General features: G+C 37.4%; 1 protein-coding gene across 1 annotated transcript; it reads right to left on the reverse strand.

The window, feature by feature from the left end:
- Window positions 1-29,516: 29,516 nt before the first annotated feature.
- LGSN (lengsin, lens protein with glutamine synthetase domain) lies at window positions 29,517-50,712 on the reverse strand. The gene is made up of 4 exons (XM_017824315.1): window positions 50,683-50,712; window positions 42,900-43,896; window positions 32,954-33,132; window positions 29,517-30,788 (listed from the first exon to the last, which is right to left on the reverse strand). The coding sequence occupies exons 1-4, from the start codon at window positions 50,710-50,712 to the stop codon at window positions 29,589-29,591; spliced, it is 2,406 nt and encodes an 801-aa protein (XP_017679804.1). The 3' UTR covers window positions 29,517-29,588.
- Between the last annotated feature and the right edge of the window lie 21,377 nt (window positions 50,713-72,089).

Below are 72,089 nucleotides of genomic sequence, written 5' to 3' on the forward strand. Positions count from 1 at the left end.
AGATAGATCAACAACTTATTTCTCAGCTTGTTCTCAGACCAGCTGGTGGTCATTCAAGATCAATTGTATGCTTTCTTTTAGTTTACCTTACATCTTAATATCTTTTCATAGGAGAATCATGGCTATTCACTGTTTCTCAGAATCAGCATCCACAAAACACACTGCACAAGGAAGTCCAAATCCACAGAAAATTAAATATATATCAAGTTACAGACTCAAAAATAAAGGCACAAGGGAAGTATGTTCAGGCCTCAGCTCTTAATACAAAACTTTGTAAACCAACAGTTTAAAAATATGTTCTCTATGTGTGTGTGATATACATGTATGATTCCTTTATATATAATTTCTACAGTCTTTTTAAATGACGAGCCAATTAGCATGTCCAGGGAAATGGACACCAGTAATTTTCCCCACAATGTGAACTGCAGATGTATTTGTTTTTCCAAAATTTTTTAAAAAATCCAAGAAACTCAGAGAAGATATAAATGGCCATGCATGTCAGAAATAAATGTGTCTAATAGTTATTGGACAAACATGTGACCAAAACACTTGCTCTCCTCAACAGGACGGGGTGAGGAAGTAAGATGAAAAAGCTCCTGGGGGAGGTAAAGACAGGGAGGTCGCTAAGCAGTCCCCCTGCTACCAACACCTTGACCCTTACACTCAACACAGTATGTGAGTGTGGATCCGCGTGTGTGATGGGACAGCCAAACCTCCCTGGGAGAGCCTTTGCCTCAAACTGACAACACTAAGGAGGAACTCCAGGACAACCATTGGTTAGATCGAACAGTAACCATGAAACTAGGAAGAGATTATTTAAACTGCCTGAAAAGCAGTGTAAAAGAAATGGCAACTTCTATAATGTGTTGGGAGAGGTCTTGGAACTGGAAAACCCTGCTGGCAATGCCATCACCCCACAGCATCCCCATCCCTGGGCCAGGCTCAGCAGGTCTCCATGGGGTGCAGGAGCAGCCTGCACCTGCCAGGGACCCACAGCACAGGGGGTGTGGGGGCACTCCTGCTCAGCATGCACATAGGACCATGTGGGGCACCTGTCCCGGGGCCCAAGCAGGGCACCTGCAACCACCCAGAGGGGAGGGAAGTTGCCTGAAATGCCAGAGGGTGCAAGGGTGCATGTAAGAGCAGCTACAGAAGGGGGTTTGGAAATCTGTAGGGTTATATTAACATATTTCAAGGATCTGGGACAGTGGTTTATCTGTTCTGTCACCAATATTGATCCTGAATGTATAGTTCACTGATTGTCAGTTTACTGTGTCATTAATTAATCAATAGACTACTTTGATCCCTATTTGATTTAAACCATGTGACTTGAGCAGTTTTTCCCCATGACATACATGATCTATGTCTACTGATTCAAAGGCTGAATCCCACAGAACAGGATACAGGACCCTGTTTACATCCATAAACAAATAAAGACTTGTCGCTCAAACAGTCCAGCACAGCAGTGGCAAGGTTAAAAATAGTGGAATATGTACAGTATTAAGCTCTAAGAAACAGAGCCTTTCGTTATAACACCATTGATGGGGAGAGCAATTTGAGAAAATTATACTGTATGTTTTTCAAACAAGAAGACTCCATATGTTAAGTAGTTACCATTCTTTCAATTTATTGAAATATCACGGTTTCCAGGTGATATTTGCTGTTGATTTATAAAGAATCTAAAAGGTTTGTGCTGTTATGGCTTCTGCAAGGACAGAATGGGTTTCAGATACTAGTTTTGAATGTCAGTGCTTTGTTGCTGAGTGTGATTTCAAACTGGCAAGTTTGATTATCCAATGCAACATGAATATGCAATGGTAACCACCATGTAGAACAAACAGGTTCCACCACAGAGAGGGTATTACAGTAAAATCTTCAGCATATCCTAGGGACAAACCAGTCCTACAACAGGGCAGAGAGTCAGCCCAACAGAGACATTAGTTAGAAGGAAAATCTGAAACATGCTTCTCACTTGGAAATTGAATGTTTATGAAAAATTGTCAGAATATTTATTAGGCCAAAGAATCAAAAAGACAAGTAAGATAACTAAATTTTAGAAAATTAAATACTTAAGAAGGATCGAAATCTATACAGAAAATGTCTGCCTTGAATCATCCCTAATAGAACAAACTTTCATGTGAACAGAATTTCCCAGTGCTTTCAGAACACAGAAACAAAGAGATTCCTATTGACATCCCATCCCCTTATTTAGGATAAGGTTTGCAGGGAATTTTGGTAGTTAATAGATAATTAGATCTTGTCTCCTACAGTAGGCTTTACGAGAAATGCTTGGATGAAAAACAAATATTTCCTGTCATTCCCTTGTCATACAAAAAAAGTGAAACCAGAATTTAGACTGTCTCTGCAAGGTTATTAATACTTAATACTGTACCTATTGTACATATGCACATCTTGCACATATTCCACTATTTTTAACCTTGCCACTGCTGGACTGTTTGAGCGACAAGTCTTTATTTGGTAATACTTTAAACCTAGAGGGACCAAACCCAACCATGCATTAGGTTTGCTTTTTATGTACATATCTCCTAGTAATTGCAACCCAGAGTATTCTACATGAGTATAAGGATATAAGGCATTTCAATCTAGAAATTATTTAATTTCACAAATTTGATCCTTAATAAATGCAAAATAAACATTCAAACTTGAGATTTTTTTTAAGCAATAGCACCTAACATTAAATAATTTATAAGAATATTTGCTTTTATTTTGGACACAGTCTGGTTTTGATAGTCAGTCATATGGTAAAAATACATCTGTAATTAAGATTTTCTTTCTTACCAGTTTAATTCTGCTGCACTTCAACCCTAGATAAAAGACCTATTCATTGCCTGATGTGCTGAAAATCTCAGTTATAAGTGCCATCCTCCCCTACAATCTAAAATTTTATAATTAATTAATTAATAATAGAGCAAGATAAAAAGTTTTTGTATTCTGGTTACATTCAGATGAGAAAGAGCTGGGTGTTTATTTATGCTTTGACTTATAAATTCAAACAACTGGAAAATGCACAAGACAAAATTCTTCTGTAAAGAAGGCTTCTGCATGTAATTATAATACTTATGGCTAGTGGTTGAGGTAAATAACCAGTTCTGTTGGACTTTGACATCTGAATTCTACAATAATGCTTTCTACAGAATGAGAATTGCAGAATTACTGGCATTAATACATATAAGAGATATTCATAGTTTCACGCCTCCACCTGAAATTTGTATTCAGATTACAGCAGGAAAAAAAAGTAAAAAAATAAAATGACATTTCAATACCAAATTTATTATTGTTCTTTAAACACATAAAAACTGCTGATGAATTTTAATATAGCTCCCACTCAAAGAAAGAAAGCTGAGTAACTGCCAGTGCTATTGGAACTATGATCAGTATCCTCTGTGGCATATCAGGCACTCTGGTATATTCAGTACTAAAAATGCTACAAACTAATTCAGCACATTGTAGCAAAAGAAAGGTGAAAATAAAGTGTTAGAATAATAATGAAGTACTATGTCTAAAAAATTTGTCCCTTTAAGATCAGTTGGCTCTTTTGCAGAAGTCTTAGACTAGTTTAAGCCAACTTATTCTCACCTTATTCTTGGCTGTGAGTTCCAAGTCTTTTTCTTGTGTAAAAGCCCTTATGCAACCAGGCCCACAGCTACATCCTACTGGTCCTGCTAAAAAAATTATTTTCTGCATTAGTTTTTAGCAGAATGAATGGTCTGGGTTGGCTGGCTGGAAAGCTATGCAAGTCATGCTGGCAGAAGTGCATGACAAAAACGCACCATGGAGAGTATGATGAGGAAAGTCCATTGTGAAATCCCAGCCAACCAGACCAACTGGAACCAACTCTGTTTTTTAAATCAGCTCTTTTCTGAACTATATAGACTGTCATATCATCCATAACACATAAGTCCTGTGATAGTGTGATAAATAATATGGACAAGTAGAATAAATGTATTATGCCCTCTCATGCTCTGCATAAGAACTGAACAGTGTGTACAATATCAAATAAGGTCTGGAAAGGCAGAGGTTTATTTTCTGTTGTAAAAAGAGTTGCTTTCAAAAACAGTTGATGAAAAAAAATCCAATACAACTTAGATTAGCACTAACCTTGTTAAGAAAGGAACTTTGCAACAGGATGAAATTTTGGTTTTTTTCATTTTTCTAGTGTCACTGACACACGTATCTACTTTTAAGGATCATAGGATGGAACGAGCTCTCCTTAATTCTTTCATTCAGTTCCTCAACATTGCAGACACCTATGTTACATAATTCCTTTCAGAGTTTATCAGGCTCAAATTTTTCAATAAATTTTTTAGGTTTTTTGTCCCCAGTGCTTCTATAAGGAGAGTTTTAACCCAGATTTCAGCGCTAGCTAGTAGTAGACAAAACAACTGAATACCGCCACAGAGTTCTCAAGTATTATTTTTAAATGTCAGAAAAAGAATCCTCATTTCCTCTTCCAAATCATGGTAAGATCTCTCATGCTGCCATTCTCATTCTTCCCTACATGTTCTGTAGGTAAAAATAGCTCTTCGGTGTTTCTGTTTCTTGAACAAGCTACTTTTCTCTCATAATTTATTCAAACTCTTCCAGAATCTCAACTTCAGTGTTTTTTCATAAAATCAAACTGGAATTCATTAAGTATGTAATGTTGGTAATGCATACTGACTTTACTCTCCCATCAAATAAGAATGTGGCATCGGGTTATGTTCAACAATGCCTTTGCAAATTATAGTTTTAGAAGCGGATTTAGAAGATTTTCAAAGACATCTTCTCTTAACTTTCTCAGACCCTGATATGCATTTCAATATGAGAAAAATAAAGAATTGTGCAAGTGCCTTTTCTTGAAGTCAGCAGGAAGTATGGCTTAATCAAAATTTATTATCATTTTGATTATCCTTTCACTGATTGTATTTCAGTGTCAACAGAAATAGTAGTACATAATATTAAATAATTTGATCTATTTTGTAATTTAATCAATCATATAATCAATTATTTAAATAAAACATAACAATTTATTCTCTGAAACCTTTAAACTGCTTGGAAGTCTGGCACAGATGTGTTTACAAAAGAGGGAAAAGGAAAATAATGAAATTCATATATGCTATACATCACTATACGTATGCAAAATGTTTCGAGTTGTCTGTTATTATACTGAAAAGTCCTTAATTAATAGAAAAAATTTTAAAACAGCCCTGAACTATACAAAAGTCAACAAAACCCACCCCTCACTAGAATTATCACTGTAGCAAATAAAAGACACATACACCAAAAAAATTCTTAAAATTTTCAAAAATATAAGTAGTAATCTCATTTTAATAGAACAGAAATTATTTACAAAGTAAATGCTACTTTAATATAATATTGTGTAATAGTGGCATTGCTACTAGATAGTGCAATAGCCTCTGCTACTCTGTAAAGTGTATATTTGGAAACCAATGTCCCAGAATTACTCAGGAATAGAAGGTAAAAACCATACACATTAAATGAGAAATAGTCTTTGTCAGAAGAAAAGATGGATGTTAATCTTCCTGGATCCTACACCTCTCTCTTCTATTTGCAATCAAGGGAGCCACTAAAGTGAGTTCTTCTAAGGCTTTTGATTCATTATTCATAGTACTAGCTGTTGTTGGCTCACCCAAAACACATTACAGCTCATGTCTCACTTTGCAGCTTCTTGGAACAAAAAACACAGGAAAGTGAAAAAAGAAAATATTTTCATGGCATTTTAAAAGAATGAGTTTTATGTACTTTCTTCTGAGGCCACAGAACGATTTACAGATGAGTTTCATAGTTCTGAGCTACTCTGTATTTCCATATTTGGAAGCAGAGCATTGCACCTTTGGAAGACATAATTTTTAAAGCACTTTCTCATTGTCTTAATAAATGTGGACAGTTAATTTACCCTCCATTTTATGACAATGATGTTTGAACACTTGGAAACACAAATCCTAGTTCGCATTGGCCTCAGCCTATCCTTTGAACCATCTACCTTCCTCATCCTTGCTTCACCCAAGCGCAACAGAATGCCAGCTTCTGAAAGCTCACTTGTTTGAATTCAAAAATTGCAATGAATCCTGAGAGAACAAATAAAACAGGTCATCTCTATGAAGTGTACATTTCAGTCATCTTAAAAAAAAACCTTCAAAACCTGTAATACACCTTTCATATCTGTGAGAGAAACATTATACTCATGCTTCATGGGTGAAATATTGAACATTTATAACGATTCATTAAGCCATACTCAAGAATTCTGGAGTGAAAGGGGTAACTGGATTACTTTTTTCCCCAGCAATTAAGAAAAACAGAGCTGAAATATGATGAGCACATATTGTGGCAGTTTTAACAGGAAATTCAAAACAGCAACTTGCATATTGCATGGTTATTTGGATACCTCTGTCAAGTTTTGTTTTAAAGAAAAAAAGGTTGAATTCCACACTAGATTTTGGCAGTTTGCTTCATGTTCTAGACATTTAAAAGTAAATACAGACCTTTAAATCTGTGTTTATCAGTGTAGGAAGTATTTGCCAGAGGCTGAAATGATTAATGGCTTAAACATTGTTAAGATCACCAAAACACTTTTGTCCACTGTAGCAAATTGCAAAGAAACAGCTGCTCACCTACTGATGCCCACCCCTCCCTGAATATGCCTACTAATTTGGACTGCAAAAGGACCTTGAGATAAGCTAGTACCATTGTCCAACTACCTCAGGTCAAAGGAGAAGGATGTATCCACCAAGAGATTGAACTGCTAGCATTTGACCACCTGCAGTAACTGTCAGGTGCTGTAAGAGACTGGTGCTGATGGCTCACACACTGGATGGCTGCTTTGCTGATGATGCACAGAGTGGCCTCACAGGTGCAGAATGGTGTGCATAAGCTGCAGCTACAAACTGGACTTCTGTTGGATTCCAAATTTTAGATATGAGAAAAGAAACTGCTAGGTTTAAACAGAAAACCTTGAGTCACAGAAGCTGGGGAAAAATGTCTGTTTGAGGGACAGACCAGATGTCACTTGTTTGGAATGCTCTGCCAAGGAACAGGGAGACGGTGCTCTGATGTTATCAGACCTCTGCATAAACCCATTGTGTTCTCCCCTTCTGCATGTGTATACTCCGTAACCTGTTGCATATGTATATCCAATACCTAATCTCCCTGTAAAATCCCCCAAGATAAAATAGGGTTTTTCCTATGATGTAAGCACTAAGACCCAAAGTTTCTAATTTAGGATTTCCCCTTTACCTCATCCCTGGAAAGTCCTCAATTGTAATATAATGAATATGCAAGTCCCCTGTTAAATATGTAGACCCCGAACCCTTTAAATATGAAGTTGTGAACCCAATAAAGCATTCCAGTTCCTGCCTCCAAACTGGGATCGTGATAGCTTATTGACCTTCCCAGACTTCAAGATAAGAGAAGAGGCTCATAAGAGGCAAATTCTGCAAGGTGGGATAGTCCTTCTTATCATGCCAATGTCCTCCTTTCCATGATGATTTAGCTGTGAAAATCTCCCTGGTGAGCACTGAAGACATTCACCTGTAGCCTGAGCTGTACATCTGGGATGATGGACCATAAGAGGCCTTGTCTGATTCAACTACATTGACCTAAGTGACAGCTGAAACATCTTAGAAGGTGCCAAAGGCTCGTGAAGTGTCCCATGATCCAGTATTACATCATCCAGAGGAGGTGCAGGGGCTGTTTCCATGTAGCCTCCACACTATAAAAACCCCATGAAATGGGAGTTTTGTGGACTCTTTCCCCCCACCACTTGGCAGCTACAGCCTGCAACCACTGAGAATACCAGAACAAGAGGATCAATCAAACATCATTGGAATCTAGGGTGGTGACATTTTTTTTCTGCTTAATCTGTTTCTCTGTCACTCTCTTTCTGTCCCTGCCCAACCCCCTTTTCCCTATCAGTCTCTCCTTCCTTGAACCCCTGTTAAATAAAATCCGTACTATTGCCTTTAGCACATGGTCTTGTTTACACCTTAATTTGGGCAAAGGCGTTTCTCTAATAATTTTAATAGTAGAATCATAACAGTATTAACAAAAATTAAAAGAAGATGTGGTGGAAGACAAAAATACTTCTTTCACATTTTTTCTACACAGTAATTTTTTCACTTTCTGCAAAAGCCTAGATTAACTACCACAGAAAAGACACACATAAGCAAAACAAAGCACTCTTTGCTGAAGATCAATCAATTGTATGATGTTGCAAATCATTATAAATATAAAGAATAAGGAGAAAAGTGCCATGGAGCGCCTTTTGTAGTTGAAAATCTGAGTATTTGGAAAACAGGGTGATTTTGAGCCTTATTGTTTTGTTAATGTCTTGTCTGACATTTTGCCAGCAATGTGCAGTAGAGGATAATTTAATAGGACATGTATAATCTAAAAAGAAACACACTTTTTATTTGAATTGCCATTATTGATCACAATATCAGGTCTCCAGTCTGAATATATTTGGCTTCATAAGGAAAGTCGTGGTATCTGACATGTGTACTGGATAATTCAGTAATGAACAAGTGCTAAATAGAATTCTCTGAAGCTAAAATAGTACTGGCTGAGTTTTTACATATTGGTTTCAGCAATTGACTGTAATGGCATTATTCTTGTCATGCCCGCATAAAATATACCGGTAGATTAGATGAGCAGAATTAATCTGTCCAAATGAAGATGCCTACAGTATGAACATCTGAATGTCAGTTAGACCTTGTGGGATCTCTTTATGTTGAAAGGAGAGAAAATAGGTGCACTAGAGTACAATTCATTTAATGCTGAACTTGAAATCAGAAGGTTCAAAGCAAATCAGATGTATGAAAATCAAGGTCTAGGAACCAGGACAACTAGGTTAGAGATAAACATGCACACTGTGTACATCTAAGATGAGATGACTGATGTCCACTTCATACTGGAAGGACCAAGACTGATATAGTCCAGCCACATGTCTCAGCTTCAGTGAAGCTGATGCCCAACAGAACTAGTTCAATGGAGAAAAGAAATTACTCAAACTAGCTCAGTCTGAATTCTGGGAGTTATTGATTCCCATAATACTCTTATCATTGTTGCTTTCTTCCACAGATACACAAGAATATCATCTGAGTTACACAGTTTAATCAACTGGGATTATACTGATCTGTGAATTAGAAAATTGGAAAAACACGGAAAAATGTCTGAAGGTATCTTGGAACGTTTATGAAAAAAAATAGAAGAAAGTAAAATTTCCAGTGTGTCTATATAACAGTAAGCCTGACAGGATATAGAAACCCCTTTTCTCATTTAGATCTAATGAACCAAGTCTTTTATGTCTGGCTAGACATGGAGAAATTGTGACAGTTGAAAGAGCTCCTGTGTTCAGCAGAGTCACTGAGGCTTACTAGGATAGGTAGCATCAAGTTCTGGGCTAAGTCTATGAAAAAGCTGGATGGAAATTATACAAATAAATACTGAACTCATTCACTGAAAAGGGCATCTCTATCTCAGCCACTGAGGAGGGGCATGAATGTCTGATCTTGGCAGTAGCAATTCAGTTTGCAGTTAGCACATTCATGAAATATTGAGGACCAAAATACAGGTAAATACACTTTGGCTCCTAGGAGGGTATGTTATGTCAGTTAACTGACACAGGAAGCCATTGCCAATCTCACATGAGAAAGATATGTGTTAGCAGAAGATTTGATGTAAATTTCCTTTGGCAGAAATCCTACATCACTGTTCTACTTGCTAATCTAAAGGTTAGTGACTGAAATTCTTAACACTGTGTTAAATACTACGCTTTTTGGTTCAAGCAATTTCTGTTATGTGTCAGAAGTTAATGCGTGTGTGTTTGTACACATGGTTATTTCAAGAGAACTATTTTGCTAAGAAAGCTGTAAAGGAAATTTTTGCTGACAAACCCTCTGGAGGAATGTGAGGGGGTAAGCGTTTATATAACACTAATTAGTTCCATTCCTGTGCTGGGGTTTGTGGGTGTACTTTAGTGAATGAAGTCATTGATAAAGTGTTCCATAAAGCACTTTATGTTGTGCTGGATTGAAAGCATAATGTGATATCACCAGGAACAGAACTATATATGAGATTCAACTTTTCTGACACACTCATTAGTGTGATTATTGCAAAAACTTGAATATGATAGATGTTGACCTGAGAATAAAAACTTTAGCAGCCATTTGTTGTTATCTTGCTCAGTCTCCCAGTTAACCACATGCAAGCAGTGAGACTGTACAGGAAAACACTTTAAAAACATGCTCTTTTCATGAAACAACACAATTAAGCTCTCTTCTTTTATCAGCAAGAGACTATACTTCTACTACATGGCAGCCACATATAGATTTTCTTTTATGATAATCAAAAATAGTGTACAATGTGCAGAACCTATCATAGGAAACATGAAATGTTCATTCCCCTTTTTCACCGAAGAGATGGAAAAGAGGTGGAAATCCATCCTAATTTAGAATCTGCTTTTGTCTTCCTCAACATTTTGCACTCTGTGTGCTGTAACTCTTGCTTTAAAGCCTGTCAAGCTTGTTTACAGAAGCATCGTCCCCAGAGCAAACAAGATAGCCAAAGCCAACCAGTTCAAAAGACAAGGAAGAAAAAACCCTCAAATGTACGATGATGCTGTTCCATGAGGAGAACTTGGATTCCTTAATCACTCAGTATTGTTTCTCAGGGGGAAAGTTTCTCATCTGTCCCTTTTTTTCCCCGCTCTTCTTACCCACAGATAAAGGGTTTAGCCCCCTTGCCTTCTCATGCCTACCCTTTCCATCCTCCCCCAAGCAGGCAGTTCTGTAAAACATAAGAAATAAAGGAGGGGGGGAAAAAAAGAAACATAGTTACATAGGAACATTCCATTTTTCCCAAGCATTCCACTAATCATTTTCCCACAAATGCCTACGTTTTGTTCCTTGTCCCTAGTTGCTTTCATGGCCCTGTTGGAACCTTTATAAGTTGGAGCCAAAGAGCAGGCCAGCTGACCAGGCAGAGCCTCATCTCCATCTGCCTCCTGCAGCCTCAGTCCTCCCTAAGAGAGATGGATTACTTAATCACAATTATATTGTGCCAGCTTTTTCCTTTGCAAGTGTAGTATCTTTTGGGAAAGAGACAATTACAACTTTAAAATAGAGCTGTTTGAAGCATTCTATTTAATTCAATAAAATGTAATGGCAAATGGTATTTTAAAATAACCTTCTTAAGATGGTATAAAAAAATCAATGAAAATCTATTTCCCTAGCTCAGTTGCATCATTAGAGAAGTTACACCTTTTGCATTCATATCTATGGGGCTTTATTGGTTTGATCCTAATTCAATCTTATACTATTCTTTCTTAAGGCAAGCAAGAACACTGACAAGGGGAAAAAAAAGACAAACCATTGCTATAAGGTCCCATAATCACATTTTACAAAAATATAGTCTCAGAACATAATGTTTAGTTCCAAATTTTTGTAAAATATTAGCTTACTGCCAAAGCAATAAACTCTAATAATGAGAGAGGTCAAATTTCAAAAGGTATATTTTTCAATGGTTAAATTACTTTTTTTCTTAGTTGTTTTGTCAGGTAAGGCAAGAAGGTATATCAGACGTAAGATTTGAGCTGGAAATACCCTTATTTATATGAAGAAAGCTAACACATATAAGCTGTATCCTAAAAAAAAAAAATAAATTAAAAGGATAAAAAAAACTACCACTTTTTGTTTCCCTGTCCCCAACATGGTATTCAACATATGACACAAAATGAACTTTCAAACAGCATAACCCTCCCAGGTCTGAATTTGTGTTTGTTTACATTTTTGCACTAGTGCAGAGGAGCACCAGGTCTCCTGGCAGATATGACAGGTGTGTCATGCCAAGAGCTTTGCTGATACCCAAAGTCCCCTAGCTCTATCTAGTGGATGGAAAGGAGCATCTTGCTTTCCACATAAGAGTTGCTTAGTACTTTTTTTTTACATATTTGACTGCAATATAAATACCTTCCCTTTTCATTTTGAATGCAGTTACACCTTCTATAAATTGATTCAGGAAACAGCAAAACTAGCTGTATTATTTTAGAATACTTCTGTTTTGCTCCCCATGTAAAAATAATAGTGAGATGGGTGTATAGAGAGAAATAGTATTTTTGTAAGTAACTGATATTATTGGACAAACACAGGACTTTTTTTTAGTCACACAAGTTCTTCTGTGGAGTTATACAAGAATTTTTTATGTTTTGGATGAAACTAAATCTTCACCCAAAAATATTTTTTCTTCATTTTCCCCCTCTTTTTAGCTTGCATTACTAGTTATGGTTATGACTCTTTTGTTGTCAAAGATACTGTTTGCATCCTCTTTACTCAGTCTTGCATAACTATCATAATGACAATAACACCAATATAATAAATAATATTTTTTAAATTTTCTTATGACAACTTAATATGGCTTTTTTCATAATTTTTATATATTATACCTATTAAAACAAAGTTAAATGCAGTGGGAAAGGAAAATGTTTGCAGATGTCTATTAACTAATAACAGCGTTTCCTCTTGAAACTTTTCTGTAAATCCAGCCCAGGCTTCCACCTACTCCTGCAAAGCGTTGTACAAGGAAGAAGACCTACGTGTGGATTGCCAAGTTGGGAGCACGGCAAAGTTGGGCAGCACAGCGTAGCCCTCACTCTGGGCTCAACAGATGGCCAAAGGTCTGGCATAGGGTAAGGGGGAAAGACTTTGGTAAAGGTAAGGAATCCCTTCAAACCCCAAGGGAAAAAATTGCCTTTTTCATTAAATTTAAGAAAGAGGTTAAAATCATGTCCCCTCACAAAAGCAAGAGGAGTTCAAAGAGATTTCAGGTGAGGTCCCTCTGTACCTCCCTGAGCAATATACTCACTCATTTCTTAAGATACCTGTCAGAGTGAAGGATGTGAAAGGGTATTGTTGAGGTTTCTTTACCATTTCTTTGTTGTTGTCACACATTGCACAAGTTTAATGAATATTTAGGGTCTCCAAAATTAACTGATATTTGCCACATGAGCTATTTTTTAAGGCCTACAGGAAATCTATATTTGTGTTGAATGTAGCTGGTAACTTGTCTTTGTCTTCCAAGAACTCTCGTTTAACTCTGCACAAAGTTTGGCTTTTACTTTTGTTCAGTAAATCCCTCTATAGTTCAAACTTTCTCCACTGCCACAGCATTGATCTGCTGAAACATTTTAAATAACTTCCTTTAATTTCTCCACAGAAAATCTTCCAATCTAGAAAAGGTTTGTTTGAGAAGCCATCAACTTCTTGATGTATTGTCATTTCAGCAAAGGAGCAGGGCTATAAAAGTCTTGGAAGTAGAACTACTCAAATCTAAATAAATTGGGATGATCTCAGGAAAGGAAAAGAGTAGTGAAAGGAAATGAAAGATCATTGCTCTAAATGGATCAGAAAAGGATATATTTTACAGCTGTAAGAAGAGACATTCCTAAGCTACATACATTTTTAGGTTGTGTAACATATCCATCTTCACTCCAACAAACTAAAATGCACCAGCGAAAATCTTTTTTCCCCATTATAATTGTATTTACACTAATATTTACAACAACAAATATTATAGAAAACTGTACTGCTAAGTATCGTGATTTTTTTAATTAATATAGTAATTTTTAGGTGAACTGACATAGCTTTACAAAACTAGGCAAGCTTTATGTATTAAAAATATATATCATCTTTTTTAACATAAAAGTTTTTATAACAAAGATACTCCTTCTCCTCCCAGGCTTCGTACTCTCACAACCTGCAGCTAGTGTCACCATAACACAAAAAGATTCTAGCATGGACCTAGCCTTAAATCAGTACCTTTTAAATCTTCTTTTCCTAGCATTTTTCAAAGTATAGACATCTTGAAAGGTCTTCTGGTAGAGATAGTGGTTCCACTAAAGCACATTTTACCTTAATATCCTTAATCAGCTTTAGTAGATCTTGGATTAGACCAAGGATCTTAAGAGTCCCATGGAACAGCATATTTTGATTAAATTAATTTATTTTGAAACAGTAGACATATGCATCACAGTTTTCATAACATGTAATTCTACTTACAATCAATCTGAATAATTGCTGAAGATCAGAGATGAAACAACTGTCAAAGATGAGAAGAGGCAGTTTGGTTTAGTGTTTAGCTGTACACCACCCGAGCCTTATCATTAATTACTGTTTTTGCCTGAAACTGAAGAGAACGTTAGAGTAAGTCTCGTGAGAGCGCAGTACTGTCTTGGGAGAGAATGCTTAGAAAAAAATGTACTATAATGAAGATGTTATTATGCTGGGGGTAGGAACATCTTTGTTTTCTTTGGTGCAAGACAGTGATCCATCAGAATCATATAAATTCCAACATATAGTAATATTTTAATAAATTCTAATATTGATCTCTCCTATTAATATTGTACATGTATTCAGATGTTGTTGATTTAGCTTGTTGCCTAAATCAAAAAAATACCCATTTACACAGTTGATATTATATAAGCAACTAGTTAATTTAAAAAGCCAGAATGAAAATAGGAATATTATCAGCATTTTGCAATTAAATAATTTCACAGTCAAAAATCTACAAAATGAGGAAGGACTGTGAAACTGGACACCTTAGAAACCTACTTTGATGAAAATTTTCAAAATTTCCAAGACTTTTTGTCCTTTGGTGAAATTCTGCAGAAAATCTAAAAACTCATAAATAGATAACAGTAATTTTATTCTGCATAGAATGCCACTTAATTGAATCGTAACTTGCATAGTTGCAGCTCCACCATTGAAAATGATGAATGAACCCATCAGATTATTTCTTCTTCATTAGGAAAAAAATAAGAGTCTAAAAGCCTTTACAAATTCTGAGTCTTTTTGTTGACAACATGAAGTAGCTGTTCATAATGCATAGATAGTGATTAGGCATTTATTTGATATACTGAAACACTGCTACCTAACTGTTTGCTGTGCATCAGCCTCCTGAATAGAGGCTCAAATATGATGTGTCCTTATAGACAAATTTTATTTGCACATTGTGAAAATACTGACTGGAAAACTCTCAGGGAAGTGAAATGCTTCCAGACTTTGGCCAAAGTGTTTTCAGCATTTATTTCTTGGACCTTTATGTGACTATTCTTTATATTGCTGAAGGGATATCATTTCACTCGCACCATGTTAAATTATATAAATAGCTACATAGATTGTAAACCATATATTTCTGCCTCTAAGTGCTATCTCTATTGTGCCTTGCCTATTAGGATTTAGTCATTACAAGAGATCATGAGCCTCATTTCCAAATTGTTTGTGACTGCAGCTTCTCTTGCTTGCCTCCAGACACACAACTACAGATACAGTAAAAAAACAACTGCATTTCTATACAACACTCCCTTATATCTCTTACTATCACTCTGCTTGCAGTTGTAATTCGTGATTTGTAGACTACTGCTACAGGGAGTCCGTCAATGCAAGTAATGAGTCATGCAGAGCAGTACAAAGTGCCGAGGCAAACAGGGGAAATCAGTTACACGCTCAAGAGTGCTGCAGCCGGGAAGGCAATATGTAGACTTTGGACAGTGGCCATATATTTGAGGCATAGCTGAAGACATAAGCCTTTTCTCTCTCATTTAGTCATAGCACAGCTGGCAAAGATAGAATTCGTGATGGGAGCCCAGGTCATCCCAAGAGGGCTGTAACAACAAATCAGCAAGAACAGACTGCCAAAGGGAGATCAGGCAAGGGGTCCCTGTTTAAAATATGCTAAATGAAGGGAGCAAGTGCATGGTAGGGGCTGAATCCCTTGCACTCAAAAAGAAACAATTCCAAAGCAACAAGGGAAAAGAAAGAAAGAAACTCTCTTTTTAAGGCTCAGTATACACATGAAGTTGATATATTGTATTGGCACACTTTTGAGTTGCAATTTATATGGAAAAACTAGTATGTTTGATTCCTCCCTCTCCTTTAGAAAGACGAATGTGATAGTGAAGGAACGGCTACCAGTGTGTCTCAGACATAGACATGGTCTTCAGGAATATGTCTAAACTGGTAATTGCAAGAGATCTTCTAGACAGCAGTACCTAGGCCACACCCTGTGTTGTCCTTTACTGGGATGAATACTGATCATAGATTAGTTTGGGTTGGAAGGGACCTTTAAAGGTCATCTAGTCAAACCCCCCTGCAATGAACAGCAACATCTGCAACTAGATCAGGTTGCTCAGAGCCCTGTCCAACCTGATCTTGAATGTCTGTAGGGATGGGGCATCTACAACCGCTCTTGGCAACCTGTTCCAATGTTTCGCCACCCTCATTGTAATAAACTTCGTCCTTATATCTGATCTAAATCAACCCTTCTTCAGTTTTAAACCATTACCATTACATTGATGTACACCAGCTTCCCCTCATCCTGCTTCGTCTTAGTTTCCGTGAGATGGAAACCTGGGCATCCTCTGCCAGAAATGAGCCAAAGCACATAATAAAATTTTCCCATTCTGGATGATCACGGAACAAGACTCTTTTCCTCTTAATTCTTGTAAACACGAACATATAGATGAGTTGTGGCTCATATTCACTTACCTTTTAACAGGAAAATATAATCTACTCTGCCAGTAAGCAGAAAAATCGCTCCTCATCACACCTCTGACAGCATCACTGTGTCAATAATGCAAAGATTACAGATGGTATTTGTTCCATGCTATTTTTGGAGATATCGGCTTCCCCTCAGTGGTGAACAGCATAAAAGACAAGAATCTATACCACAAAGGGTGAGTATGACAAAGTCTGTCCTTCCTGAGAGCCATCAATTTCAGTAGACTCATCTGATTGTGTATCCTGTTTGCTGTGCAGAGGAGAACAACTAAGTAGATCACATATGAAGATCAAATTAAGGGCTGAACTGTTGGGTTAAAACTTGTTATCACCTGTACTTACAGAGCAGCTCTACTTGTTGGTGGATTTAAGCTGACATAAAATAAGTACAACAAGGGGCAAGCCTCCAAATGCTAAAGAGTCTTCCCACTCCTTAGGATAGTATTATGTAAAATGAAGGCATTCAGGAGAGGATTTTGAAATGAAAGGGTCTGAAAAAAAGAGTGCCTTTAGATTTTCACAGTATAAGGTCCAACATGGAAAAGCTGACATTGTAGCCTACTGTGTCAGGAATCATGTTGAAAGCATCAGATGAGCTAAAATAAATCTTATTAAAGCTAATAATTTCTTTCTTTGTTACTATTTACTCAGCAAAATAATGTATCGATTTTGAAAAAGCAGAATGAGAGGGGTTTTTTCCACTTCTATCTTTAAAAATGTAAAATCTTACAGGGCAACAGTTTAAAGAGGTTAAAGGGTATCTGGTAACTGAATGCTGTGATTATCTGGGGTCATTGCACTAATATAAATAAGATTACAGATATCTCACTGAATGTAAGATTTGGTTTCTGTAAGAATCTTATTTTTTTTCTTTTCTCCATGTTTAAATTCTTAATCTTAGTGTCTGTTCAAATTGGGTTTAGAATTAAATACACATAGACTGTGTCTACACTATAACAGATGAAAGAAATGGTGGGTTTTTTTAACAAAACCGCATTTGTGTCAGACAGAACTAAAAGATATCTTTGTCTGCATGCTGTAGAGAGAAATGGCTATGTAGTAACTCATCCAAAATCCTGAACAAAGATAAAAAATGTAGTCAATTATTATGCACTTAGTTGGCAGAACAGCTCTTAGCAGAAGAAATGATACACAAGAGTGATGAAAAAAGGATATTTCAAAACTTTTTAATTTTACATAACCCATAACAGAATAATTAATTATAATTGTGGGAATTAATAGCTCTGATTTTAACTGGTGTAAGAGAATACATAAATATTAAAAAGTTCTATTCTTGCATGGGAGAAATAAAGCATATTTACAACACAGTGATTCACAGACAGAAGACTAAGAAAATACTAATTTTATTTTTCTTCTTTCCAAGACAAACATACAGCAAAACAGAAGGAAATTAATGAGAATAAAAATAATCTTGAAGTTTTTTTCTGTCTTGGGAGGTGGCAATTAAATTTTATGATTTTTTTAGGCTTGGTGCTATGCTGTTTAATTATCCATTTCTTCATGTTCCCATCTCCACTCATAACATTGCTGTAGGAAAAAATATTTTTATGGTTCTGTTCCAAACAGTCTCGCTTGAATAATTTAGTCTTACTAAAAAAAAGTACATAGATATTAGTAGTATTTTAAGTTTTGCAAGTCATCAAGAAACACTGCAAAGTTAAACCTCAGACTAATTTCTTCTATTAACCAAGAATATTTAAAATGAAAGTCTTGTCTGTGTTCAAGACTCTTGGAAGTATACTCATAGCCACCAGAAAAACTAAGCTGGATACAAATGTGAATGCCATCAAATATGTGAGTCCTCTCCCTTAACCTCTGAAATATGGCCAGTAAAACCAGCAAAATACCCAACTATATTGTCTTTCTATTAGATCTCTCAACTAAGAAATAAATTTCATGGGAGCTTTTGGGAAACAGTTGCTTCAGAAATTGTATGCTGTATTCTGAAATTTGGTAGATGACCATCTTAGCACAATGTCAGGTCGCACAGAACTGATGGGATAGTCATCTACTTAATGAGACAAAATTAAGATGATGCCTGTGTTTTACTGTCAACTTGGATGTGTGTGTTTTGGAGTTTCCTAGTCAAATTTAAATTTGATTATCTAAATATTTTTTGCCCTGTAAATAAGATGTGATGTGGCAGAAGCAAACTATGTGGACTTTACGCCCATTTATTTTGCTCTGAGTTTATGGGCATTTATCCTATGTATGGCTCTGTCCAACCTCATTTTTAATATAAATTATGATGTATGGGGAATCTACACTATGCTGGATCCAGCAGCCCGAGAGAGGCAAGGCTGTCACAGCTTCATGCCATAAGTCCAACATGCACACAGAACACACATATACACCTCATAGGTACTCCTGAAACAGTCCTGAGAGGGGCCCAGTCAGAGCGTTCCTTCCTCTGAATCCTTAGTTTGTGTTCCCACATGCTGAGGGGCTCTGTTCTTCTCTGGGGTTGTGGAGATAGGCTCATGGTAAACTGATGGATCCTGGGATTACCCAGAACAGGGTATGATTTGGGGTTCCCGCTATGTACTATTACTTCTCTGTGTTTCTTTGTGTACAGACAACCTTTTTTGACATAACATACAGATGCTGGTGCTCACACAAACTAATTTTGTGTCTAGTAGTTGATCAGCTTCAGGAAATGCCACACTGAGGATGTGTGGAAAGACAGAAAATGTTAGAAGACTTTGCCTTTGGGATTGTCTTTGACAAAGCTGATGTTTCAATACCTCTTTCCATTTTGTTTCCATAAGGTCATGATTTTATGAAGCAACAGGTTTCCAGCTCACACAGTGCACCCAGAGAGACACAGCACCCTCTGCTATCACAGAAGAGCAATAGTTGACCTCTATCTTTTCCAAAGATTTGTGGTTTCAAAGAGCAGGTAAAATGTAAGGCAGATATTGTGTGAATAATCAACTGGTTTTGACAACACAAAAAAGATTTTGCTTTGTATGCTGCCATTTTTAAAGGTGCCCAATGCAGTGCATAAATGGAGAGTATATCTCATACAAGTGGTATGAGCTGCATGGTCGGTGCTGACAGGATCAATGTTGCCCTGCTATCAGGATAAGCAGGGTAAGCAGCCACTAATAACATCCACTTCTCTTCATTAAAGCACCAAGGTGGGTAGTGCAGATCTTTCAACCATATGCTTCCCTCTGAGCAAGTAACCCAGATACACAAAAGCAATCCACTAATACTTTGTGACATCTCAAGACTTAACTAAAATGATAACAGATGACATTGGTATTTCCTTTGTCATTCCACACAGCTCCTTCTGAAATCAGCACTGAGCGTTTGGTTTGAGTGGTACAACAGGAAAAATGACAGAGATGTTGCTGGCATCTGAAATTCTGGGCATACCAAAGACTACCCACAGGCTCCAAGAAATAGCCTGTATGGTTTCTAGATTTTAACAGTATATTAATCCCTTTTATTCCTACATGAGAAAGAACTAAACTAAACAACCTATAGATCCATTGATGCTGCAAGTGACTTTTGCTGAGCCCTGATCCAAATGACAGGCTACACTGCCTTTTCTGGAGTCAAGCACAGAGGCAGGGGGATTACAGCAGCATTTCAACTGCAAGGCAACATCCATGGGACAGAGCAAGGATCTTTGGACTTCTCAGATCCATCAGGACTCAGTTGAAGCCGCAGTTGAGCAGATGGAAAACTGCCATCTGCCAGATGCCATTGTAATACCAGCCTTTTTGGTTTTTTGATGAGTTAAGATAGATTATACATTGGTCCTATAGCATGCAGTGACTCTTCCAGGGCTTAGAGTCAGACCTTTTTTAAAATGACAGGTTAATTCATCACTTAAGCCTATAGTAATTCCAGAGAAGCCAACAATTAGACTGAGTGACCACTGGTCTATATGTGGCTTCTATAACTAGTATTCTATGCCTCAGTGCAATGATATTTGATACTGTTGGTCATGTGTACTTCGAGGTCAAAAACATTCTCTGAGTGGAGAAGCTCCATCAACATGCTGACCTTCCCAAAGCTTTGTAAGTCATCTCCAAAATAACTTCTACTTGGAAACTGCCTCTAGAGACATCCTTCATAACCATTTCTTCATGGTGGTTCATGTGCCAGGTATTCAGTTGGATGAAGGATGAAGCCCTTTGCCTGAAGCAGCCATATGATCTCTTTGTTTACTTTTGCTTTCCCCTGATGAACAACAGCTTTTCTTTCGTGTTCTTCTGGGTTTATTGATGTCTGTACATCTGCATGAATGTTCCTTTTCCCCTTCTAACCCTCAGCACACCATATGTAGAGTGCAAACAGTTCTGTATGCATACAACCTTAAGAGTACTCGCCACAGTTTTCAGCGAAAACATTACGAAAAGAAAATGCCTCTGTGATCTGAAGCTACTCATCAAAACAAAACTAAAGTAAGTTTTAAACGGATGGTTTTGCTGAGTTTCCTCTTAAGGCTGTTTTGTTTAGTGTCTACTGAAGACTACATCAAATGGGAAAGTATCCCCAAAAGAGAAGTGAAAGTTACTTTCAGCTATTTACTTAATGAATGCATATGCTGCTAAGGTAACATACAGAGCCTCGGGATTAGTTCATCCTCACTGTCAAGCAAGGTCAGTAGGTCAGCAGTGATGAAGCAATGTGCAGAATACCTACGCTAAAGAGACCACCTCACTGCCTTTTGACGTTTAAAATTCTTTTGTTAATATGTCCCTGTGTGTTGCAAAGCTACCAGGTTTCCAAGTAGAATTGTGAACATCCCAAAGGAAGCACAAATTTGAATCAGCAAAACATGCCCATGTTCCTTGTACATCCTCAAAGTCAAATTGATTTACCATTTTCCTTAACTTTACCAGTCAATGACAGATACCCCCATATCACTACAGCAATAATAATGATAGCCCAAATAAAGCAAGGTGTTTGATGGGCCTTGCTATAACTTAGTGACTTATTGTATATTACATGGGAGCTTAAAGGTGAACCCTATTATGAATCTCCATGATTTAGCACATATTACAGAGAAGCTTAGCATGTAATTCAGTTGTAAATTTATATTGATCTTCTGTACAATATACAGAACCTTATGGCGTAGCTTCATTGTGAGATTTTTCTTTCTCACTTCCAGTATCATGCAGCTGTGACTGTAGCTCCCGTGTGAAATGCTCTGATTTACGGGGGGCACAGGCGACCTCACTGTGCGACTCTGCTGTGAACCTTTCATGATGTGCTCACTGAGTCTTGCTGGAGCATAGGTTGGACTTTAACGACCCACTGATGTTGCCACATGCCAAAGTATGTTCAGCCAATGAAATATCTAAATATAAAAAACAGTGTCCAGAGCACAGAATCTGGGTTAAAGCACATTTGCTTCTAATCCAGCCACTATGACACCCTATAGGTGTCATACAGAAAAGATAATTTTCTCCAAGACATTTAATGCCCAGGCATAGTCAGTATGCTATGTGTGCCTCATATCCTCCAGTTCCCAAAACCCTCAGACTTGTCCACCTTTTCCACAAAACTCCTAATATCACCAACACTACACATCATTAGTTCCCCCTCCAAAAAATCCAAGATTTTTAGCTTATGCACTGTCTTTCACCTAGGTTTGTCTTGGGCCAGGAACATAAGTATTCAAATAGCAGTTTGTGGTGGGTTGACTGTGGTCAGCAACCAAGCACCCCACAGCCACTCACTCACTGACCCTTCCATCAGGATGGTGGAGAGAACTGGAAGAGCAAACACAAGAAAAACTCATGAGTAGAGATAAAGACAGTTTAACAAGTGAAGGAAAGAGGAAATAAACCTCCAGGTGATGTAAAGACAATCACTCATCAACTCCCACAAGCAGATCCACGTACAGTCAATCTCCAAGCAATCTCTACTTTGAAAGACTACCTCCCAGATTTATTGCTGAGCACAACATCATATTGTGTTGTACATGATATTGCTTTGGTCAATTTAGGTCAGCTGTTGCAGCTCTGTCCACTCCCAATTTCTTGCTCACCTCAGTCAACTTGGTGGAGACACAGAGTGAGAAACAGAGAAAACTTTGATGCTGTGTAAGTCCTGCTTAGCAATAGCTAAAACATTGGTGAGTTACCAACACTGTTTTACTCACAAATCCAAAACACAGCACTGTATGGGCTTCTGTGAAGAAAATCAGCTCCATCCCAACTGTTGAACTGTGTCTAAGAAAGCAGGTTTCAGTAAGGTTGTCCTTAGCCTTAACTTCGAGAACTTAAACAACACAGTATAGAAAAGAATGTAATCTTTTATTTGCTCTTTGGAGACTTTTGTCTCTTGCCACTGAGCAACCAGTGGTGCTGTAGGAGCTAAGATCCTAACTGGGGTGTGCCACTTAATGCCTAAAATTTAGTGGGGTGAGTCCGTGCCCAATAGCTTTTAATTCAATTTAATATTTTATATAAAAATCTACACACTCTACACCATGTAGAGTGTGCATGGAAAAGACACAAAAAAGCATAATGTATTAACTGCAATTCTGTAAGTGGTGGCAGGTTACATCTCAGGTATACTGTAAGCCAAACAAAAACCCAAAACAAAACAAAACAAAAAAAAGAGGGGAAAACTAAGGACATAACATTTACCACGAGGAAATATCATAGCCAGTGTGAGAGGGTATAAGGCTCTATTTGTGGATGTTGTTATGATGAGAGCTTAGTGTCAGCAAAGAAATCAAAAAGCACTCTGAAATTACAGATTAAATTGAGCAATTGTTATTGTATACCTTCAATCAAAAAAAATTGCTTTGTAGTTGCAAACTCATCCAAGTGATTTCTCACTTTCAACCAGTCATTCTTCATCCAGGATCTGGTCTGTTTTTCTCAGGTGATGAATTAGAGCTTGCACAAAGCGCTCTCACTTGGTCAGCCCTCTTCCCATCTTTCTACCATTACTCAGTATTAATGCACATGTTTAGTGGAATTCCTTACAAATAGTTCCTGTCTTCTACTTCATTTACTGCCATGCCCTGAGACCACATTTGTATGTTTTCCACAGATGGTGTTATTAAAATCTGTCAAAACAGCAGAGTTCCAGAGGAGCTAAATTAATGCTCTTTAACAACCTTGCATGAACAACTTTATTTCAGGCATTTGAAGAATTTTAACATATTTAAGCCTTTTAGTTAAAAAAACCCCAACCAACCAAACAACAACAACAAAAAAAAACCCTCCATGAGGATGTTGCAAAGAAAGGGTTGGAGGACAAGGATTGTTAAGACTCGAATATTGCAACTTTGGGAAGAAATTCAGTGTGAGAAAAATGTGAGTTGTGGTAGAAGACTTGCAGGACAAAGCCATATAGATATATGTAATCAGAATCACTGAAAAATGGCTATCCCATGTGCTGACTGATATTTAGAAGGTGTATCTAAATTCCATTAATTCAAAGTCTGGGTAAAGTTATGTTTCTGCTCAGAAATAAAAAGGTGGTTGGAATAGGTGTGTCTAGGGTGTGTTTATTCACTATGTATTTATGATTTTCTTGCAGCAGATATGAAAAAAATGACACAGCAGTATAGGTGAAATAGGAATCCCTATAAGCAAGCAGACTTCCCAAAGTACTTAAGTAAGATGGAAATATGAAAAATATTTCAGTAATGGCCTACATTAAATTACAAAAACTGAATACTTCCATCAAATGATTTGTGCTTTTGTTGAAACGTTATTTAAGAATACATAAAGATGATAAAAATACACACTAATATAGATACCAGCCTTTTACTACATTAAGATTTAGATGGTGTTAGCAAGAATGAAAACAATATTTTGAGTCTTGCACTGCATCCTTTACCAGAAAAGGCCATGCAAATGTAACAGTTAATTAAGCTTAACTAAGCAAATGACAAAGATGTGCATCAAATTTCAGCTGCCACATTCTCTTTTTTAAAAAATATTGTAAGTACATCTATAAAATGCATGGGTATATTTTAATGGGGTGTTTTTCAGTACAACATGAGAGCTTGAGATCCCAGAGGAGCATTGCACAGTGCACTGCTGCCCTCTGGCTGGAGCCTGAAAGAAGAGAATCTGAATATTCACTTGTGTGTGTAGTATCAGCAGCTTGACATGCTGGAGAAATGTTAATTAATAAATAAAATTCTCTTTTCATATCTCTCAAAACCTGAAGCCTGATTAGGAGCATGATGTTACCAAACTGAAAATAAGCTATTATATGGAGGGCTCTGTAGCCTTTGTTTAATTTTTATCATCCCATATCACTAAATAGATCAAGACGTTGTGAACAAGGAGTGTGAGGTACTGTTCGCTGCATGCATTCAACATCAGATTTACCTGAGCAATGATAGTAAAGTGTTTCAATACCTTTTCGCTTTTTCATTACATGATGTGACTAACTGTAGCTGTAAGCCAGCTTTTCTGATGGCTTTGCTAGTCTGTATCTTCTGGTCTGCCTTCTTCCTGCACACAGTCATTATTGATGGATTTCTCCCGTTAAAAATAATGTGATTTGGCTAATTTTTTATCCTCCAAAATAGAAAAAGTATTTTCTTTTCCTACAAACTCATGAGCAAAATCTAGCACTCCGTTTCATGATCACACAGAAACATGAGACCTCAGCAAACACGGAAAATTAGCCACCCTAGTATACCTGTTAACATCATGCAGGTACCAATCAGGATGTACTCTCTTGGTATATCATAAAATACACTTTGGAGTCTCCTACCAAAATGCTGCCACTTTCCTAAGACATCTACCTGATGTAGGTACTGGTTTCATTCTCCTTAACACTATGAAGTAGTTCAGACTGTCTTATCTCACCTTCCTTAATAAAAACCTGCTGTTCTGTTCTAACTGCAATGGATAGGAAGAAAAGATAATATTCTGCTCCTTAGCTACATCTTTTACATGCCTGAAAACCATTTACTGATCTGCCTCTTCTTAGAAATTGCTGAGCTAGTGAAACGTACTCAGCCCAGATGCCTCTCTGAACAAGCATGTACTGAGGCAATTCACGTCCTTATCCTAGTGTATTATCTTGCACTTATTCTTGTTCAAGTACATATTTTTTCCAGAACATTTCTGAAAGTTGTGAACACCATTTTTTCTTTGTATCTTGTTCTCTGACATAAGTAGTGAAAACAACAACCACCACCCCCCCTCAAGTCAGGTGTTTTCAAGGACAGTACTCTTTCCTAGAAAAAAAGTTATTTCACTATTTTGAGGGAATGTTTATTTAATGATTATTAATGGTATTGATCAAAAACCTTAGCTAGCCTAGCAACTGTTTATTTACCTGCATATATGGAATTGTGAACTTCCATAATGCCTTTAACTTGCTGGCACTGCAAAAGGTTCCTTCCAGAATGTTAAATGGCTTATGAGTTTATAGAAATGCTCCTTGTAATTCTTCTGTGTTATGGAACTGAAAACATGTAGAAAAAGCAGTCCTGGTGTAGTTCAATGTCAAAAGTAGTACCTGCTTGTCAACAAAGATATAAATATCACAGGATCACAAGATCTTTTAGGTTGGAAAAGACCTCTGAGATCATCGAGTCCAACGCTGCTTAAAAGTCTGCATGGTCTGCATGGTTTTCTCACGGCTGAAAACAGTCACAACATAAGAGTGAATGTGTGGGATCAAAACACTAGTTTAGAAAGATCCTCGGAATTCTGGTTAACTAAAAGACACCACTAGGTGCTGTTTAAAAAGAACAAGAATAAAAGGGAAACGCAGAAAGAGATCTGGGGAGAATATCGAATACAAAATCATGGTGTGTGCAGCCTCATTTCTTCATTGCCCATAGGCATGGATCTCTTAGAGCAAGTCCAGAAGAGGCCATGAAGATGATCAGAGGGATGGAGTGCCTCTCCTATGCAGACAGGCTGAGAGAGTTGGGACTGTTCAGCCTGGAGAAGAGAAGGCTCTGGGCTGACCTTATAGCCCCTTCCAGTACCTGAACAAGCTTACAAGAAGGCTGGAGAGGGACCTTTTACAAGGGTATGGTGGAATGGCATCACACTGAGAGAGGTTAGAGTAGATATTATGGAGAAATTCTTTTCTGTGAGGGTGGTGAGGCACTGAAATAGGTTGCTCAGAGAAATGTGAATGCTCCATCCCTGGAAGTGTTCAAGGTCAGGTTGAATAGGGCTCCAAGAAAATCCAGTCTAGTGGAAGGTACCTCTGCCCATAGCAAGAGGTTTGGAATTAGATGATGGTTAAGATCCCTTTCAACTCAAACCATTCTATGGTTCTATGATTCTATGATCCCAGAAAATCATCAGGATCTTATGCAAAAGTACAGATCTGAAATGTCTTTTTTTTTTTTAAATTTATGACACTGCACATGTTTACATTATCTAATTAGCAATGCTCTAGACACCGATCTCAGACCTGCAGAACAGTGAAAAGTATTTTCAGACAACACTTGAGTTTTCAGACAACACTTGAGGATGAAATGTTAGTGATACAACAGTCAACAGCAATTAACTTCAGTAGAGCAATATCAAATAGTTATCTTTTTCTTGTTGCCTTTCTAAGGAATATGTATAAAAATTTGGTTGGAGATGCATGCAACTTTAAAATTTCATAACTGCTTATATTGAAAATAATGGTTTTTTGTTTATCCACAGAGTTGGAGTTAATTTATTTTTATTATATAGAATATATTTAGGAAACAGTATTGAACAACATATTGATCAAAATTGGGACACACCAGCTTCAAGCTGCATTTGTGAACTTTCTAGTTAAAAAAAAAAAAGGCATCTTTTTTCCAGAAACATGAAATGGTTCCATTTAATCGTATAGTCACTGTCTTTTCAGAGTCTATGTCATTGAGTACTACTCAGAAAATACATGTAGACTTATCTTATTGATTTACCTTATCTTGCTATAAAATAACATGTAAAAATCCGGTCTAGAGAGCTGGATTTTTTTTGTTTACAAATAATGGCTTTCTATGAATCTAATCAGGTAGTTGAACATATACAGCAAGAGGTTTAGGTCTGATGTTGTTTCTTCAATGCTGTGATAAGAAAACAATATGGATAATACATGTAGTGTATGTAATAAACTTCATGTTAATTAAATTCAGTTATAGAAGTTCATTATATATTATCTCTTTAAAAGTGACTATACACACTGACAGATAATTATAAATCCATGACAAATGACAAAATGTCTTATAAACCCAAAACGAGGAATAGCTATTAATCTGTGTGACTGCTGGGACTAAATAATGAATATGGTAAGTAAGCTGTCTGAGCAAGGAAATAATTTTTATGTTTGTCTTCTGCCAACAGTTTGTGAAAATGAAAGTGGGAAATAAACAGAATGAGAAGACAGAAGACAGATTTCCAAAGCCCCTGAAGAAGTGTCAATGCTGCAAAGAAAAGCATTTTTTTCAGAATGGGAAGTTCTGTTTGACTAGACCTGGACAATGCAAATCAGCATGTATCAAACAAAAACAGTCCCAATCTGGGGCATGCAGAAAAAGTGTCAGGTAAGAGAGAGAATCAAATCCACACACCAATCACAGACCGAGACAAGGGAATTTATTCATCGTGTTTCCTTAAATTATTTATTTCCTCTTGCTACCTGAGTATAAAATGAGTTCTTCTTTGGAATCTCACAAAAAGCTTTAGCATACCATGTGCTACATTTCAAGTACAATACTATGTAGGGGAAAAATATCCATTCGTAGGCAACTAGCACATTTCTGTTCAGACTTTCCTAGTTCTGCAAATTGACAGAGGCATTGACTGAATCTTTTTTTCATTCCATTGATGACCAAACCTTTTTACTCACAAATTCCTACACATAGATCAAAATACTGTGACAAGATAAAGAACATCAGAAATCACTGTTAATGCGGAAGTGAGGTATGAAACAAGGTTTATCTTTAATAATAAAGGAAAACAGCAGCAGCAGTAACAAAAACAAAGATTAAATTTAAATCCCACCTCTTGCCATTCCAATTAAATTATTTTTCTCTACACAAGCTGTCATTTCTAATTTTAGGGTGGGTCTTCTCTTCCTCTGTTTTAACCACAGTTTGTCAGTCTCTGAATATGCATCTTCTCTCTTTCTTTCTGGTTTTAACATTTTTCTGTTCCATTCTTCACAGTCATCTTCTTTATGTCTGATAAAATCAAGTTTTCCAATAAAGCACAGTTTAAGCTCTAAATTCTCTACCTTCTCTGCCCTTTTTTTCCTCATTTGCCATTCAACTCTGAATTAACCCATTAACTATCAAAACAAACAAAATACCAGCTCATTTTTTATTGCACAGTGGCGTGACACTGCTGCCTTTCTATGAATTATTCCCTCTCCAAGCCTCCATTTGATTTCTTTTGGTATCTTTATTAACTATAATTCTTGCGAATTTCATTCAGCAGCAGAATTCATGATGTATAGATTATTTTATAATCCTTCGTGCCTTTTTTATTTATGCCCACTAAGATACTGATTACTGGCTCTCAGGTTCTGCAGTTTCAGTTCTTTGCCCTCCTCTCTACTATGTTCATTGTTCTAGCCTATGTTTTAAATGAAACTCAGATTCTTCTGATTTAACAACCTATCAGCTACTGAACAAGCTGGGATAAATCCCACAACCATGCTGAACAAGAAATTCCCCTCCTTCCTCAGTTATAAACCTCACTTCCTTCACTATCTCCGTTACTTCTACTTTTCTGCACATTATGGAGTGTTACAGTTGTATAGTTGCTATTCTCCATTTCACCTTCTCTTTTCTTCTTTCCAACAGCAGGTCTGTTCAAAAAAACCCACCTGTTTTTTAAAAGCCTGTTAATGTTATTTCATTAATATATCGGCTTTGCACTGCCATGAATGTACAAGGACAATAAAGTGTAATTACCATGTAATATACAAAGGAGGGGGAAAAAAAACCCCAAATCATTAACCCCCCCATTTTAAAATATATTTACTAATTTCAAGAATCTTAGCCATTCACTGTATGCTTTTACACAGCACCACTACAAAAGAATGCTCCTTCTAAATAAAATACCCCAGGCATTTATTCCTTTCACTATCCATTTCTTCAGTTTCTAACTCATAATGTTTCATGGCAACAAAGTATCTGATAAAAGTTTCACCTAATGCTTCCTTAATGCAGGAATCTTTCTCGAGTGCAACGAGAGCATCTTCTAGTTTCAGAGGGACTGAGGAATGTTTCAGATCACCAGTGTGATTTTCTTCTTCGAGCATATCATCATACCTAAGTCCCCTCTTTACTCCATCTAGACCCGCAGCAATAGTAGCAGCAAGGACCAGGTACGGGTTTGCTGCAGCAGAACTTAATTTATTCTCTATGTGAGTGCCTTTTCCACCATGACATTTGACATTAAAGGCACAACTGTTATCATTATATGCCCATTTTGCATTTACAGTCTCTTTTGATTCTTTACTGTATTTGGAATAAGGCTTACGGCAACTGGTGGTAGGAGCCATCAAGCAGCTGATAGCTGCTGTGTGTGCCAAGAGACCTGATAACCAATTTTTTCCAAGCTCTGTTAGCTCCTCAACTCCATAACCAGCAGAAAACAAATTCTTCTGGCCGTTCAAATCCCATAGGCTATGTGACAGAGCCCCTGAATTGTAGAATCCTGATTCTGAGAAAAAGCTAGCAACATAGTTATACTTCTTAGCCACCTCTTTAATGCCTGTTCTAAATGTGAAGGCACTGTCAGCAGCATCTATGCCAAACGCTGGATGAAAAGTGATCTCCATTTGCCCAGGCCCACTGGAAGAAGAAAAGCTTTCAATGTTGGCACCAGCATAATACATTCCTTCAATTAGCTCCTGAATGAAAGTCTGGTCATGGTTATTTAGTATTGTAGCTGCAGGAAAGGATATTGTCTTTGAATTTACAACCTCAGTAATGCCATAAATACAAAATTCATAAGTGAATGCAGACTGCAGAGAAAAACCATTGTCCTGAAGCTGGCTCAGCTGTTTCTTGGCAATGTGCCTCGGTGAGGTCATTAGCGGGTTGCCCAGCACAGTGAAGGAATCGCATATCACTCTTGCAGTCTGCTCAGTCCAGGGTAGTATTCGAAACGTTGATAAATCAGGATTCAGAATTATGTCACAATTAAAATTGGTTGCATTTATGTAATCTAATTCATTATCTTTAGGATTCAGCGTCAGCTCAAGATAACTTCTGGGCATGGCAACACCATGAATTGCTTTTTCCTAAACACAGAGCAGAATGACATATTACCAAAAGAGCTCAGTGGTATTTTTATATATGTAAAATATGTAAAACTCAGACTCTCAGCAAGAACAACAGTATTTTTCTTAAAAGAACACTAAAATGCAGCGATCACTAAAGTGGAAGGTAAGAGCCAGTTACTACATCATTATAAAGCAGAACAAGTTTCTGCAAGATTGGTACGAAAATTCTGGCACCAATTAGCCTAATGATAATTTTTTAAATTTCCATAAAGTACTAAAACATTAATTTTAGTTAAAGTTAAACACCTATCTTGCATAGTCTTTATGTAATTATGGGCTTCACCACTTAGGTGCAAATTTTGCAAGTCAAACTTCTATCTAATCTATTTCGCTTCTACATCCTCTGAGCATTTTCTTCACGTAGACCCAAGTCACTACACAAGATTCATGGCGATATGAATTCAGACCGTAACTTCTCTTTAAATGCCATAACATGTACCTCAGCATTTTCCAGCTGCAATATTTAACAGGAAAATCTTACTTTCTGGACTTTAAAAGTTTGGGATAAAATGCAAAGAAAGCACTTCCAAGTGAGATAAATTCATAATGATATTTTCTTCTCCATTTGAACAGAAAGCTTCAGCTGATGCAAATGAAATGCAGATAGAACCCCAACAAAGGTTTGTCTATTTTCAAACAAACACCTTTACAACTTACCTTACATTCAAATATTTATCTGATGAAAAAGATATGTCAAGTTCCACCAAGCGAAATTTGGCTCATGTTTACATCCTACCTTTATTCTTCTAAGCGAAAGGATTGCCATTTGAGTGAGCAGATGAGAATAAACGTAGAAAGGGGCAAGCTCAGAACTGAAAAAAATCACATTTTGCCTATCCAGATGGAAAATTGTTGAAATAGTTCTAACTGCATATGGTAGCTTCTTTTAGTATTACTGAATGATTGAATGAAGTCTGTCATCTCTTAAGTAGGTGGCAGTCAACAGTACCAATTCTCCCTGTGGGACACCCATAACCAAAACTGCACACTCTGGTGAATTCTACTTCAAGATGTCTAAGCTGTCCATTTGGCAGTGAAAATGTGTTGAAGCTGATCACCCTGTAGTAGCACCTCTCCCTCCTCCAAACACCTCCCTGATACCCCAAAAACTGCTCTTTACATATGCATATATGTGCATGTGAGTACACATACACACTTTTTTAGTGTAAAAAAATTTACACAGTCGCAGCTCCAATTTGTTCAGACCATAAGTAAGGTCAACACAAAAGCTGTCTTTGAACAAGCTGATCTAGACATTTTGACATAGCAACTGAAAGAGAAGCAGCAATTAATGTACAACCCTTTACAAGAACTAAAATGGCTGAGAAAAAGTTTATTTTGATAAAATCCAAATTGCATCAGAGAGAGCAAATGATATGTAGATGACACAATTGCAGTTTGGTAATATCTAAAAGGGAAATAATGAAAACACAGCTTAGGCTTCAGAAGGAACTTGAAACAAGAGTGTTCTTCATCTCTTCTTGTTCATACTTTTTTTACAATCACTTGGTAAAGTTTAAAATATTCATAGTGATATGTGAAGGAAAGTATAATGCAGTTATGCACATGAAGTACCACAGAAGCAATATACTGAAAAGCCTGATCGATCAAGGATACACATGGTGAGGATTGCTTCCTAATTTGATTCTTATTTCCTGAATCATTACTATGGCAAATATTGCTGCTAAGTCATCATGTAACTCAGTGCTATTTTCCTGTGTTCATGACAGCTATAAAATTTCTCATACATGAGAATGATTTTCATTCAGTCATTTTGTTTCTTTCAGTGTTTACTTCTTTCTTTTTGCAATGTACTGATGTTCAGTAAACCAAACCTTTTATAATGCATTGAACCTGAGACGATAATTCTGAGGAAAGAGATTATTAGAACTCCAAAGAACTGAAATTACCAGCCTTATTTAATTAGATTACTATTTGGTGGAACAGAGGAATAGGTTACTGTAATGACGAAAGAAGTCTAGATCCTTTGGGAACATGAGCAAGTGGAGGGAACAGATAATTTGTTCTAAGTCTGAGCTGCTGCCTGCACTATGGAAAAAATATAATTAAAGCATGAGGGCATGAAAACACAAAAATGTACAGCAAGAAACCAAAAAACTTACATGAAAAAATCGAGAAGGAACATTCTTTGATCTTGACACACCGTGGAGGTCTATTGATTCAAATCTGACAAACTGCACGTTGTCCCTGGCCATCTGCTGCTTAATAAATTCAATATGAGAGAACAGGTGAAGGAGAGTTGAACTTCCAAGGCCGTTTACATCAGGGTCTCTGTTGAATGCTATAAGTGAAGAGGAATGTTCACATCAAACAAAATAATGAACACTGGAATACAGGCTGTTCTCCTAAAAATAGTGGGAAATTGTGGCATGGAGTGTAAAATCAAAAACTAGAAAAAACTATGGATGATGAAACAGTTCTGTAAATAAACACATATATTTTTCCCGGACAACCTGTATAAAATCCCTTATTTTTTGGAATGGTCTGTAACTTGAATTTTTTTTCAAGCTGAGAAGAGAACATATGGTAAAGCTGGGAATTTCTGAGGGATACCTCAACTGGTTTGTTGAGTGTTTTTAGGAGCACAAATAGCAACTGGATACCTATTTCCTACTGAAAACTGACAGAATACAGATGCTATGTTTCTTCAATGACTTTGTAAACTGTATGGTTAAAAAACATGGTAAACAGGGCACCTGTTTTCTACTAAACCCTTCTCGAGACCTCCTGAGGAGGACTGTAGTCTCCTTCACTGCAGGCAGCAATTTTTAAGGGAAGTTTATGCATTTATGAATTTTCTAGTATGGAGTTGTCTTCTTAACTGCATTACAGCAGCTGTAGGACCATATAAACTTGACATGAGATTCTGAGTATAACTTCCATAACGGAACAGAGAACTGGGCACTGTAACTTCCTTTCACCAACCTCTCTATTTCTCAGCCTGCTTCTCTTTTGAGTATCTATGTATTGTTATTACTCAAGTTAAACTCCATAAGGTATTAATTTTCACTCGATACAATAAACTAAACAGACCAAGTGTAAAATTTTACATAAGACATAAAAAAAATTTAAAAAAAAATATTTCTTTCTACATTTCTGGGAGAAAAGTCCTCCATTCTTCCTGAAGATTTGATCAGAAGAATTTTTGCAGATCTTTCAAATCCACAGTGGAAGATCACCATCAGCAGTCATTCATCACCACCCTTCAAGTAGAAGTTTAAAGCTTCACGCTGAGGCACTCTGAAGGTTGGTGGGAGCAATCCTAATCTCTCCAGTAGAAAATTACCTGAACTAGAGAAAATCTCCTTTAGCACTGGCCAGCAGGTACAATCACATCTTTTTGACCTCTCCTTTGGGGCAAGTGGGACTGACAGCTGTGAGGCTGTAAGAAGGCTCCCTAGCTGGCCCAAAACAAGGCTGTCAGATTATTTCCCGAGAAGGCAGTAAACTCATCCACAGTCATAGACTTCTCAGACTTTGAATATTACTGGAGCATCCTCCAGCTTCAGATGGCAAGGAGTATACTTTAGGCCAGTAAAGTAAGAAGAGGTTAAGTAAGAAGAGTGCTCCCTGACAAATGGCAGGTGAAAGCACAGAACAAATTTTTAAGTAAATAGGAAAACAGAGTAAAAATTGAATAGGTAAAAGCAAGGAAAGAATTTTGTCACATCCATTTCTCTTTGTGACATCTTTCACTTTGGAAAGATTTACTAGATTTGACCTCTTTATGAACATGATCATTATCTCAAAGTTTATTAACAGCTAATAAACTGTGGCTGTTTAATAGATTAACAGAATTTTTAAAGATTCTGAAAATCTTTCTACGGTTTATATCAAGAGGAGTTTTCTAGAACTCCAGAGACAGAAATCTGAGGCTCTTACCTTTGAAAAAGCAGTGCTCAATCCCTTATTCTATATATGTTTAATTTCCTCTGCAAAGATGGCAGACATTTTCTGCCTACCACCTGTCACACTGAGATTTTTATGTCTCTGTATTATTCAAAATAAAGTTTGCCTGGCAACACTTGAAATCAGTCAATTTTTGATGTAAATTTTGCAAGTATTTCCTAAAATATCTTTAAATGTTGCCTGTTAAATTTCCATCTGCTGAACAAATATTTTTCAAGTAAAAACACATAAATCATGAAAAACAGCAACTTAAATTTTGATCTAATTAATTAATTAAGTCAATATTCCTAAGACATATAAATTATATAAATCAGTATTCAAGAAAAACATAAATGTGATGTGAGTTCATATTAATGATGCATACATTTATTTAAAAAATAAAGCTACAAATGTACTTAATTTAAACATCTACCAATTGTAGGTGATTTTCCAAATTTTACATATATATGTTGTCCTCAGACTAAAGTTATTTGACTAAATACATAAATACATAATTACATTGTATGAACTAACAGAAATTAACAGAAAATTCCTATAAAGTAATGTTTTATAGAATGTGAAGAAAGCAAAAATTATTAACTGAAGAAGCAAGAATTTGTCTTCTTCAGCTGGACTCATTATGATTACAGATGTATCTTTTTAAATGATGAGTCTAAATTGTATATATTGGTCTAGTATTAGTCTAAAATAAGTCTGTACACAAGTCTAGACCCCCCATTAGTCAAAAGAGAGATGCTTATTCATTTACAAGAGCCTTTATCCAAAATCTTTTAGAATCAATGGAAACAGTCATGCAGGCTTCACATACTCTTTAGAGTTCATCTTTTATATTATTTGCAGATTACCTTTCCCATTGAAATAATAAGTTTCTGTAAATTGTAAGATAGCTAAAAATATCATCATGACTTAATATCTCTGAGTGATTTTGGAAATATGAAAGGGGATTTGTTTCTTAAGTAATAATTAGTGAATAATTACGGACTATTTACTTTTCTCCAGCACAGGACCCAAAATTTTTTGGTAGCCACTAAATAAATCGCTGTCAAACTACATCCATGAAACCAATTATTATTAAAGTTTGGAAAGGTATAGTAGGGAACTGAGTACTCCATCTTTATCCAGTTCATATAATTATTATCCAGTAGTTACTGGTAGATAAGGTAGCTAATAAGCAAGTATTTGGCAGGCCTAGTTGATTTAGAATCACAGTCTTGAAGTCTTATATTGTTATGAGTGAGAATTTTCTTCATAAGTAGAACTGTTTCCCTAGCTTTCTGAACCTCTAGAAATAATGGCACTTTCCTTTTAATTTCAGAAAATCTACTTACGGAAACATTTAATTCAACAAGATGCTCAGATTTTTGTTCAAATTTTTATTTTAAAAATCAAATAAAAATCGAGACAGACCATCTTTCTTTAAGCAGATCCTTAGATATCTACATCAAATCATCAGGACACAGGAAAGAACTTGATGTTTGTTTGTCTATGGTTCTATCTGTATTTCCATTTAGGTTACCACTGAGAAATAATTAGTATTATTCCTGTTCTATTGTAATTAGTACAAAATATCTACAAATGCAAACAACATATCTTCACTTATTTAAAACATATTAATAACACAAAACTAAAAATATTATCAAAAATTCTAAAAATATAAAAATTATTATTATTATTATTTCTAGCAGAGGAATGGTGCCATTCTTATATTATTAATGTTAAAATCACTCAGACTGCTGACAGCAGCTGACATGGGAATAGGGCAAATAGTTGACATAGCATTCCCTTCTCAGCAACATAAAAATGCCACAATAGAAGAAAGTGCGCATCCCAGATCAATCCCTTATTTTCCCTTTGTACAAAGGAATCCTTTCCCATGGTCCCTTATTAAATCACACCACAACAAAACCAAACAATTTCTCAGCTCTAGAAGAGGTGACTGTGTCAAACTGAAAATGAAATAAAAAGAACATGATGCATGTTGCCAGGGGACTGGACAACCACGGGCACAGGCTGTCCTAACAAATGCAGTGATACTGTAAACTCTCCACTGAGAAGCAAGACCACCAAAGGAACATAAGGCAATAACAGCAGACACCAGCAAGTAGACTCCAGATACAAATCATGTGTTGGTGAAGGAGACGTTTCTGTCAGTTCTCCCCCAGTCTCTTCCTCCTGCTGCCTCTCTAGCAGCACCAGTTGTGCCAGATCTTCTTCCTCCTGATACAACTCTGCTGCAGCCACGCAGCTGCTTTTCAGCCTTCTCCTGCCCCATGACACAGCTTGGGCAGGCCAGAGTCCTACACTGTGTCAGAGTGTCCTCCCTGTGCTCTGTGGCACTTTGTGGCACCTGTTACTGTCTCAGAGAGGCAGGGAAACAGAAACATTTGCAAGTGTTGAAATTGCTATGCCAGTCAAGGCAGGGTTTCATCATTCTAGAGCTGACTTTGGCACCAGCTAAAGGCACCAGTTAACAGGAAAGGCACAGTATTCTTTGCAAAATAATCTGTCTAAAGAAAATGAGGTTTGCAGTTCCTTACTAATAAAATGGTCTTGTGGTTAGAAGCAGGAGGCTTAATACCTAAATTTGTTTTAATTTCTTCTCCATTCTCAGAAATCTAACACAGAGTGCTCTGATGATCTGTATCAAACCCCTTTATAAAAATAGACATGATGATATTCATTCATGATATAGTGCATGATACTCACTAGCAATGAGTCCCACAGGGTAATCATATATCTACACTCTTCTAAATTCTATGGAAATTCCTGTCAGAACTAATTTAACTACATCTGTTCTTCCTTATAGAACTCTGGTTTGTATTTTTAAGAATAGCCAGTTTTCTTGGTTTGTACAGAATGTTACTTACTGTTCTCACCTTTGCCTTCAAACGTTAACCACTTCTATATCTCAAAACTTACATGACAGCTTTTCCTATACTAGGTATCTTTCTTACTGCTACTTTTCTATTCCCATCTGTTTTTTGACATGGCAAGTAGACACGAGTACCGGGTTGCATTTGAATGCACTATTGATGTGAACAGTGATCAGAAGCATTCTCAGCTGAAAACATGCAATTTATATTTCTTTTTCACCTAAAAAAGTTTCACTGAAAATATTTACTGATTTGATTTCTGTAGTAAAGTACATAAAAATTGTTTCCTACCTTGTATTTTACTCCCCTAAAAGACCCTTAACAGGGAAATAAATACATAAGCATACCAGAAATTCCCAAAGCATGGGAGACACTAAAAATGTTTCCCCGATCTCTTTTAAGTGATACTTTCAATGTTTTTTCCATCTGTTTCTTTGTCTCATGAGTCTGCTTTCTTTTTTAAACTTAACTGCAAAGCAGAGTTTTTACTCATTTGACCATGGAGAAGCTTACATTTTTCCTGAGTTTTATAGCTAATTTAGAGACCAACATACAGCTTCAATCAACCATGAACTACTGTTCTTTCCAGTCCGAATGACAACAAAATGACTTAGCTTCTCAGAGGGGATACACTGTCAAGAATCAAATGCAAAGTAAGTTTTTACTTCTCAATAGATGAAAGATAAAATAAATAACCTACATTTTTTTACATTCCAGGGCCTTTTGTAGAAACAGCTCTTCTGTACTGAATAAGGAAATCATCATAGTTTTATAGAAAAGTTAGAAAATATTTTACTTAGGCAGGATTAGTTGAAAGCAAAATGTGCAGGCGAAAGAAAATTAAAGTAATACCCAATGGAACTACATAACTAATAATCCTGAATATGACAAATCTACACTGGTATATCTGTCTTCAAACTCAAACAGAAATTTTGGATTTGAGGAAGGAATCATTGAGCAAAATTGCGTGAACTGAGGTATAAAATAATGCAAACTAGGAAACCCCCTTTGGCCTAAGAATAGTTGACCTAGTTTAAACAAATCAAATGAGAAATATAGAATCACAGAATAGTTTGGGTTGAAAGGAACCTTAAAGATCATTTAGTTCCAATTTCCCTTCCATGGGCAGGAACACATTCCACTGGAGCAGGATACTCAAAGACCCATCTCACCTGGCTTTAAACACTTCCAGAATGAAAGAGAAAAATTTGCTGAATGTGAAGTAAGGTTATTTAGGGGAGATATTTTGCACAGTATTGAAAGTAAGAACTAAACTCTTTTTGAATATGTTGTAAAACGAGAGGCAGCTGGCAGAGAAATCAAGCAGAAAATGCATTTCACTTACCTTAGGTCTAATCTAACTGTTTTTGTAACCTTTCACTATTACTATAAAGAAAGTAAGCATCTCCAAAGGGTGGGAAGAATTACTGTCTGAATAAGCTTTTCTCACAAAGAATCATGGGATGATGAACTTACTCCAGATACCAGAGATAGATGAGTTGAATCTCACCTGAAAGGCGACAAAATAGATCAGAAAGTAGAAGTCCTATTTGAGTATTTTTCTTTGTATGCGTTAAGAGGACAAATGGAAAATCATATGGAGTAAGAGAACAGGAAGATTTCAGCTGTCGGTATGGAAGATAAAGGACTTAAGAGTTTTGGTTTGCTTTAAAGAAAAAGAGCTGCTCTAAGAGCTTATAGGACTAGAGAAATCCACTCTTAAGTATGAAATACAGCCTGTGTCTTCTTGATATGCTTTTCTTTAAAAAGACAAGTTAGCAAAGAAACTTAGTGTTTGCTGTCAGCAACCACATAACACTTCATGTGATTCTTGAAGCATTCGAGCCTTCTTTTACTGTTCACTTGAAATTTCAACAGTCACTAGGTAGCTACTGGTGCCTGCAGCCATAGCTAAGACATATCTTCTTTCTTCAGAAGTTTCCCTCTCTCTCAAACAGTTTCTGATCCCATGTTGGTCATATTTTCTCCTCAGCCTCTGTGATGACACTAGACTCTGTAGGTCACTCTGACCATACCCAGTGCATGTGGTTGCCAAAACCATCTGCAGTCCCTGGCTGTGGAAACCCATATATCACTGTGACAGAGGGGAATGACACACCAAGAGTATGGTGTATCGTGATCCTTGGATGCTTCACATTGCTCGAATAGAGTTATTTCCTTTTGCCTCCTCTCTGGCTACCATGGTATTAATATTCTAATTTAGTAGCATGCAGAGCAGCATGCAATAGGATCTGAGTTCAGAGAGGTCAGTATACAGTTACCTTATGTGCTCTATATGGTATACATATAGCACATGCATACATTCATGTCCATGTGCATGTAGTTACTATGAAGTGTTATATAATATCATATTAATGAAATTTCATATTATTCTATACTGTTTGGAATCCTTCCTCTTTGTCTCCCAAGAATGCAAACACAGAACAGCTTAAGAAGCACCTAGTCATTAATTACTATGTACCAATTTGCAGAAGTGCATATCATTATCAGACATGGACACTTAGGCAAATAAAATTCCTAAATCCATGTTAGGGCAGTTAGGATATTCACCTAATTAGCTACATGTGTTAGCTTCTATATTTCCATGGAAAACAGCTTTAGATTAAAAGAATTTTAGCTTCAGTTCCAATGTCTCTGACACTGCCTAAGTAACATTTTTCATACTGACCTAAATATCTGACCCATCTGCCTCTTTTCTAATATTTTTCCCACATCCATGCACTTATTTTACAAAAAAGCTGACAAGAAATTAACAAAATGCACATGCAGCAATATTTCCACATCTTTCAATTAGAATTTTAGGAAAAATGTAGGGATTTATTATTTTAGAGAGATGTTAACTCTGTAACTAGCATGGCTGTATATCAATTCTCTGAAGTACTCCCAATCATTGACACTCAGCTAGGTTTCAACCTCTCTGCTGCTGCTCTCTAGAGATTGTCCTTAGCTGTGTACTTTTACAACCATAGTATATTCCTGTTTTGGCCATATCTCAACACTGAGTGGATCTCAAATACAACCTCTTGTAATTTTTCCAAACATTTTGGATTAAGTCTTCTGATTTGAGCAAGTTCAAATATTTGAAAACTTGAAAATTGTAAGAGGTTGTATTTCAGATCTACTCAGTGTTAAGATATCTTTAGATTCAAGTCTTCAGGCACTTTGTTAACTGAAAAATTTAACATAATGTTTTAGTTATAAAAATAAAATACTTAGGACTTGATCTTATCAATCTTAATAAATTATCACTGGCAGTAATGAAATACTGTTTATGCAAAGGCTCATTAAAGAGTGCAAAATTTTATCTAAAACTTTCTTCTCTTCAATTAAGTTACTGAAGCTATTCAATGAAAATTAAATTTTGAACACATACATTTCTTATTAAGTAAGAAACTATTTCTGTGCATTCCATTTATGAGTGGAAAAGGCACAGTGAGCCCTACAACTTGTTGGTCAAAGTCAAATGGAACCCAAGCCTCATGAGAATCCACAACTTTTTTATTTTTAATGCGCTTTTGATGAGAAAAAGAGTTTTCTCCCATTTCCCTTCATATTTAGTTCTCATCTGTAGTTCCCTTACAGTCATTGCTGCCACCAGTGATACAGAGTAGGATTAACCCCAGGTAGTTTTAGGCATGTCAGAGTTAGACAAACGATTTTAATTAATCATCACAGGACTTCTTTCCCTGAGTGGAAAGATACCCCCACCTCCAGAGGTCAATTTCTCATCAACTTCTAGTACATCTTTGAAGACGTACTTTACTGACTAGGTGATAAATTTGGATTAGCTACTTCATGTTAAGTGGCTAAAGCTGGGTTGAAATCTCCCAGTGGAATCTACAACTAATCTCATCAGCTCCCTGTATGTTGTAAATGCTGCTATGACAAAGAATTCCTATGTATTGAAATATATTTGCTGGTTTTGCAGACAATGAGAAAACAGTCATAATCTAAATGTGACAATGCATTTTGCTAACCTTTCAGCAATGTGAAAACCAATGTAGTGTGGAAAGGGAACAGCATCAAGTGTAGGCTGAACAATAATCCTCTAACCTCTTTATTCTAATAGATATGAATAGAGAGTGGTTCAAGTGTGAAATATTTTTTCAAAGCTTTATATTTCTCATGCAGTGACCTGAGTTACAACTAATAATGTTCACGTGTATCTTATTTAGACTTGTTCAAACTGGGTAACACAGAATGTCTACTGAGAAATTCTGCTGTAGCAAGAACAATTGGTATGTTCAAATTGTCTTTTTTCAGAGTATGTACAGCAATGTTTCTACCCATCTGACAGGGGACTTGAGAAAAATCAGAATAAATTAATATCATTGTAAACATTTAATTTCTACTATTATCTTTTATTACGTAGTTAATGATGGATGAAGCATTTTATCAATGAAGAGATTAGTATTTCTTGTATTAGTGAGATAAGTCAGAAGGTAAGATATCCGTTCTGGAAAGATGATAGTATGACGTCAGATTGATGCTTATGGAAATGTATTCATCTGATATCTATTCAACTAGCAAACTGGTTTTTGTGAGCTTCCTGGAAACAGAACAACAAACTGCTCAAGCCCATTACATCATCACAGCTAATAATAGCTTTCACTTTGCTGATCCAGCTAGCCCAGAAGTATAGCTTTTACACTTTCAAAGAAATCACAGCTTATTAGTAGCAATTGTCTCTATAAACACTTCCAAAATGAACTTATTGAACCGCATGAAAATAAGGGGGAGTTCTCTGCCTCATTTGCTTTTCTTCGCCTATAATTTATATGAGATGATTTTGCACTCCAGTTATCTAACAGGACAAATAATTGAAAACATCATCCCTATAAGGGAGCAATTTCCGCTGCTGGAAATGTTAACAAAAAAAAAGAAATTTTAAGAAGCCCAGATGCCATCAGAGTTTTGCAGTGTCTAGCAGACTTTTGGGAAATTCTGCCTGCGCTCAGTTTAAATGAAGAAATATTTCAGTTTTAATGAAAAAAATACACGACCACTTCTGCATGGCAGTTTTTGGCAGGCAGCTGGGCTTTATAAATACTTTGCTTTAAAAAAAAAAAAAAAAGCATCACAGATGTAGAGCACAACTTCCAATCCATCCTGATCACACAGAAACCACAGGTGTCAGTTCTCTCATGCACTAGCTTTGACTCAAGTTTGCAGATTAACAAAACACCACAAAACAACAGGAGCATTTTCTTTAGCAGGAGAGTAGGTGATGTTTAAATATCCTTACCAGCGTTGCCTGTGGAGGAGTCAAACTGAATCTCAGGTGTTGAGTTTTCTGCAGGTGTAGAAGCTGCCGGTAGTCCCAGAATAAGTTGATCCACGTTGCTTCCCACTGGTTGCTGCTGATCAGAGCCGGCAGAGCTGAGGATCAGGAGACTTTTGCTCTGCTGCCCCACTCCCTGCTTGTGGAAGCTGTAATACTTTTGCTTGTCCTCTCCAAAATGGGGGCTAAAAGTCTCAAAGGGTTGGCCCTGCTTGTCAACTGCTTTCTCCCAGGGTTTCAAATTTTTCTGAGCAAAAGTGCCACCTGCCTTGCCACAGAAATAGGGTCCATGAGAAGGCAGAGAACCTTCACTCAGCAGATTTTTCAACTCTTGTAGACTTTGTTTAGAAATGCCAGGTGCCCCTGTGAAGGACTCAGCAATATTGTTCCCTTGTCTGGATACAGCACCACCCAGGGAGCCCATCTTTGTCACATGAAACTTTAAAACTTTTTCTTCCATACCACCCTGTTCTTCTGGCTTAGCCCCCACCTGCTCACTGCTCTTTTCCCTCTGCACTGCCTCTGTGCAGTCACCTTTCCCAGCACTCCTTGCAGGCTGTATGCCCATGGGCTGCTTCATCTGAGCTGCTTTATCTATTTCCTCCTGCATTTTTCCCACTATTTTTTTCCCAGTGTCAGCATTTTCTTGGGTTTCTTGTGTTTCTCCAGATGTGTCTTCTTTCACAGCACTGCCATAATTGGAACTGTCATCACCCCCTCTGTCCTTTTGTACTGGAAGAAAGGTAGTGGGGTTTTGGAGAGACTGGTCTGATGGCGGTTCTGAGTAACCAGTGGTTCCTTTAAGGGGACAAGGATCTGGGATTTTTGAGGTGCGAGACAGCTCCATCTTCTCATTTTCTAAAGGAGGAACATACTTTGTAGGACCTTTGATTCCCTTTTTCTTTCTGAAACCACATATATTGTTGCCATCAACTTCATCACTGTCACTTTCAGATGTGTTCTGTAACCAGCAATAAAATATACAACCAAATAATATGCATGAATGAAACATGGCAATGGAGCACTACTACCAGCTGCATTAACCTTGTAGCACTTCCATTAGTACTTGCTGGTGCAGGTCTCTGTGGGCACTTATTTTGATTCTTAAAAGTTCTCACAGAATTCTTTTTCTTATGTTTTAGAAAAAAATCAGTGAAAATGCTTTCATAATATAGTTTTTAGGCAGATTTAGTAGATTGCAATATAAGACATAGTACACTGTGTGACATCAGTTGCCAAACATATGCCCTTTAAATGTGAAAAAAATGTATTTTAGTAATTACATTTAAGTATATTCCTGTTCATATTAAAAGTGTTTGTATTTATAAAGGAAAAGTATTACCCTGAAACACAGAATACAGGCAATCCTTATAATTGTGAAGATTGAAACCTGAAAATAAATGGCGTTTAAATTAATTTCAGAATCTAATTTGGACAAATAACTGAACTTGCAGAGCATTGGCCAAGAAGAAAATCTTATATTTGGATGTATAAACAGGAAAGAAGCTGAAGATGATGTTTACCTTTATATATGACATAGATATAGTTTCTATTGTAGTGGTGAGAGCAGATTTTAAAATGTGTCAAAAAAATCAAACCCAAAAAAATCAAACCCAGACACATTCGAATTAAAAAAAAACACCACACATTTTAATATTGTGAGTGCCTAATTATTTCACACACTGTCAAAGTAGAGATTGAATTCTCCACCTCATATCTTAAAAAAAGACTCCCTAATGCAGTTTAACCAAAATATAAATCACTCCATAGCTAATCACAAACTGTTATATTGTTTATGAATCTACTCAACTGTAGACTCATTGTCTATGCATCTACTCAAGCATGCATTTAAGACATATTAACAGTCCTTGGTTTGCTTGGAATGGGCTGGAATTAACACCTGTAAGGAAATCAAGGGATATCCTCTGAATGAGATTATTCTTTACCTTTTCCACAAAGGAATAATCTGTACTCTCTTCAATTTCTGAATTTCCAGAAGAAGGGATCTGCACAAAAGCAAAGTGAATGCCAGTCTGGGTAAAGCAAAAGAGATTCCTGTTGGCAGACAAAAGCACGTAGAAAAAACGGCAGCAGCAGCTAATGTGCATATGGAAGGAAACAGTTACATGGCCCCCACTGAGGTAATTAACAATTCCCTTTCTCTACATTATTTCTCCCTATTTTCACTATTTTCCCACTATGCTATTTTCCATCATTATCTATTCAAAAAGGCTTATGACTTCTCTCCTAACACAGAACTCACAGAAATATTTCCTTCCTCTCTCCCCTTGCCCCAGTTTTCCATGACACACTGTATGTGCACCTTCTCTGGGAGCTTGCCAGGACATTGCTGTTAGCACGGAAGGCAGTTGGCCACCAGCTCTGTAGGGAAGATGAGCCACTCTGTGCCTGTAACTCCCATGCACATATCTTGGCTGTCATGTGCTCATGAGGCCCACTTGCAATCAAAAGCAGCTATTGACACATTCACAACAGAAATCCATGTTTACCCCAGTTTTAGCACTCAGTTTTTGGTGAACCCATTTCTTCATCCAAGAGTTTTTGTTTATTTCCGTAAAAAACCCCATGACAACCCATAAAATCATTCTGGGTGTTTGCCGATACCCCTACACATTCACTCATGCAGAATAGATCTAATTCCTACAGCTCTGCATCATTATGGAATAGAAATATAACAAAAGAACTCTTCTGAACAGCAAACCAGACAAAACCTGATTATTATTCTGAATTATAATGAAGAATTTTAATACCTCTCTTAGTAATACAAGAAAGGGAATGAAGCTCGGGAAGAAAAAGTAGGAATGGAGAATCAATCTCTGCTAGATGGAAAAACACAAATAATCTTAAAATACTCATCATATTAAATTTCTAGATATATACTTTTTTTGAGATAACTTAGATAAGAGTTCCAACTATAAAAGCTATTGTCATAAAAATATTTTATCTTACAATTAATTTATGAAAAATATTTATTTAAATATCTTTTGTGGTAGAGGCTGCCATCACTAATATATATTGATTTACAGCTTATGAAGTTTTCAGAATTCTTTTGTTTTCTTTGAATAACTTGAAACTAATAAGATAACCATAACACTATATGCATTTCTGCTTTATAATGTATTTCTGCTCTCTGTCCTGATAACCACCAAAAATTTTAAAGTTAGATGAAGTTTTTGCCTGTTGTCCCTATGGTATATCTTTGAAAAATGCTCAGTAAAATGACTGAAGGAAAGTTAAGCACATCCTTTTTTTTCACACCTGTGTACTGAAGTCAGATAAAAGATCATGTATCTAAAGCAAAATGTCAGAAACCTGTCTATTCACATAATTAGCCATTCTAAAGGATTTAGTGAACACAAGGCAGCATTCCCACATTATAATCCTTACCAAAATAAATTCCTTCCGAATAGAAATGAGCAGGATAAGGACTGATCACTGGTAAGTTTGTTAATTCATTCGAAATAGATCTCTAATAACTTATGTATTGTAGTAGTTTGCAAAGAGTTTCTTTTCCATTAAGAGATAAAGTATGGTACTTCATTTTGATTACAGACCCAAAGATATACTGTGCCCATTGCTCTTAAAAACAGTGATAATTTTTACCTTCAAATAAACAAAACTCTTGCAATTATACAGAGAAAACCTATGCATTACTTAAGGTCCTCAGCACAAGGCACATTGTAACTTTGTGCAGGAAAATGACTCTTTGTTTCTAAACAAACTCAGACATTTATGGACTTTCATTTAGAAATCATTCTCCACGTTTTCTGCAGTGAAATAAACAGGCCTGTTTATTTCAGTTTGTTGCAAGGTATCAATACAGCATCTCTTCATATTAAAGACAGTCATATGCACAAGCTATGACACAGTCTTACTAGTCTAGTAGGTTACGTGGTGTCTACCATCAGAAAAGGCTTACTACTTGGGCACAGAGGGGAGACCACCCAGGAACAGGACTTATGAATTATCTATTTAATTTTTTATTTCTTGAAAAGTTTTTTTTAATACAGAAGACAGGGGTGGTTAAGTGAAATAGCACCTTGAGAGAGATACAGTGCAAGAGAGCTGGATACAAATCATTACTTAATTTCATTGAACCCTGGGTCCTGCTAAGCTGAAAGGAAAGCAAAACAGTCATGGCTTTAATATGACAAAAGTTCTGACTACTTTCAATTTCCTGCCTGAATGTTCCTACATTTTTGTTACTCTTTGGCAACAATACCAGGAGATACCCAGGCTACTTGAAAGTTATTTTACCCACATTTGCTTCATCAGTATTCAATTTTTGTGTGCTTATTTTTCAAATATTTACTGGCACCTTAAGTCAGAGGTCTTAAGTTTTGCAATTTGCTTCTCTGTCTTAGCAAGTGAACATTTGGGCAGTGACTCAAATATTCCTGCCAGAAGAATTAGGTCCAAAATATAAACAGTTTGGGTCACATTATGCAACAAATCTGAGATTTAGATTTTTCTTTCTAAAGTTTTATCTGACGTTATTTGCTGTTGATAGGGTTTGTTACTCCCCCAAGGTCTGATTTCTGTTAGGACTACTTGTCCCAGTGCCGCTACTTGTGTTGGCACATCGATCCCCTCTGCACTGGAATTTGCACCTGGCACGATTGGACCAGCTCAAGTCCTGCAAGAGTCAGGAAAAGTGGTGGTGGATCAGACTACATTTCCCTTTATGGATAATCTCAACTCACACAAATAACAGCTTTGCTAGTCTTCACTGCGTACCTGCTGCGTCACTTCGAATACACAAGAGTCTGGACATCTCTGACTATCAACAGAGCATGAGGGCTGCACTTATGCATTACAGCAACATATTAAGGCACCATGCAGGTAGGAAGAAGAGAGAATAGAGGACAATAGCAGCAAGCAAATATTTCTGCACTGTGCAGATGGAATTGCTTGTTCTACTTAATTACGTGCCACTTCTGACATGCGATCACGATTCTACATTTGAGGGATATTTTATACCTTGTGGTAACACAGAAAACAAAAATCTAAAGCAATTTTTCTTAATTAGTTTGTGCTCACTTTTAGGCTTTGTACAGCTCTGGAGTGGAACATTAACTATACCATGAAATACGGTACTGCCAAAAGGCAGTTCATCTGTAAACCTGCCAATCCACAAGCTGAGAGTATTGGAAATGTAAAGTGTTGCCTTTGGGAGGAGTAACAAATGCTAAGATTTTTGGAGTGTGAAGCAGAGGTGAAAATCCAGGGCAATTCTTGAACTTTTGCCTTAAAAAGATTTTACAGGTGACTGAAAATGTATCTATGGTGTTCTGTGAGGCAAATTCAGAGGCTGCAGATGAGACCATCTATTTTCCTACTTTTTGTTTGTGTCATGACTTTAGGCAACACTGCAAACACTATTGTGGTTTACAAACCTCTCTCAAAAACATACTGACAAAAAGAGACAGGGAAATGAGAAAAAGAAACCCACAGTAAAGCTTTTGAAAGGGGAAAAAAGAGAGAAAGGGAGTTAGTTTAAAAGATGCTCTGAGTAATTGTAGACAAATAGCTGCAGGAGGATTCCTATCACAGGTAAAGGTGAGAGACAATGTGCAACTCTATCAGGAGCTTTAGTATATCTAATCAACAAAATAACCCAATGTTCCTGCTACTGGCTACCCAATAAAGTGAAGTGAGCATTCAATAAAATGCACTGGGGTCTCAGTCACATTCTTGGTTTTTGTTTCAGATCATTAACTGATTTTAGCCATTATTTTAACTGACCAATAAGAGGTCAAATTGTGATGATCATCCTGAGCTGGTGCTATAGATTTTTCAAGAACATTTTGCAAAGAACATCAGAATGTCAAAATTTGGTATAACTAAGAAGTAAGAAAGCATGGGAAACTAAAACAAAAAAAAATGTCGAAATATATAACGTTTGTTTGGCTAAATTTTTGTTTATGAAAAGTTAACTGTTTCACTTCGGTTTGATTTTTTTCTATCATATAAAACACTGTTGAAAAACTGAAATTAAATGTTTCCAATCTAAAAAAAATCTGAAACTATTGTTCAAGTAATGCTGACATGATATTATTCACATTGTTTGAACTTTTTTACAGTTCTAATTCAAAAGTCACAGTTTTCCAAAGTATTGCAAATGCTATGAAACTCTAAATGCTGAAGAACCTTTTCTGTCCCACTCTGGCTGTTACTGGATTACCCTTTACAGGTCCCCCAGGTTGGTACATCAAATTTATTTAAACTTTATATGTAGTAATGAATTTCAAAAACTTGAAGCCAAGTCAGCAGGAGATGCTGTTTAAGACCTCACACAACAGAACCCATAAAGCAAGTAGCCCCATGTCCAAGTGCTTTCCCTGCCCCTTCCCCTGGCATGTGGAAAGCATTGCTCAGCTGCTCCCACAGCAACCACGGAGCAAAGGAGCAAAGGATGCAGAAACAAATTATGTACTTGTGAGAATTAATGCAGCTCCACTGGAGTCACCGGAGCCACAAAGATTTAAACCAGGAGAGAATTTGGCCATGGAGTTGTACCAAGGACAACACAGATATTTACACAAGGAGTATCTCCAGGCACAGAGAGGGATTTTGGCTCTTGGGCACAATGCTAAAAGAATGCATGTGATGATAAACAGACACTGGTGGCTTGTAAGCTAGAAACATGAGGATCACAGCACGTTGTCAAGATATTGCTGTGACTAATTTCTTCCTCAGTGACCTTGTTGGATGAAGTGGCTCTTTGAGAGTGATTTACTGCTATGAAAACCTCCTAGTGAAGGACCTGAAAGTTGCATAAATGTTAGATACATCTGATTATTTTGCAGTTGGAGAAGCTGAAGCACAAATTTTCCATAGGTCAAGGGAGATGTGTGGTAAGGTGAGGAGCAGAAGAAAAGTCTCCTTCCTTCTTTAAAACTTTTAAACAGAGTCAAGAGTATTAACATCCTTCATGTGAAAATGGATGGAGTGAGATCAGTTCACAATATTGTGCTACTTATTTGCAAATCCAACATTTGACTTTATCCACTACACCCATTCAAAGCCTTCACACTACATATGCCATTTTCAGACGAGCTTCTCAAGGTCATTGATTCTCTCTCTGCCTCAAAGCAGCAGAGTTGTCCTTGTGACAAGATTATTTGCGATTACTTTCCCTTGGACTACGTCACCTGCACTGTGTTTAAAAAAAAACCCTCAAGTAAGGCACAGCCTTAAAATGCATAAGCTTATCCTGCCTTCACAGTGATTTGGGACCACAGAAGTACAAATTCAGGACTAGAATCTGTTTTAAAATAAAGTCATAGAAACTGAGCATCTCCACTTAAGTAGCCTAACTCAGGAGTGTCACTTTCTAATCCATGTCAGATCCTGGTCCACAAATTGCAGTGCTTTCATTTACATTAATGAAGTAAAAGCCAATCTGTTTTCCCAGTAATATTAATAGGATCAGATTTTGGACATCTATTTCTGTTACTCTTGATAAAGTTAGAAATTAAATCAATAGGAACTAAAAATATGTTAGAGTTGCTTCCTAAAGAAAATGGTTTTTTTCAGCTTAAACAAGAAGCCTTTCTTTGACCTGCATTTCCTTCAGAATTAAACCATGCTCAACATACATGCATGAAGAACCTCCCGCATAATTCACAATTAAGTATGCACTCACTTGGAATCTTGAGATGCATGGCAGAAGTATTTTATATCAGTATATCTGCTCGGAAATCAGTCATGATCAGTCTCTTACCTGCTGAGTAAGGTCTTCCTTTTTGTTCATGTCCACTTCATTCTAGTTCAGGTCACCACTAGAAATGGCCTAGTAAAAATATAGTAGAAAGACATCCCATATTTATAGGCACAGATACAATAAAGGTTAGTTCAAACAGAATTGCTGTAAAGTTCTTTTCCCAGAAGGCCACGCAGATAACGAGCTATGAAGAGCAACCCCAACACATCATGATCAAGAGCACTGCTTTCTGGAACAGAGTTAAAGTAGTACACTGGCAAACACACATTATTAGCTGCCTGCCTGCCTGGAAACAAAGACAACTGAGTATAAAACCGTTTTGCTCAACTCTTCTCCTCACAAAAGGCTTTTGTCCTGTAACAAGCCATTTCTGTTCTGGAATAGAAGCTATTGTTAGGCTCCTTAGAGGTAAAACCTATACTGGGCATTATAACAGCAGTATGTTTTTGAGGCACATGAACAGGGATTTGAAAGGCACAGCACACTGCAAGAACAGCATGCAGCACCAGACTGTTATTCTGGATGCTTGCATATTGCTAATTAATATTGGTGCATCTGGTTGTATTATAACAGGGGAGGGGTCTTTTTTGAATTAGATCTCTAAAGATATTTCAAAGATTAGATAGTGAAGCTTGTATTTCTTAAGTTTTTTTTATTTATCAGGTTTAATATGAATTCAAACAACTGTGTTTAACTATCATTTCATTCATTCAAGTTCCTTTAGCTGACATAACATTACAGGATGGTCATATTGTGTGTCCTTACAGCAACCCTTCTTGACAACCCATCACTCAATAAATTCAAGTAAATATGAAATTCAGATTGGCTTTTATCTATGTGAAAACTTGGGTTTGGCATTTTTTAATAATTTCAAAACAATAAAATTAAAAAATAAAATTAAAAAGAGTTTGTTAAAATATCAGAATAAAAATAATGACTATGCATTAGGAACTATAATTCACAAAAATCTTAGGCATCGACAGTCAAATGCATAAATATAATTGCTCCATCCCCAAACTGTGATTCTGAAAATCCTTCCTTTTTCTGGAGATACTGAAAGGCCAGAAATCTGACATTTGTGACTCTATCTGTGCAATCTCTGTAACTACCCCATTCTGAACTGCTCCACTTGTCACAGAGAAGAGCAGGTAACAACTGAAAGTTTATTAGCATTCAAGAAACAGGCTACCTCATAAGACTTGATATTTCGTCAACCAGACATTAAAAAAATCAACATCCATCACTCAATAAGACCAGGCTCCTGCAAGATAGATGGGATGGAAGTCAGCATTTTGCTTTCAGAATACTTTTTCCAAAAATCTTGGCCTCAGACTGTCATCATACAACAGTTAGGACAATTGCACAGTTCCTTTCAATCCTAACATTAGCATAAATGTGCTAAAATATGTGGGTTTTTCCAGTTTATGCTGGTTAAAAAGCTGGATTTAACATCACTATTAGTAAACACAGTTCCTCAAGCGTGTATCATGTAGACTAATATTTTCATAGCAATATGTTCTTTGTGGCATCACAGGAAAAGGAGCCTCAGAAAAACAGCCCAGAACAGTGTTTTCTAAAGAAGAAACAGAGATTTACACGAAATGATCCCCTTATTTTAGAATGTGTATAATTATTTAATTTACATATGCTGGGCTCCAACCACGATTTATCAAACACTGATCTAAAAATACAGACACTTCAAAAATATCACACAGAACAAACATCACAAAAGCGATTACTTAATTCTTAAACTACAGATACTTTGTATGCACTATGATGAATAAGTGGTAATGAGAAAGTGAAAACTGCTCATTATCCCATTAGTGGCTCTTCATCAGCTACAACAGAGACAGCTTGTCTGAGGACAGCTACTGTGGCAAACAACCGCCAACTTAGGGAAGCGCCTGGCTGGTGAGCTGAGGGCAACCTTCAGGCACACAACTTCACCATTATCATGGCTTAGAACTACTTCTGATTCCAGCTACTGGTGTTAGGGTGTGTTTTTTCACTGCTTGTACTCTCCTCCCATTCAATCTGGTTCTTCCAAGGGGGAAATTTCTATATACTCTGAATTAACATCATTTTAAGCAGGAAAGAATCAGGCTTCGGGGTACCCACTAGGAATTTTTTTTTCCTAACCTTTAGCTGTGAAATCAAAAAATGTTTCTTCCACATTCAGAAACCTTCAAAATTAGAGGCCTTTTAAAGTCTTATAATAACATGTGGAGATTTCCAAACTGGTGCCAGCTGGCTGGTGACAACTAACATCCGCACCGTACAGTACTGTACGGATATACAAAATGGGTTTTGCCCAGACCTATCTCAAGAGCTTTTGAGAACAAAGACTTTTGAGCTCCCTAGTTCCAAGACTGGCAATTACATGGCCAAAAAAGGATGTTCACTAAGTCTCCCCCACACCATCATAAACCTATAAAATTCTGTACTAACACCTAAAGGTATCTTTTTCAAGTAACATCTGGAATCCAAAAACAAGTCTGGAGGATATTATCTTTATCTTTGGAACAATTTTCAGCATTCTGCAGCTGAAAAGGAATTCTGTACTGGGCGTTTATGCTTACTTTAAACTTTAGTACTTCTGAGGATTAAAATTTGACCCAAGCTTTATTAGCCTAATTACCTAGATCTTTTGATGTATTTGTGCTACTGCACCATAACTCTAGTATCCTTTATTTTTATCTCCTCAGTAAATCTGTCCACTCTGAAAGTAAATTCTTCATGTTATCTGCATGCAGAGAACACTCTGTTTTACTTGTATTCATATGTGTTTATTCCTTTTCCTTTGGCAGATTATTCGTCTTGTTCTTTTACTCTTCTTTCATTCAATAAAGTACACTTATCTAGGGTACAGTAGATATATGGTTTAAAATCTACTTGTGCCTGAGTGGATTTAAATATATAATTCTGCCCTCCATACTGACTCCCTTAATGATTCAAAGCTGCATTAGGAGAGGTTCAAACTCAAAAGTAGGAAATGTTTCTTTACAGAGAGGGGATCAAGCACTGGACAGGCTTCCTAGAGAGGTGCCGATGCCCCAAGCCTGAAAGCGTTTGAGAGGCACGTGGGCAATGCCCTTAACAATATGCTTTAACTCTTAGTCAGTCCTGAAGGGGTCAGGCAGTTGGACTAATTGGACCGTACATTTCTTCCAGCTAGAACTATCCTATCCTATCCTATCCCATCCCATCCTATCCTATCCTATCCTATCCTAAATCATTCTATCTAAATCTAACATTTAGCTGTTGCTAAATGAATAGGTGAAAAAACTGCTTAATTTTCCTTGTTAAAATTGTTCTGCTCGATGTAAACTGACTAAAGAATTATTGTGTCAGTTAAAGAGAAGAAATAAAAGCTTAAATCTATATCACTAGAGAGATTCTTCTAGATGGAGCAACAGGTTTAATCTCTGCCTTGATAAAAATCATATATTTTATGTAGAGGTTTTTTTCTATCTAGTTTTTCTGCCAGTTAGGTTTTGGATTCTATTAGCATAGAATAGATGTGGTGGGGTCCCTTCCCTTTGGATGATACTCTTTCAATCCAAGGGGTTTACATCATGATCTCATTCACACCCAGGGGAACCCAACAACAGCTACAGGATTTCATCAAAATTATTAGGATGACATTAGTAATTATATCCCAAACCCAACATTTCACTATCTTAAACACTTATGTGAAAGAGGTGCATCAAGGCCCTTTCTCTTCTAGTCCCCATAAGCTCTGGTCTGTGAGAAGCAAAGGAAAAGCAAAAAGTCATCCATGTTTAGTTTTACTTTGACTGAAATTGTCTTCAAATGCTTCCTTAATTACTAGCAAGAAATGTAAACCGATCATAAGAACAGAGGCAAACTGATCACAGCTGTAAAAATGTAAGCCTAATTATATGAGTTTAACCAAAATTAATCTCAAAAATCCATTTGTTTTTCCTAGGGATCACTAGAATCAGAATACAGTTCTGATTAAATTATAGAGAATCAATAGTATGAAGAAATTGTCATGTTTTCCTGAATTCCCATAGGGAACAGCATAAAGACATATTATGAACAGCACTCAAGAATATTATGACGACTGTCATAAAAGCTTTTGCATTTTCTTGGAGCCCCAGTGTGCCTGGAAAAGACAACTTAAGAATCTCTGCTTTCATTCAAAATATATATTTCTACCATATTTTCAAGGAAACCTTGAAAGCTAGCCAGGGCCAGAGGAAACAGAAGGGATAAAAGAGTACTAAATTCCTAAGCTTTCATTTCAGTCCCAGCTGGTAATTTAAGAATGTCAAACAGAAAATAGTTGCCATGTTCTCTAGTTACTTTAGGTGGCACCATCCTCACAGATTTATTGCTTAGGTAAAAAAGCTGAAAATGATTCACTCTGAGATCGAGTATGAAATACCTTGATAAAAGTACGTGCTTGATCTGCAACTAATAGGAACATCCTACATTATTTAGACAAGACAGCATACTCAGTTTCAGTGTAAAAGATATCTCCATTGCTGAAGAAAACTGCAAGGAGTAGCTAGCAGGAAAGTAGAAATGCCAAGGTATTTACTAGTAAACCTTGCTCTGTAATAGGCTTATTATGAAACCTGCAATGCACTCTCCATCTCTAAACGAGTTCTGTTCTCAGAAAAATAATAGCTAAAACCCACTTATAATTCAATTTATTTAGCTGAGTTATGATAGTTTGCCATGACCCTTTCATTCTTCTCTTATTAATGGAGGAATTTCTCAAAAAAACAGACTGAGGTTGCCAATTCCATTTTACAGCATTTATCACTATTTCACAGTGTGGTTCTTGTGTTAAAATGAAGTTAGAACTTTTTTAACACTTTTAGAAACGGAATGAAGGGGCGTGGGAGGTGAGTGGTGAGAGCAACCAACATCAATTCAGATCAGCCTCTTCTCAAATCATCTACATGTCAGGTATGGACTTAGGCATGGATGTTCAGTGTCTCTAGGTGGTGCCCAAAACCCAATGGAAATACGTAAGAAGATTCCCTGTCTCTGAAGGGAAAAAAAACCCTTCATATATCTTAAGCACATTTCTGCTAAATGTTTTCACTCTGATGTACTTCTTTGTACCATTACTTTGTAATGGTATTCCAGCTGGCTGTAGTCCTGTTTCCATGTGGTTATTTCGCCATCACCGTTGAAAATCTCATTAGAAAGAAATTCTTACAAGACTCATGACACTAGTACTTCTGGTCTTGATGAGAACTCTTGGGAGAGCTAATATTGAAATCTCAGTGTTTAGTTTTACTAGATTTGGAAAATTACATACAGTCAAACAGATAGGAATAGATGAATGGGAACTATCTAAATATTTCAGGACCCCAAAAAAGATGTGCATTTCTTTTTCACTGCTCCATCTCTATTTTAAAACACTAGGAGCTCACTAAATCAGTTTCAGTAACCTCTTTGTCATGGCCTGTGTAGTTAGGTCAAATTTGTAAAGACAAGTACATGCTATTTGAAATTTTCATCATGATGTCTTACAGCTCTTATTGCTGGTGATCCTCCAATACCAAATTTCACCTCAGTGTGAACTCATACCCTTTGCCAATGCTCACAGAGACATGGGACCCAAACAGCCTGTGACTCAAATGGGAGTTAGATAAAAAAGTTGAGGTTTTTTAAATCTTCTGTGAACCAAACATGCAATTTCAGATACCAGATTAAAAAAGCCTCTGAATCCTATTAGAACTGGTGCTGGTTGGTGATAGAGAGCTTTTCATAAACTTAAGATTAGACCCAGTAATGATAAATATCCTTCCACTCTGTTTACATCAATATAAAAAATCTATGACAATTCAAAGTTATGACTCAGGGTAGGTGGTTTAGGTAAAAAGTATGTTAAAGTATGGAAGGCCCTAAATACCTAGCCCTAACTGTGTTTTTGGATGACATTATGCAATAGCCACGCATGTAGTATTAAACACAGCATAGTATTTCAGTACCAAGCAAGAGTGGACTGATTACGGGACGTGCACACTGTTTTTTTGCTCTTATTGCTGCTTCAGAGCTGAATTAAGGATGACTGATCTAGTTATTAGGAAAAAAAAAACAAAAAAAAACCAAAAAACAAACCAAAACCTTGTCTCAAATAACAGCAACAAAAGTTAGAAAACATTGCAAAGGAACTGAATATGCTTTTTCTATTGCTCTCAAGGAAACTACATTGGTTACAGTGTTTTCAAAGATGAGTAGCAAAATCTTGCTCAAAATACTTTTAGACAGCAAGGGTTATCAGGTCACTCTTAAAGAGCCTTTCTGAGTTCCTCCCTACTGTCTGTAAGAGCCTTTATAGAGCAGATATATTGAGATTTTCAGTCAATTGGAGAACGAAAACACATAGCTGTCTAATGCATGGTAGTTATAAAAGTTACAAGTAGTCTGGGTATGTTTTCAATAGAGCAAACCATAGTAGTCTTGGAAAACAGATTTACCCCTACACACTTGTGTATATCTTAAATACTTATGCAGGTAATAGTACTGTCCATACCTAGAAGGCAAAGGAAAGAATCAGAGGCTTGTTCTGTAGTGTATTTTACTGGGACTATATCTGCAACTGTGAAAAAAAGGCTTGGCTAGAAAAAGACAATCATATCAGTTAAAAGTAGTTAATATGTACAGCAGCACATATTGCAATACAGAATATAGTGAATATTTCTTCTTGCTGCAATTTTGCACATTTACTTGAGCCAGGTAATAACAGTGGATTTCACAAATGTCATTTATCATTTGTCACAGTGCTTCAAGCAAACATCCTCGAGGTTGAGCCACTTAATTAAATACTCATTATCTATAGGAGGAAAGAAACTGGACAAAGTGAAGCTAAGTGTGCTGCCTCTGATGCCTTCTAATATACATAATTAGTGTTTCTACCCTAACCACTGAAAGACCACTGGGTCAAGGCTATACAGAAAGATTTATATATTGTCATTACTATTTCTTTAATCCATGAGGATAATTTAAACCATGACAGATGTCCTGACAACGGTATGGAAACTTCCATGTGCACAACAGATCAATGGATTGAAGCACATAGGAGGCTAACAAATGTGTGGCTCCTTTGATCTCTGCCATGACCCTTTGAAAGAATTCAGTTGCCAGATCATTTCCTGCAACTCTGATAAGAGCAGTGAGGGACTCATCGCTCTGTGCCATAGTCCGGAGGTCATCAGTTAGCACACTTTCAATCCCTGTAAGCTTTTTTTTAATAAGCTGAACAACATTGACATAGACTGGTAAATAAAGGCATTATGGAGATTTAATTTCTGACTGACCTTCCTCACTGCCTTATCAGGTCGGTTCACACCTAACATGCTTCTCTCTTCTCCAAGCTGACTAGTTATAGTGTCATAGGCAAGCTCTTCTTTCCCATATCCAGTCCAGAGGTCCAAACTTCCACTCACAATAGCTACCCTGTAGCTATTTTTAATGATGAATGAATACTTTTTGTAGACACATCTTCAACAAGTACCTGATCATCCTTCCAAATATAATGCAGAAAGGGTATGAGGAAAGACTCCCTACCTGCTTAGATGAAGAGGCACCAAATCCCCACTTCTTTGCTACTGATTCAGTGTAATTCAGAAGAAAAGGGGTTTTTTGCATTGATCTAGTCAAGCATAAGAACTCTAGATGTAGGAGCCCAAGGCAAAAGTCATTACAAAAAGAGCAAAGAGGAACCTGACCTGCATTTCAGCGAAGACTAAGGCAAACCATGAACAGAAGTGCTCTTTCTTTTGTCAGCCAAGTACTATTCTATGTTGCTTCCCCTTCTAGGTAGAGAAAGCCAATATAGGGTTAGAAGTGTTCCGGGACATGGAAAAATTTTCTGAGTTCCCCCAAAGTCAGTGACAGAAGCATATTTACTCTGTCAGAAAAGTACACATAATACACATGGCCAGCTAAAAGTAAAGCAACAGCTTAAAGTAACAATGAAGTTTGCAATGATCTGTAGTTTCTGTAGAAGATATCTAAAAAGTCTAAAGCCACAGCTTTCTCACAACTGTCCTGAATCTGTATGAATTGCAGTTGGCACAATTATTAAAATTGGGACAATTTTCACAGGCATAAAGGAAGCCTTATTTTTTACATGAGAGCTATACCTCTAACAAACTTAAAACACCTGCAGGCTTGTGCTGGGGAATTTTACAGAATAGATCTCAAAGTATTAATGTGAGCAAAGTGGCACTTTGTTCCTAGGTTCATTTACTGAAGGAGCTGAATTATTTGGCTGAAATATTATGGAATTCAGCCAGGGGCACAGGAAAGATATGAAACAGTTTGGCTTAAACTTGGTGCTTCAAAAATGTATAAACAATTAAAATCAGTATTGTATAATCGGAACAGAGGCTGTTTTCCCTGGTGTCTTCAGTGGTGCATAATAAATGGTGCTGTTTGCACCAAATGTAACAGACACACAGAGTTCTTACCCTACAACTTCTCATTCCATTATTGCAGCAGGGAAAATGACCTTTTAATAGAAATACTAAAACAGTTTAAAAGGTCATTAATGACTCATTCTATACAATATACATTTATTCTCCACCTAGCATTCCATCTTAATTAGGAGCTCAAGAAGCAACCAAGAAATAAACATCATCTGAGGGTATTCCTATCATTATTCTCTAGACATCTAGAACATCTCCAAAGTAGAACACAGTCCTCCCAACCCCTGAGAGACAAGAAAAGATTTGAGGACTTAGAGATGCATATCAGTCCTTCCTGTATGCCAGCTGAAGCTAAGATGTACATGCCACTATGACTCAGCAACAACAAACCTGCAATTTCCTGCAGGCTTTGGGCATTTGACATTAGAATGACTCATTGTCCATATGGAGAGTCGAGTAGTCATTTGCACAACTGCACCAGAGCATCTTTAAAAGAATTTAGGATAAATAACTGTAGTTTCAAAGGTATCCTTTTTCTTATAACTTTTTTAGTTATTGCAGTAACCTCTCTGTGATTGTTTCAACAATGAGATGCAGCTGCAGTTATGACTCCACAACTCTTACAATACAGCATTTCATCTCATCTTAGAGGTTCTTATGGCACCATTTTTCCACTAAATCTTCGATATTTGGCAACACTAAAATAACTAATACACAAATATTGCAATAGAGAGGTCATCACTGAATTGTGGTGAAAGAAAGCTGAGCCATATCCTACAGGCCTGGGCATTTTACATGCCTGCAGATCAAGAAGCAAATCACACTTCACTCAGTGAACAGCCTGCCTTCAGCACTTGAGCAACCCCACACTTCCTAGCCCAACCACACAGTGGGCTCAAGGACCTCCTTGCTCTGAGTGAGGAGTTGAAATTAAAAACACATGCTAAAATGCACAAGATCTCTTCACCCCTGCTTTGAAAGGAGGCCACAGCTACCCATCTACAGCCAAGAAGTCCCACACAGAGCACAAATTCATTCCATAGAGGAATCAATATTAGTTAGTCTTTCTCCTTCATAAGGGCATCTAAGAACTAGCACATGGACTAATATTGCCACAAAAAATAACAAACCCTTATTGTCCAAAGGTCACCTACATTAAGCTTTGACATCAGTGATGTGAAAAACAAATGCAGGTTCAAATCTGATGATGGAGGTTCCTAAGCTGTTACATAACAAAAGGTTTCAGTCACCTTTTCAAACCAACAGATAAAGAACTAACTTCAAAATTAATGTTTGAAAATAATATTACTTAAGTTGCAAGTTCTTTTGCTGTCATTTACTATTTCAGACATGCAACTATGGGTCTGCAGCTGGTATGTGACTTTCCATTGGGAAATGCAGGCTGAAGAACTGAGGTCTGACAATGGAAGTTAGGAAATATCAGATAAATTATTTCCTGGTGACCTTTACTCTGTTCCTTGCACAACTGCATTTCAGTACAGTCTTTAATTATGTAATCATATCCTATTCTTCCCTTTTTTTTTTCCTCTAACATTTATGTAGAAAATTAATTCCCATGGTAGTTAAAGTCTGAGGCAACTACTGTTTGTGGTGATCCCCAACTTCTGTGCAGCCTGATCTTTTATTTTAAACTATATTTTTGGCATAGATTTTTTTTAATATGTGATTTTATATAAGGAGATAACATCAAAGTTATCTGGTTTTGAGTGTCTTTTTTGAGTTCCTATTTTGAGTGTCTTTTACCACAGCGTTGCAGGTGGCTGGCAGAGGCACTCTGCTTTTTGTGCATCACAGGCTGGAACAACAATATGCAATGCCATGTGAAAAGTTTCAGTGCTTGATTGATTTGTTTCCAGAAGAAATTTTTTTCTACTAAACACTAACATGCGATAATTTTTTATGTGGGATGTTGCATTTTTACTGAAAATCATGAAAAAAAAAAGAGATATGAGCAGCTCAGCTTCAGTTCCCACAAGGCACGAGAGTCGCATTCCACATAAAACCCCCAGAGTTTTAAACACAAAAGTTTGAGGTTGAAAATTGATGAGGTCAAGGTCACACCTGCAGCATTCAGTTTTTCACTGAAAAGCCAATACTTTCTTCAAGGGAAGAAAATCAATCCTCCTACTAATTTTACTTCCAAGTGGTAGCCTGCTTTATTTGCAAATGGTATTAGGCAATGGCAGAACAGCAGAGAACAAATGAAACAAAAATCTCTTTTCAGTGTACTTTAACTTGCATATGAATTCTAAGAGAAGAAACTGTTTCTAATTTTGCTTACTTAGCCTGTATCAGCTCCTTTCTTTATAGTTATAATGAACTTTTAGAGGCAGGATGACCTCCCTGAAGAACACTATGTTTCTGTCCCTACCAGTCAATGGCTCCAACTACTGAAAACACATCTTTCTTTTTTCTCTTGGCAATGCAAGAAACTTTGATATTTGCTGTTTATGTTTAATACCTATTCAAAAGCATCTTTTCCAACATGTCACTGATCATACCTGAAAGCTTTTTTGCATTGTCCTGAGGAAGCTAATTCATTCTGGTTTAATCTACAGATAACTAATACAATCCAGATCTCAGTTTTGCACTTTATTGAACTGTGTGGCTCAGCTGTCATGGCTACTTCTATTCTGGTCTGTCCATACCTTCAGCCTGTGTTTCTGGGTTTGTCTACAGTGTGTGGTTGGCTGCATTCAGGAGGATGTTCTTCATTTTGGCTTCTCTTTTCAGTCTCATAACTAAGCCTAAAGCAAAAACATAAAAGAAACAAAATACTTGAGGATTGTGATGAAAAACAAAGCTTTCTTAGAGGTCATTAACCTGTGAACCTCTTTAATCAGTCAAGAAGAGTCGATGCTACCATGGAACATGGGAAATATTTTAGACTTATAAAGTTTTATTATGATATAAACTTTTGGTTGATGGCCCTTTTTATGAAATTCTTTTATGAATATTTAGGAGAACAGATTTTTCACTGTACAGCTCTGAGACTTTGTTATGGCTTGCACCAGACATCCTGTGCCTGGAGCTAACAAATAGCTGCAACAGCAGAATTTAAAAAGCAATACTGTAGATTCCTATGGGAGTCTTCCTTTCCAAAATCCCTTCGTGCTACTGAAATGCCTTTTGCTCCACTAAAATCAGAAGTTTTACCAGAAGTGGCTTGTTATCCATACTATCTCAGTGCTGTATTAGTTTATGGGATAGGGAACTCACAGCACACAAGAGGCACCTCTAACTAAGCTGTTCAAGAAATGGCAATTAATAGTTGTTTTGCTCATCTGAATAAAATCTGCTACTGTGCACTGAAATGACTCTTTCAGACAATCTCTGTTGCTTTGCGGAAAAATTTCTTGAGAAAAACATTCTTTTTTTATGGTGTAGTTACAGGATTATTTTGTTTTTATTATGGCTCTCATTTTTATTTTTATGAAAATAAACACATGCACGAAGATAGGATTTTTATTATTTGAGAATTATTCATAATGCCGCCAGGTTTTTGCATTAATTTAATGATTTTTATATTTGAAGGGCAATCTGTTATTTACTACTAACTAGTTACTATCTACCATAATACTACAGAACAAATGACTTGTTTCTCCATGAACATCATAGAGATATATGTGATGCTGCAGTAGACTGTCATGAAAAATACTATTGTCACACTCATGTTTATGATAATTTTATATGGGAGATAATGAGTGTTAGCAGTTGAACTTCACACAACTGTTTCTAATAAAACTGAGGAAAAACCAACACACCACAAAAACTTACTGACCTTTGCTGCTTTAGGACTATTGTTGTTTCCTACAGTCCTGCTTTGGAGTTTAATGTCCTGTGTAAGTGAATTTAGGGTGCAGAAATATGGATACTGCTCGTAGAAGAAACCAAAGGAAAAAAATATTTTACTAACTTGTTTTCATTTTGTTGCACAAGTCAGTGCAGTCATTGCAAAACTGCCATAAAGAAGCATTTTTAGAAATTAATTTTCTATGAGAATAAATCATATTGTTGGTTTTTAGTAAGCAAAATAACATAATGAAAATGCCTCTATCTTTGACATTTTTGTGCCTAATGAAGCTTCAGACACTTAATATTAATTTACAGAGGCATAATATTGTAAGCAAAGCTACCACCCCTTTAATCTTCATTTTCTCATAATCAAGGTCTTGAACCCAGTATTTAATTTTCAAGTACAGTCTTTTCTTTTTATTAATACAGACTAACTTCTGTTAAGGACATAAGTGGAAGTAGGACCAGATCATATGTCCTCAGTATGATGTTTACTATCTCTCAGCACAGGCATAACTTAATCACCTTAAAAAACCCCCCAATTATAGATGCTTGAAATCCACAGGAAAAATGGATCATATGTTACAAAATAATATTTTCTTTAAATTTATCAGTACATCCCCTTACATATAAAGCAAATATTTCATCATTCATGGTCTTTCCTTTTTCTTTACTAAGGCAGGATTTCCATTTGAAGAATTTCGACATGATTTAAAATATCTTTCAGACTTTTCAAACAATTCCTCAAAAGCTTACCAAACTCCACATCCACAAGTCTAGTTTCAGAGATATCAAAAGGATCTTCCAGTTAGTTCTTCCTTCCCCAAAATGGTCCTATGGGCTTGAAAAACTAAAATCCTTTTTCTAAAAAGCTACAACTTCTTTTTGTACTGGCCTTCTGAAATTCACCTGCCTAACGATTCTGCCTGTCAGTTTCGAAGATAGAGGATAAAATTACTGCAGAAAACCAGTTCTTTTTCATAGAAAAAAAACCCAAAAACAAAACAAAAAAACCAACCAAAAAACCAAAACCAAACCCATATTTAGTCCTATGGGAATGTAAAAATTTTGGAGCACTGAAGTGCTTCTGAATGTTTTTATTGTCATGTAAATTAAATCTTCTTGGCCTATCTCTGATCAATGCACCTTCTCTAGAAAGTCTCCTGCTGCTGGTGTTTTGTAAAGGTAATTTGCCTACCAAGTTCGAAGGTCGTAGGCAAGTCACCAAATTGTGTTTTCTGCCTGTTTAAGCTGTGGGATAGTTTCCAGTGGGCAGGTCTGAAAGCACCCTATCTAAATCTTTATCCAGTTGAAACCTGGGAATACCTCAGCTCCCATCAGCCTCCACCTGAAGGTAACCTGGGCACCTGGTCCAGAACATGGTCCCTCTGGACACCTGCAGCACCCCAGCTTGTGCTGTGGGTCCTCCCAGGGAGTGCTTCTACCCCCTTTATCAGACATAGCTGAATCCTATGCATACATATGAAGAAGGAATTTTGTTAAAATAGCTTTTCATGGCAAACACAATTTCTGCAAAATCCGCGTGTTCCATGAAAAAATTATCTTTTAATGAAAAACACTGAAAGATGATATTGCCTTTATAGTGAACATAAAGTTGTTCTTTGCTTCATAATGAACCCTAACGATGTCTTCAGGAGCCTTGTGATCTAGAAGCTGTTATTCCCCCTTGTCTCCTACGAAGCTTCCTGGATAGACTCCATTTCCCATGACTACTGGAGACATCCTTTACTAGAATGAAGAATGGCAGTTCTTTATCAGAACATAGATTTCATCCGATGAGTTTTTAATTCTATTCCTCTTTTCTCTCCTTATTAGACCATATTTCTGATGTAGAGGACTGAGACATCCAGGGCTGAAATTCATGCAGACTTTGTGAAGTCTTCAGGCATTGTTGGGACTTGAGAGCTATGAGTTGCAGATCCGTGTACCTTTCCTACAGCGAATTTACAGCATCAATTGAGCACCCAGTCAGCTTTAAAGACCCAAGTCCTGCCTTAACCCTAAAGCCTGGATATAAATTAGAAAGCATACAACACATTTTCTGTGCCTTCAGCTTTCAGCACACCATCCATTGGGAAGTCCTGGATCTGCTTACGGATGTGGTGGTGGGAGGACATCTGGGGCACAGTGACCATGAAATAATAGAGTTTTCCATACTCAAGAATGCAAAGAGGGCAATCAATAAAACTTCTACCCTGGACTTCTGCAGGGCAGATTTCAGCCTACTCAGAAGACTGGTTCAGAAGGTACCTTGGGAAACAGCCCTTCAAAACAAAGGGGTCCAGGAGGACGGACATGCTTCAAGAAGCACGTCTTGAATGCACAGGAGCAGGCTGTCCCAGTGAGTGGAAAGGCGAGCCAGTGGGGAAGACATCCAGCCTGGCTGAACAGGGAGATTTTGAAGGAAATTAGGGGGAAAAAAGAGAGCTTACTGACTATGGAAAAAAGGGCTGGCTACTCATGAAGAGTTTAGGAATATAGTTAGGTCATGTAGAAAGAAAATTGGAGAGACAAAGGCATAATTTGAACTCAATCTAGCCACTTCTGCCAGGGATAACAAGAAGTGCTTCTACAAATACATCAATAGCAAAAGGAAGGGCAAGGAAAACCTCCATTCTTTGTTGGACATGGGGGGGGACATAGTCATGAAAGACGAGGAAAATGCCGAGGTACTTAACACCTTCTTTGCCTCAGTTTTCAACAGTAAGACAGGTTGTCCTCAGGACAACTGGCCTCCGGAGTAAAGAGAGACAGGAAGCTGAATAGCCCCCCTGTAATCCAGGAGGAAACAGTTAACGCTCTGCTGAGCCACTGGGATCCTTACAAGTCTATGGGACCAGATGGGATCCACCCAAGAGTAATGAGGGACCTGGCAGAAGTACTCGCCAAGCCGCTCTCCATCATCTACCAACAGTCCTGGCTCACCGGGGAGGTCTCAGATGATTGGAAGTTGGTGAATGTCACACCCATCCACAAAAAGGGCTGCAAGGAGGACCCAGGAAACTACAGACCCCTCAGCCCGACCTCAGTGCCTGGCAAAGTTATGGAGCAGATCATCCTAAGTGCAATCACACAACAGCTACAGGATGGACAAGGGATCAGACCCATTCAGCATGGCTTTAGGAAGGGCAGGTCCTGTCTGACCAACCTTATCTCCTTTTATGATCAGGTGACCTGCGTGGTGGATGAGGGGAAGGCTGTGGATGTGGTCTATCTGGACTTCAGCAAAGCCTCTGACACCGTCTCCTACAGCATACTCCTGAAAAAGGCTGGCAGCCCACAGCTTGGACAGGGGCACCCTGTGCTGGGTTAGGAACTGGCTGGAGGGCCGGGCCCAGAGAGTGGTGGTGAACAGTGCTGCATCCAGTTGACAGCCAGTCATTAGTGGTGTCCCCCAGGGATCAGTGTTGGGACCAGTTCTATTTAATATCTTTATTGATGATCTGGATGAGGGGATTGAGGGGATGAGGTCAACTTGCAGATGACCCCAAGTTGTGGGGGAGTGTTGCTCTGCTGGAAGGCAGGAGGGCTCTGCAGAGGGACCTGGACAAGCTCAGAATATTCTGTGATTCTGGCAAAGAGCTGGCTGAATATGAGCCAGCAGGGTGCCCAAGTGGCCAAGAAGGCCAAAGCCATACTGGCCTGTATCAGCAATAATGTGGCCAGCAGGACTAGGGAAGTGATTCTTCCCCTGTACTTGGCTCTGATGAGGCCACACTTGAACAGTGAACATCTATTCAGTTTTGGGCCCCTCAATTCAGGAAGGAGAATGATGTTCTGGAGCGTGTCCAGAGAAGGGCAATGAAGCTGGAGAAGGGTCTGGAGCACAAGTCTGATGGGGCATGTCTGAGGGAGCTGGGATTGCTTAGCCTGGAGAAAAGGAGGCTCGGGAGAGACCTTGTCACTCTCTACAGCTACCTGAAAGGAGGCTGTAGCCAGGTGGGGATTGGCCTCTTCTTCCAGGAAACTAGCAGCAGGACAAAATAACCTAGTCTCAAGCTCCACCAGGGGAGGCTCAGGTTGGACATCAGGAGGAATTTCTTCAGAAATTCAGAAAAAAACAGAAAAGGTTGTTAAACAATGGAATGGGCTGCCCAGGGAGGTGGTGGAGTCACCATCCTTGGAGGTGTTCAAGGAATGACTGGACGTGGCACTTAGTGCCATATTGTAGTTAACGTGGTGATGTTTGGTCAAAGGTTGGACTTGATGATCTTGGAGGTCTTTTCAACCTTATTGATTCTGTGAAATGCAACTCTTTTCACTCTTTAGTCAAACTAATCATTAGTTCAGTAATATCCACTTACCTTCTTAATGGGTGATTTGTATCCATGGCTGAAGTGCCAAGTATTTCAGTCTGACTCATCACTGTTTAAGTTCTGAATTGTTCTGTCTCACAGTTTTTGCAGCAATGCTACTAGTCTTTGCTTACTCACATTAATAGCTTTGCCATGGCCTCATGTCTCCCTCCTCAGTACCTTCCCAGCAACTGTGGGCAGAAGCCAATGTTTTCTGTCTGAAGCAGGTTGGAAGACTTACTGCCTCTTCCATGAAAGAGGAATTCTTGCTCCTCTGGAAAAGCCAGTCACAGCTTTATCACTCCTTGCTGCTGAGCATACACTCAACTGATCTAAAAAAGCGTTGGAATGTTCTTGAGAACTGGAGCTGCTGGCAAGGCAAAGAAGTGGCAGTCGCTCCCTGCTGCCTCCAAGAATTCACATTCTGCAATGGGGATTTTCCTCTCATTTAAGCCTTAAAACATTCCTAAGAGGAACAGTTTGTCCTCAAGTTGGCACAATGTTGCATTAAACATTTGCCACTTACTGTTCTGCAAGCTGTTAAGCTTCCTGTGAAAGCAGTAAGATACCACAGAAGCACTCTTTTGTAAACAGAGCCCTACATCATTTTATTTAAGTACTGTGGCAATACTTTCTGGAACAAAACAAGGGGAAGTTGCATCACTATGTGGTCTGCAAATGAGGCAAGAGGAACTATTAGCCTAAATTAACACTGAAAAACAAATTATATTCAACCAGGAAGTCTTTTACAAGGAAGAGCATGTAGTAAGGAAAAAAATACAACTTTAATTCTAAGCATAGGAGATAGGATATACAGATAAAAAGAGAGGAAGGGTGTTATTTGAGAGTAGTCCTGACACACAATTACAATGGAAAATAAGGAGAAGAAAACCAATGAAAATTGCAATACACTCTGAAAAAAAAGCATAGAAAGAAAGGAGAAATGTACTTATTACAAAGATTCTGGACAACATTCCAAGTGAGCAAGAAGTCCCTTCTTTTCTAACTCTACAAGGACACCAGCTTCATACTTGGTAACAAGGGTCCCTTGCTTTGCTAAGGCCATTGCTATAGCCTTACTCACTGAACTGTAGAGCTCATTTGAAGTCTTGAATCATAACCCTATTTACTATTTGCTTTACGAGCCCCTACTGCTAACAATCCAGTTACAACACAAGAATTAACAGATAAACACAGATGAACATCATTCAGTGAATCTAGGTGGTCCTTTCTAGCTTAGCATCTCCATAAAAACGGGAAAACACACTGAAACTTTCTTGTTTGCCATGATAGACACTGTTTGAAAAACACCTGCATCCTAACCACCACCATCTGCACCCTAAATGCAGTTTTTGCCAGTTTCTGTTTTTCTGAGTGGATCTCAGTAAATGTAGCAGAATGAGAATCCTGTACTTATCTGTATCTCTGCAAAAAGTGATCAGGCTGAACCTGCTCTAGAGGTGCCAAGTAAACAACTTGCTAGAATAAACCAGTTAAAGTACTACACTACTTTACAGAAGATTAAACATTCCCAGAACTTCTCTGATACTGAAAATGGCTAGACCAGAATGTCCTAGAATTGACCAGAATGTCCAGAATGTCAGCACTAGTGATCACTCTTTCTCTCCAAAGCATGGTAGATTGCTTTCAAACCACCTAGAGGGAACAGCGTCTGTACTAACTCCCAAGTAGTGTCCAAGAACTGCTGGGAGGAGTCTGAGCTTATCCAGCCTAAACCTGGGACAAAGTTAATGATCTAGCACTGTAGATGACTGAGTTTACTGCTTTGGAAGATGTAGTGTAAGAGACACCTTCTGTGGCACTAACCACAGGGAAGTCATGAGCAAGAATTAACCAGAGAACAATAGCGCTTTCAAGGATTTACTGCAAAAGCACATTAATTGGACTGCATCCTTGTAGGTACCCAAGGCAGGAAACAGATCAATACATCAGAAAGCAACCTCCTGAAGGAACTCTTGTTCAGCAGAACACTGCTTGGACGAGCCGACTCAGGACTGTAAGCACAGAAATTACCTTCTTTTGTCTGCTTCTACAGCAAGGCAGTTGAGTGCTGCAAGGGGGAAGGCTGAGGAGGAAGACAAGGGCATCCCTATTTACAGACAAGATTGCACCAGAAGTGTCTGACTTACACAAAAAATTCGTTCTCTTGTTCCTGTAAGCAATCTAGCTAGACCACAAATACCATCCTGAGTGCTCATGTGAAAAGTACTTGCAAGTCATCATTCTGAGAATATGCTCTGAAAAGCAGAGCCCAAGGCTGTGACATCAACCACAGATCTCAGTATACCAGGACTGGATGCTGGTGAGTCATGGCATGCATAAAGCAGCAGCATTTGAGAAGCCCTTCATAACCAATCCAGTAAAATTTATTGTTCTTAATTTGCAATTAACTCAGCCTAAATTGACATAATAGGGAGAATCTGACTCTTAGCCTATTTATAATTGTATTTTTAAATCTTATTTATCAAATAAATGCATCTTCTGTTTCTGAAATGACATAAACGAGTATTACTTTTTTCTTAAATGAAGCAATGCTTCATTTCATCCAGTAAAGGAACTAAACCCTAGTTTGCTAGTACTTGGTCTGTGTCTGAGAGAGAAACAAATTGACACCCTTAAATCTTGCCCCAAATGAACTTTTGTGCAAAGTTGTGTCTTACAGCACAACTGAGGATTTACATCAACACACTGACTCAGATCCTGCCTGAAACCACAACTGGGTTTATGTTGCTGTACGAGAGACCAGAGTTTGGCCCCCTCTCTCTTTCTTTTTTTCTTATAAAAACATCAACTCTAATTCTAATCTGATCTGTGGGATAACCGCAAAAGAACTCCTATGTCAAGGTAGCTGGCCTGGGGTGGCATCTGTATGGGGCTGTACTGCGTGGATCAGCAGGCAGGAGCAGGAGCACTCAGCAGCGTAAGGAGGTGTCGCTAGGCAACGAAGGTAACCATGGATACCTGCATCCTCGGCAGCCCTTGGGTTTCTGAGATTAGTCATTCATCTGGAAAAACACTTTAAAAAAATAAATAAAAATTAATGTGTTACAATACAACACTGTCTCTGCATAAATGTTGTTGTAATGACGAGATGCAATTTAATAGACCTTACTTTACTGGGACCTGTTTGCTCCACCTCAAGACTTGGAGAACTCTAGGTGATAGAATCATAGAATCACAGATAATTTTGGATTAGAAGAGAGCTTAAGGATCATCTAATTCCATGACTCCTGCCATGGGAACCTTCCACTGGACCAGGTTACTCAAAGACCCATCCAACCTGGCCTTAAGCACTTCCAGAGATGGGGTGTGGTTGCTCATTTTCAAATATTTCAAGCTGCAGCATTAGTGACACAACCAGACCTTTGGCCAAGGGTCACATGTTTTAAAGCCCTTCATTAGGGAAATACCACGGAGTTTTAAATGCTGCAAAAAAAAGCAGTAGAGTTCCTTTACATATAAAGTGCCCAGTGAGATTGACTGTCCCTTCCCCAGAAAGGTGACATTGGTGTTCAGTTGGTATGTATAATTGCTTGCTGATTAATACCAAAGTTGCCAGTAATTATATGCCCACAACTAATGCTCTCCCACATGTCATCTTTCATGTGCTGGAGACTTCCAATTAGCAAAGGCAGCTCAGAGAAAACAGCATCCTGGAGGCTACAGCAGGAGGGTCAAAGAGAAACCAAGGTAACCAGCACCTTTCATTCAGCTCTTGCAGGAATGTGACTGTGTATAATACACATGCATGATTTTAACAAAGCCAGAAAAACTCCAAAATCATTGGCAGTCCATGGCCACTATGCCCTGAGCAAAATTTCCTCCTAATTCCAAGCCTGGGAACCCATTACACCCTACACTTACATGTCTCACTGCACACATCACCTGAGATACTGGTATTACCAGTCTCTTTCCTACCACTTTTTTCACCTAATACTAAATAGTTGAGTCAATAAAATAAATATTTAGTTAGTATAGGCATTCACAGGACCGTGGATTTGCCCTCGCACAAATGGTATAATCAAAGTGATTAGCTCAGTCATTCCCTGTAGGGTCTTGTAAACAAATTATTGATTCTTGGGTGTTTGAGGGATGTTGATTAGAATTAGAGTTTACAGCAACAGCTCTACTTCATCAGAAGAAACTGTAGAAACATATCAAGGAGCTCAGCTGGTAATTAAAAAGTAATCTTTCTTATCATCTGTGATATGCTGGCTACTTTAAATATGAATATAAAGAAATAAGTAAATGAAGTAATGATAATACACAAGCTGTATATATTACCTATCTTGCCTTAATTAAAGTAGTTTACTTTGTTTACCATTGGAATGAGGCAGGCCCTGTGACTTACTTTAATCTGCTTATTCAAATTCTTTATTAAAATCATGCTTTTCAGCTGTGATCGCTAAGCCAAATAATACACAGTGTGAGCAAAAAGCTTACGAAAATCTGTATAAACTATTTTGATCAGTCTTAACCAAAAGCTGAATTTGCCTTCAAACAAGGAGCCTTTTTTTCCATGAAGCCCTTTAGGAAATCTCACTGCAAATATTCTTAAGCTTAAAAGGTAGCTACTGAGGATACCATTTGCTTGCTAGAAACATTAAATTTGATTTACTGTGCATTTCAGAAAAACCGAGAATGGAGAAAAAAATTGTTTCACTCAGTCATACATTTGCAATACAGGCACAATCATAAACTACACTTTGATCAATCTTATGGCTGGGCTTCAGTGATGTTGACTTCCTTGGACTAAAGAATTTGGGAATAACTCAATAATTTAATAGATTTTGTTTCATGAAGCCTAAATGTATATGTACATCTATACAGTGTCCTT

The sequence above is a fragment of the Lepidothrix coronata genome, unplaced genomic scaffold (assembly GCF_001604755.1).
Source record: "Lepidothrix coronata isolate B3197 unplaced genomic scaffold, Lepidothrix_coronata-1.0 Scaffold4, whole genome shotgun sequence".
Classification (NCBI taxonomy): Eukaryota; Metazoa; Chordata; class Aves; order Passeriformes; family Pipridae; genus Lepidothrix; species Lepidothrix coronata.

Excerpts from the sequence above, each read along its gene's own strand:
- LGSN (XM_017824315.1), bottom strand. The coding sequence starts at position 50,712 with ATGAACAAAAAGGAAGACCTTACTCAGCAG. Across the intron at positions 43,897-50,682 it reads AGGAAGACCTTACTCAGCAG|AACACATCTGAAAGTGACAG; the intron begins GTAAGAGACTGA and ends TGCTGGTTACAG. Across the intron at positions 33,133-42,899 it reads CTCCTCCACAGGCAACGCTG|CATTCAACAGAGACCCTGAT; the intron begins GTAAGGATATTT and ends CTTCACTTATAG.